This window comes from Pygocentrus nattereri, chromosome 19 (genome assembly GCF_015220715.1).
Source record: "Pygocentrus nattereri isolate fPygNat1 chromosome 19, fPygNat1.pri, whole genome shotgun sequence".
Taxonomy (NCBI): Eukaryota; Metazoa; Chordata; class Actinopteri; order Characiformes; family Serrasalmidae; genus Pygocentrus; species Pygocentrus nattereri.
In genome coordinates, this window is record NC_051229.1 from 4,399,146 (window position 1) to 4,471,234 (window position 72,089).

The 72,089-nt window shown below is 42.0% G+C and overlaps 2 protein-coding genes across 2 annotated transcripts; one reads left to right on the forward strand and one right to left on the reverse strand.

Annotated features, from left to right (window-relative positions):
- The first annotated feature begins 10,896 nt into the window (after positions 1–10,896).
- Positions 10,897–50,748, forward strand: LOC108442547 (artemin). Its single transcript, XM_017722630.2, has 4 exons — positions 10,897–10,997; positions 43,962–44,056; positions 45,317–45,506; positions 46,087–50,748. The coding sequence occupies exons 1-4, from the start codon at positions 10,991–10,993 to the stop codon at positions 46,539–46,541; spliced, it is 747 nt and encodes a 248-aa protein (XP_017578119.2). The 5' UTR covers positions 10,897–10,990; the 3' UTR covers positions 46,542–50,748.
- Positions 50,749–59,496: 8,748 nt separating this feature from the next.
- On the reverse strand, positions 59,497–67,429 carry ptger4c (prostaglandin E receptor 4 (subtype EP4) c). The gene is made up of 2 exons (XM_017722628.2): positions 66,641–67,429; positions 59,497–60,413 (listed from the first exon to the last, which is right to left on the reverse strand). The coding sequence occupies exons 1-2, from the start codon at positions 67,427–67,429 to the stop codon at positions 59,817–59,819; spliced, it is 1,386 nt and encodes a 461-aa protein (XP_017578117.2). The 3' UTR covers positions 59,497–59,816.
- Between the last annotated feature and the right edge of the window lie 4,660 nt (positions 67,430–72,089).

Here is a 72,089-nt window from a genome sequence, read left to right on the forward strand (position 1 = left end):
TTAAATGCCTTGTAAAATATTTTGTATATTCTGCAAAATTCAGTTTTTGGGTTGCAAGTCAGAATGTTTTGAAAATAAACTAATCCGAACTAAAAACAACAAACATTTTTCTTTCATCAAATCGAGGGCTGCATGCAGAGCAATGATTTTTAATTAAAATCATTTAGTATTTAAATTAAAATATTTAGTATCATTATTGAATAGTTTATATTTTATTATAATATTTAATTATTTAAATTTAAAATTAAAATAAAATATAAACTATTCAATAATGATAATTGTTTTTAAATAATAATATTTTAATATGATTATAAATTATTCAGTATCTAATGAAATATTCAGTAATTACTATGAATTATTCAATATCTACTATGAATTATTCAGTAACTAATATGAATCATTCAGTATCTATTATTAATTATTGAGTTTCTAATATGAATTATTCAGTATCTACTATGAATTATTCAGTAACTAATGTGAATTATTTATTATTTAGTATGTACTATAAATGATTCAGTATCTAAGATGAATTATTCATAATCTAATATGAAATATTCAGTAACTACTATGAATTATTCAGAAGCTAAGATTAATTATATTGTGTTGTTATTATTGCTATAAATAATAATTACATTAAAATAGTAGCATGGTTTTGTGATCGCCGGTGATCAGTGTGATGTGTTAAACTCATTCTTTGTAGTTCTGGATGAAAACTTGAAATCCAGCGTTGTAGAGAAGTGAAATGTTCTGATTGGGCTTGGATGGTCAGTCGTGGTTCCTGCTGGAAGCCTTGAACGTGTATTTCTCCCTCGTTCTCCACGGCGCTTCTGAGAACTAGAAAAGAAAACAAAAGGAAAGGAGAAGAGAGGTGAATGGCGAGTTTGTGTGAGCCTCTGGAGGAAAGGTGTGAACAGGAAGTGGAGAGAGGATGGGAAGGGTGAGCAGGACAGAAGAAACCACAGGGAAAACGTTCACTCTTAAGAGTGTCCTTCACATCTGGACACACACTGTGCACTTCCCCCTCCTGCTATGACCGAGCAATCCCCTGATATACATTAATGCAGAGGCTTGAACCTGTGAGCCTTTATAAACATATCATGAGCATACTGTTTATCTTGGACGTCGGATCAGCCTCAATAAGTCAGATATGATGGCAGACCAAACTGATGTGGATCAACTAACATCAGCTATAAGCCCTACAAGACCATTCTTTTTGTTTTGCGATAATGTTTTAATTTAATTACATAAATACATCATTCATTACAGAGTCAGTCAAGTAATGAACTACATTTACATCCAATTAAAATTCTGTTCATGTCATATTTGTGGCCATAAAAATGTTTAATTCTGTCCGTTTGGCTCTTTCACATGACATTCAATGTCTACATTTTCCTAAGACTAACTTCCGTAGACACAGATTATCATTATGGTTATTGTTTCTTAACTGCTATGAATTATTCAGTAGCTGTCGGTACCAGTCCTGTCTCCCCATCCACAGATGCTGACCAATGAACCAGCCCTACTCCCCGTCCCCATACCCCTACCAGTGAACCAGCCCTTCTCCCCGTCGCCATACCCCTACCAGTGAACCAGCCCTACTCCCCAACCCCATACCCCTACCAGTGAACCAGCCCTTCTCCCCGTCCCCATACCCCTACCAGTGAACCAGCCCTACTCCCCGTCCCCATACCCCTACCAGTGAACCAGCCCTTCTCCCCGTCGCCATACCCCTACCAGTGAACCAGCCCTACTCCCCAACCCCATACCCCTACCAGTGAACCAGCCCTTCTCCCCGTCCCCATACCCCTACCAGTGAACCAGCCCTACTCCCCAACCCCATACCCCTACCAGTGAACCAGCCCTACTCCCCATCCCCATACCCCTACCAGTGAACCAGCCCTACTCCCCATCCCCATACCCCTACCAGTGAACCAGCCCTACTCCCCATCCCCATACCCCTACCAGTGAACCAGCCCTACTCCCCATCCCCATACCCCTACCAGTGAACCAGCCCTACTCCCCATCCCCATACCCCTACCAGTGAACCAGCACTATTCCCCATCCTCATACCCCTACCAGTGAACCAGCCCTACTCCCCGTCCCCATACCCCTACCAGTGAACCAGCCCTACTCCCCATCCCCATACCCCTACCAGTGAACCAGCCCTACTCCCCATCCCCATACCCCTACCAGTGAACCAGCCCTACTCCCCATCCCCATACCCCTACCAGTGAACCAGCCCTACTCCCCATCCCCATACCCCTACCAGTGAACCAGCCCTACTCCCCATCCCCATACCCCTACCAGTGAACCAGCACTATTCCCCATCCTCATACCCCTACCAGTGAACCAGCCCTACTCCCCGTCCCCATACCCCTACCAGTGAACCAGCCCTACTCCCCGTCCCCATACCCCTACCAGTGAACCAGCCCTTCTCCCCGTCGCCATACCCCTACCAGTGAACCAGCCCTTCTCCCCGTCCCCATACCCCTACCAGTGAACCAGCCCTACTCCTCATCTCCATACCAGTGAACCAGCCCTACTCCCCATCCCCATACCCCTACCAGTGAACCAGCACTATTCCCCATCCTCATACCCCTACCAATGAACCAGCCCTACTCCCCGTCCCCATACCCCTACCAGTGAACCAGCCCTTCTCCCCGTCGCCATACCCCTACCAGTGAACCAGCCCTTCTCCCCGTCCCCATACCCCTACCAGTGAACCAGCCCTACTCCTCATCTCCATACCAGTGAACCAGCCCTACTCCCCATCACCATACCTCTACCAATGAACTAGCCTTATCTCCTCATACCCCTAGCTAATAAACCAGCCTTACTCTCCATCCCAATACCCCTACCAATGAACTAGCCCTGTCTCTCCATACTCCTACCAATGAACCAGCCCTACTCCCAATCCCCATACCCTTTCCATTGAACAAGCCCTATCTCCCCATACCCCTATCTATGAATCAGCCTGCCTCCCCATCCACACTCCCCGCCTCCATGTCACAGCGTTTTATTGGCATGTCTTGTGGTGGTGGTGTGGTGGGAACCAAATGTGATATTTTTGCATTGAGCCCAAAATCCATGGTGGCACCCCTGGCTAGATTTAATATAATAAATCAAAGGATTAAAACCCAATTTTCAGCCATATCATTTAATCAATCTGTGTTCATGCAAGCTCAAAGACTCCAGGATAAAGTAAAAGTGAATCTGCTGCTGTGCTACTGGACACATTTCATGCTGTCAGTATCTGTGACAGAACCGTAAGAGCTTGTCAGAGTCAATCATAAAAGCTCTCATGTTTTGTCACTCAGAGAACACAACTGTGTGTTTACTTTCTGTCCTTCTTACGGATTCATCAGCCAACAGAACTGCTCAGTCAAGATCTTCAGATATGGTGATGACACCATCATTACTGGACTGATTCCAATGATGAAGCAACAGAAGCTCTTCTACACTCTAAAGGGGTTCTAATGAAGTCTAGTCGAAAATTTGGCATAATTCCCTGTTGGAGATGTAAACAGAGTCATTCAGAGTGGCTTGATGCGAAATGATTCATTGCAGAGTCTCGGATTTATTTAGTGATATTTCCAAATTGGTTTCACCCTTTGTACGTGATTGGTTGATTCCTCTGTCAATAAGTAATAGGTAAGGAATCAAAAGTCCTAACCAATGGGAGAGCTTGCTTGGCTGCATTCAGAACTACCTAGGCATCTCAAAAATGCAACCCTTTTGTTTCCAATCAAAATGTATTGATGAAAGAAGAGTATTAATGCATAGTCTTTCCATGAAGGCCAGCTTCCTTCACACACATACTGTGCAACGGTGTAATCGCAGGTTTGAATATCATTGCTTTCCCTTATTTTATGCCTCATTTCTGTACTTTATTGACCATGCTTTGCACTTTTTGTTTGGATACACAGGTGTGCACCAAATAAAAAGTACCACAAACCTTGTTGTTTGACAGCACAGTTTCCTGGATCTTTGATCTTGGATGACCCTTGCTCTGTTTTCTATGCATTGCATGTTCAGACGATGGCACAGGGAGGAACTACAAACAAATCCGAGGAGTGTCAATACTGTCTTAGCGCAGCTACATGCACGCCGTAGCTTTACATCTCGTAGTTTCCCCCTGCAAACTGCTCATGAGCTTTTCATTTGGTTTTAGATCGCTAAGACACTTTAACGTATCAGTTCTTTGGCACTTATTCATATCCATGTTTCATTATTTTGTAACAGGTTAATGCCTGTCAGATTTCAGGGAATTTCGATGACACATACCTGATCTTGATTCTGTGCCCAGTGTTAATCCTCTGGAGAGACAGAAACTTGGATTAAACAGGCTTACATTACAGATCTAGAAAGAATATAGAGAAACTATGTTTGCATATGTAAAGGTAATTAATAAAGTTTGTTTAAATATATACAGTACTTTCAAAACAGCCATTATATATATATATATATATATATATATATATATATATATATATACACACACACACACAACCATTTCCAAAAAAGTTGGGACATTGTGCAAAATGTAAATAAAACCAAAATGCAATAATATGCAAATCATTTAAACCCGATATTTTCAAATGTTGAAAGTGATAAATTTTATTGTTTTTAGAAAAAAAATGCCCATTTTGAATTTGATGACAGCAACATATTCCAAAAAAGTTGGGACAGGGGGCCTGTTTACCGCTATGTTTCATCACCTCTTCTTTCAACAGCACTGTCAAGTGTTTGGGAACTGAGGAGACACTGCTGCAGTTTTGAAAGTGAAATGTTTTCCTGTTCATGCTTGATATATAATTTCAGCTGCTTAACAGTTCGGGGTCTCCTTTGTCATATTTTTAATTTTAGAATGTGCCAAATGTTTTCAGTGGTGACAGGTCTGGACTGCAGGTAGGTCAGTTTAGCACCCGGATTATTTATACGAAGCCATGCTGTTGTAATACATGCAGAATGTGGTTTGACATTGTCTTGCTAAAATAATCAAGGCCTTCTCTGAAAAAGACGTCACCTGGATGGCAGCATATGTTGCCAAAACATGTATATGTTGATCAGTATTAATGATGCCTTCACAGATGTGGGCTCCACCCATACCATGTACACTAATGCACCCCTATACCATCACTGAATACTGGCTTTTGAACTGTGCACTGATAACAAGCTGAGTGGTCTCTTGTTGGCATCAAATTTAAAATGGGCAAATATTAAAAAAAAAAAATCAACCTTCTCAGTTTCAACATTGATATGTTGTCTTTGTACTAACTTCAAAATTATAAGCTCAGCTATTTTTTTTGCATAGGAGCGTATGATCAGATTTTCATTTGATTATGTGATTGGTTTTATTTTGATTTTAGTCAATCTGTGTTGCAGATCAACCAAAAACATCAGCTCTTGGCCAATTTGGCTGTAAATAAATCAGAATCGGACCTGACCTTAAAAATTCATGATTGGTGCACTTCAGTTGCTGATTGTTGCATCACTCAGGAGAAAATCAAGGCCACTCTTGCTTCCTCAGGTGTGGATAAAACTGCCCCCATCAGATAATCAGCACTGAAAGCTTTGATCTCTGAGAGAGAGGAGAAGATCAAGCTGCTTCAGATCTGAAAACATCCACAGGTGTTTCTGTCCATCCTTCCACTGCGAGAAGACCACTCAGTGCTGTGGGTCTGAAAGGATGTGTAGCTGATCAAGAAGAACCTCACTGAGAAAAGGAGATGGACACACCAAACAAAGAAGCTGGACGATGGACTGACCACCCCAGAGCCCAGACCTCAATACCACTAAATGTGTTTGAATACTTCAGAAAATGATCTAACCAGCTTCTAAGCTGTTTATCCTTCTGGGTCGGCGGGGTGCTGGAGCCTATCCCAGCAGTTATTTTGGTGGAAGGCAGGATACACCCTGGACAGGTCACCAGTCCATCACAGGGCAGAGAGACAGACATTTGAACATCTATAGATAATTTATTTTTAACTGTCCCAATAAAGTGGGGCCAAAACATTTGATATATTTTGTTGCTGAGCCTTTTGTGCAATTTTTCCTGACTCTGAAAATGAATTTGGACTGGAAATTTCTTCTGCATGGGACTGTAAATAGTTTCCTTTGATTTGCAATGGGACCAAAGGTAGAAAATGTTAGCATAACTGATATTAGCATGTTAGCACTAATATCTAGAGCACAGACAACAAGGAACGGGACACCTGCCAAGAGGACTGACGATGGTGGGAGTGGACTTGCAGAAAATGTCTGTGGAGTCCCAGCCTAATCAAACTTGGCTGAGTATGAGCTGCATGTTTACTCGGTGGCTACGTTTGTTGTTCCTGTGCTCAGAGGCCTCGTGAAGAGCACACAAGGGCAGTCTTCCTTGAATCTGCTCGATAACGCAAGCTCATGTTCATCGCTGACAGCCTGGTGTTAGCAGACAGCCTGGTGTTATGTCAGAGTAGGTGTCGCCTTCTTCTGAAGGTGTGCATTGTCGCTGATAAGTGGATTGTTTTCTTGTTTGGTTACCTTTGCTTTATCATTAGAAATGAAATGATATGTACAGTGCATGCCTCAGCTGACTGGCTAATTATCATGTAAGCCAATGAGACAATGATGGTCCTCAGATCGATTGCATTAGCAATAGTCTTTACCATGTCTTTGTATGAGTAGTTCCTCAGTTTGTCTCCGCGTGGTTCCACAGTGTGAATTCTCGGTGGGAAAATACCTGGACTGCACCTGAGAGCAGATGGCTGCTGGAGAAAGCCCTACATGGGACATGGTTTGGTGCTTCTGAAAAGCAACTTGGAAATCCTCACAGCTTAAATATTTGCCAGTGTTATCTGATCAAACCTGAATGGTTAGCTACCGAAATGCGCAGGGGTTACCTGACGAGGTGGCAGATCAGTATCCCTTCACGCTGGTGACGCTTCTTCCACCCACGGCTGGAGTACCTATCATCTTTCATCTTGTACTCAGCTGCATGCATTGTTGCTTTGGTCTATTAATAGGGCACCAGGGAGCCTCCCTGCATTTGTCTTGCCGTTTTTCTTGTTGAGAGGAAGGCAAGCGAGGCCTTGTTTGCCCAGGGCTTTGTGCTCTGAGCTTGGTGTTTGCAGTGGAAGGAGTGCCAGAAGAACGAGTGCATGTTTGTGGGTGGAGAAAGCTCAGCTGGAGAGAGTGGGTAGGAGGCTGGAGGAGATTTGGGCAGGCAAAGGTGTTCCTGAGAACCGGAGCCAAGGAATGCCTGGCTTCAGAGGAATCCCCTTTCTACCGTCGGCTCGGTGACTCCATCAAAATCATGACCACATTAACACAACGTGAAATGCATTGATGCTGACCTACTTATGGTGAGCAGGGGCATGCCATTTTTTAAGAATGACATTTGAACCAGGTGTGTGCCATGCAATATATTTCATTTTAACGTACATGAGACAGACTGTATCTGTTCATTATGGTGTTCCAGCAAATTAACGGTTTTCTTGCGCCAAAAACATGAATCATATGCTTCCCTTTTCTTGGGGTGACAGCTGGGAAGCAAAAATCTTCACAAAGTTGTAATCAGACCCTTCTAGATGCTGCTTCTTGTGACTTGGATGTCACTAGTTTTGAGCATATGGTGATAATAGCCAGGATCTATGGATTTTGTTCATGGTGTACCTCAGGGTTACGTAATTGGCCCCTTTTTGTTCTGGCATTACAAGGCCTTTCTTAACATATTTAAGTTGTTAGTTAAGATATATTTGAAAGGAAAAATGTTTCCTAGTCAGTGATAAGGTTCAGACAATTAGAAAAACATACATTTCAAGTTCGGTTAAGGTTCAAATGTCTCGATTATTTAGCATCACATCCCTCAGTCTGAAACAGATTAAGCTGTGACATTTTGCCTGAACCTTTTAGAACTAAGTGAGAACTAAAAACACTCACTTGACATTTCTTACTTCGTAAACATAATTCCTTTCCATCCCACAGCAGACGTTCTCGCTCAATGGATTACGCAACAGTATGGAAACTGAATGCTCTGAAAAGTTGTGATGTAACCTACTGATTTGCCTTTGTGACAGTCATGAAAATTTGATGCAGTTTGCTTATTGACAACATACAGAGACTTTGTCTGGCAACATGAAAACAGCATAATCCATCAGAGTGATTCGAAGGGGTGCATTTAGTCGGTGTAGACCCTGTTCTTTTTCAGAGTGGTAGCCTTGAGAATTGGATCGGGGCTTGTGGGGTTCACTCCTGGTGCAAGGGGTTACGCACCCTCCTCAAAGGGCACATTCTCCACTTTTCAACATACAAAGCCAATTTAGAGATTTATCTAAGGAATTAACATAGTTTACACAGAGTAGAACGAGTGCATGGATCAAGTAACCGATTCAAGCGGTCAAAACGGTGATAAACAGTAGGCTTGTGATAATGCATGACCACTAAACTCCTGTTCCTGGGAGGTCACAGCTCTGGTCATGGTTCGGTTGAGTCCTTCACCCAGCGTTTTTTGTGAACGTGTGTTTGGCAAGCACGTCAAGTTCTAGAGGTTTTAGGTTTCACTGCGGTTCTGTTCCTCCGCAGAGCATTATTCACAGGTTTGCTGGACGTGACAGCTGTTTGTGTAGTGTGCACAATAATGTATGAATCATGGGTCAGTCTAATCTATATCAGCGATTGTAACAATAATCCTGCTGTTTTTATAGTTAATCAATCAGTCTGCATGTTTCACAACACGTTTGAAAATGAAGCGTGAGTGGGGGGGGGTGAAAAATATCTGACTAACCGTCGTGTTCTGGCGCCGTTAGAGGAGCTGGACAGGTGAGTTTGTTTAGTGCACAATCAAGTTTACAAAGCGTAGCGCGTTCCTTCTGTGAGCTCAGATGTAGCCTTTGAAACCCACACAGTTTGTTGAGGGATTGTGAAAGGTTGTGCTGTATGAGCTGGAGGTCCTGAGGGAGCCTCCACTGTTCTTACTCAGAAAGACAGAAAGGAAGAAGCTGCGTGGATCCACCAGACTGAACTCCCCAAACTCCAGAGCAGCGCTCTGTTTAAACCAGGGAACACAGAGGAGGAGCAGAGGAAATATTAAGGATGTGCATTTGTTCTGGATGTGTTTCTCAAGCTGGATTTATCTTCAGAACATTGTTCTGCACTGTCAATGGAGATGGATACCGTTTATCCACAGTGGAGAAAAGTTCATCATCCTTTTTTTGGAGACTCATCTGAGCCTAATTAAAATGATTCATTTCTGACAAGCAAAAATCATGTTGTGTACTTTGGGTATTCACAGTTTAATTAATAATAATAATAATAATAATGTTTGTATTACTGTTGTTATTATTTTTGTCCTTATGTTTGCCATTGGTGGTTGTTGGTATTAAAAAACTGGAACCGATAACTGAATTCAAAACAGAAATATTTTATATTTTTTTAAAGACTTAAAATGATAAAGAACTATCAGCAATATTTCATTTAATCAGTTTTCATTCACACAGAAATAACTGAAATTATTGTTAACATTATTCATTGTTGTTATTGTTGTTGTTGCTGGTGTTCTTGCTGCATTTATTCTTGCTGCTGCTGCTGTAGTTGATGTTATTACTGTGGTCGTTCTGGCTGTTGTTTCTATGGTTCTTGGTGTTGCTGTGGTTGTTATCATTGCTGCAGTTATCACTGTTGTTGCCGCGGTTGTTGTCACTGCTGCTTTGTTGCTTTTGCTGTTGTTATAGTTGTTGCTGCTGCTGTAGTTGATGTTATTATTGTGGTTGTTCTGGCTGTTGTTTCTATGGTTCTTGGTGTTGCTGCGATTGTTGTCACTGGTGTTGCTTTGTTTGATGTTTTGTTGCTGTGGCTGTTATTGTTGCTGCAGTTGTTGTCACTGTTGTTGCTTTGATCGATGCTTTGTTGTTCTGGCTGTTGTTTCTATGGTTCTTGGTGTTGCTGCAGTTGATGTTTTGTTGTTGCTGTGGCTGTTATTGTTGCTGCAGATGGTGTCACTGTTGTTGCTTTAGTTGATGTTTTGTTGTTGCTGTGGCTGTTGTTGCTGCAGATAGTGTCACTGTTGTTGCTTTAGTTGATGTTTTGTTGTTGCTGTGGCTGTTATTGTTGCTGCAGATGGTGTCGCTGTTGTTGCTTTAGTTGATGTTTTGTTGTTGCTGTGGCTGTTATTGTTGCTGCAGATGGTGTCGCTGTTGTTGCTTTAGTTGATGTTTTGTTGTTGCTGTGGCTGTTATTGTTGCTGCAGATGGTGTCGCTGTTGTTGCTGCGGTTGTTGTCACTGTGGTTGCTTTGGTCAGTGTTTTGTTGCTGTTGTTATAGTTGCTGCCTCTGCTGTTGCCATAGGTTGATGTTATTACTGTGGTCATTCTGGTTGTTGTTTCTAAGTTTCTTGTTGTTGCTGTGGTTGTTATCATTGCTGCAGTTATCACTGTTGTTGCTGCGATTGTTGTCACTATTGTTGCTTTAGTTGTTGTTTTGTTGTTGCTGTGGTTCTTGTTGTTGCTGTGGTTGTTATCGTTGCTGCAGTTATCACTGTTGTTGCTGCGATTGTTGTCACTGTTGTTGCTGCGATTGTTGTCACTGTTGTTGCTTTAGTTGTTGTTTTGTTGTTGCAGTGGTTCTTGTTGTTGCTGCAGTTGGTGTCGCTGTCGTGGCTGCAGTTATTTTCGTTTACTCTGAACAAGCTTGTCTGTGGGCTGTTGTACAGTCTAACAGTGACATTCAGGAACTACAGGAAATCACAGTTGTCAGTATTATGGCTATTATTATTAGTAGTAGTAGTATTAGTATTATTGTTGTTGCTGGTACTGATTGGTGTGGTGTAAGAGTGCTTGGCCCCAGAGGGAGGTGCTTCCTCCTCCTCCTCCTCCTCCTGCTTTTGCTGCTCCTCCTGTTTAAAGCCTGTGTGGAGTTTAGCTCCTGCAGTGTTAACCTGCGCAGCTTCACCGTTTCTGCTCCTCACGCCTCGTGGACTTTGGGTTCGGAGACGCGCGCGGACACGCTCGGCATGTTGGGTAAGCAGCTTTAATCTCATTATCAACTCTCACTTTCACTTCTGATGAGACTTGGCCTTTAATTCGAGGCTGATAAGTGCTCTGGCTGGGTCTGGGCTGGTTGTGTGAGCGAGTCAGCAGCTCTGTTTTGACTGTGTGTGGAGCGTCGGGGTGTGTTTGGCGGCTGAAGGTGCTGCTGTTTGTAACTCTCTGGTTTGTGTCAGAAAGGCTGAGAACGGTGTCATATTGATTCAGTACCTCCCCTGCAGACTCCAAACAGTCTGTAATGGAGCAGAGTGAGAGTGTAGAGCGGGTCGTTCTGCTACAACTGAGTCTAAAGTTCCTTAACTGACCAGTTCAGAATACACCTTTAACATAGTAAACTCACGATCAGCGATTTCTACATCACCATGAACTATTTTTAAGTCACAGTAAATTGTTTTTAAGTCACACCTCATCAGTTTCATCCCTGCAGCGGGACGTTACAGTGGACATTGGCAGGTTTGGATGAAGTGCTCTGAAGTCCAGCTCAGAGGCAGATTATTCACACTGTTCATACTGAGCTAATTACAAAATTCAACTTGCGCAATGTTATGTAGTTATTAGATATACAGTTGCCAGAGAACACACTTAAACACAAAAAATGTTAAATATAAAATTAAATGTAAACATTTTAGAGCATCATTTCAAAACTTAACATATGAAATGTGCCTTAACTTTATGCCCAGGCCACTTCTTATGTTGTAGGATTTTTTTTTTATTGAATTCAGCAAATAAACAGTAATTGTGGATTTATTTTCAGTCCAAAAAAAAAATTCAGTCTATTGAAATTTTGAGATTTGCATTATTTTAATTTGACATTTTAAAGCACTACATCTTTGTTTATATATATATATATATATATATATATATATGAACAAAAAATATATATATATATTTTTTTTTCTTTTTTGGTATTTTTAGGACACACCACAAAAAACCTGACCATAGACACAGTTACTTACTTAGAAGAACCACTTTTGGTTCCTTACAGAATGAGAATTGAATAAAGAGATTTGATTTTAAAGGCGTAAAAGATTCTTCACATATTGTAAAATTTGTTTCGCAATTTAAAACCTTTACATTACATCCCATTTACAAAAGTCCCATCCACGAAAAGGTTCTTTGGGGAACCAAAAGTGGTTCTTTAATGGTGTTGGACTTTTTGGCACCTTACATTTTGAAAGAGTTCATGATAAACTATGTTTTCTGTGGCGTGTCCTAAAAACACCAGCAATTTTAAAGCTTTTAAATATTCGTTTTGCCAAAAAATACAAAGTGTGATATATTTTTGATAGCTAAGGAATATCATACATGCCTCATTTTGTGATTAGTCTGATGTAAATGAGTAAATGAGGCTGAGTGATAATGTTTCAGATCCATGTTTGCTGTATCGTCCCGTTGCGGGTATGAAGTTCTCATGCAGTGACTCTGATTTGCATCTCCTAGTCAGTTTGTACTTTCATATGAGCTCAGCAGAGCAGAGAACGTCACGCTTGTTAGGTTTTCGCCTGATTATACGTCCGAGTGCGTTTCTGTGAGGCTGCTTTGAGCTGTTCAGTTCAGCACAGCGTCTGCGTCTTTTCTCACGGACACACTGCGGGTGATCCAGCGGTGATGTGTACAGAATCGGGATGGGCACTGATTTCAAGGATATACTGGAGAATTATTCAATTTAATAAGTCTAGTAAGTTTAAAAAAGGCCAGTAACCATGTGTGATTATTGGAAATGTAAAAACATAACAGTGGAAGTAAAAATCTCTACACGTTTACACAGTTTTGATCTGCACAGTAAACAGCAGCATATGGCCTTAATCATTTCATATTTATTTCAATTGTAAATTGTTGATTATTTGGTGTTATAAGGAAATACAGGAAATGTGTATGCAGGAGCCCTTACCCCACAAATAATATATAAAACAACTTTAAAGGGCCCATATTATGGAAAATTATATCTCCTCTATTTTAATATAGTATATACTATGTACTGTATCATGTAGTACTCTTTACTCTTTGGTCCGTATTTTAGAAACTAAGCTGTAAAAACAGCCTGTTTTGACTTTGCTGTTTCTGTGATGTCACAAAAACCAGTGTGTTTGCATGTGTCTGCCTCTTTAGCCTACTTTAGCAGTTTAGCCCCAGTTACTGTTGCTGAAATTAAACGGAAATTGATTTTTGAATGTGGCACAGCCAATCAGAACCGATCTCACTGGCAAACATCAGTCTTCAAAACACAGTTACAAAACCAGATGGTTTAATTCTGAGGGATAAAGAGGTTATGGAAAAATGAATTATGGCTGTTTTTCTTAAATACTTATTTTCACTCAACAAAACAGGTTAAAATAGTTCAAAAGTAGTTAGAATAGTTTGAGTAAAAATAGTTCAGTCTATTATACTAGTTCAGGTGAAATTTCAATTTTTTTAATTTAGATTTTTTTTTTTTTTAATTTTTGGTGAATATCAGTATTTTTAGGACACAACACAAAAAAACTGACCATAGACACAGTTACTTACTTAGGAGAACCACTTTTGAATCCTTAAAGAACCACAGTTAAATAAAGAGATTTGATGTTAAAGGTTTGAAGAATCATATCATTAAAAAGTTTCTGTAGCAAATTAAAACATTTACATTCCATTCCAAAATGGCTTTCTAAAGAACCTTACACTAAAAGGTTCTTTGGGGAATCAATAGCGGTTCTTTAATGGCTTTGGTTCTTTTTGGCCCCCTTATTTTACATAGCTCAAGATGAGCTGTTTTCTGTGGTGTGTCCTAAAAACACCAGCAAATTTAAAGCTTTTAAGTGTTTGATTTCCCAAAAAATACAAAATGTGATATATTTCTAAGAACTAAAAAATATCCTACTTCATTTTGTGATGCATTTGCTGTTAGTGGCTGTTTTTTCATACCTAATGCCCCATAAATGCCCTTTTTCACTGGGCTTCAGATTTAAAAGCATGCTATGTGGAGACTGTTCAGTAGGACCAAAGCGTGAATGACCGGCTCTGGCCATTTCTGTGTCCACAAGCATAATTTGTCCAGCTCAGGAGCACAGAAGGTGCCTCAGATGGTCTCCAGAGAGCTACGCTGACCCCCTAACCAGATCATGCACGATAGCCATTTATCTCTTGTAGTTACATTTGCGTTACGGAGGCCTTTTCATTTTATTATGAATATACAAACAGGGTGTCAGCATTTATGTAGTCATTACATATAAGGGCTATTCATTTATCTAATGTTTGCATCTGTAGTGGACGATCCTTGGAGACCCTCGTGGTCAGGAGCCTTGGTGGACCCCCAGTAATCCATCCCTGTACAGAAGGTTCAATAGAAATCTATCAGTAAAATAGCTCTGGTTTTCAACAGTATGGTATTTTAACTGTATTTTAACAATGACGATATTGATAGTTTTGTTAATGTAACATTGCCATTATAAGATTAATTGACCCTTATTAGTCCTGCAACGGGGAAATTTCACCTCTGCGTTTAACCCATCCGTGAACTGAAACACCACATACACTCTAGTGAGCACACACACACTAGGGGGCAGTGAGCACACTTGCCCAGAGCAGTGGGCAGCCCAGTCCGCAGCGCCCGGGGAGCAGTTGGGGGTTAGGTGTCTTGCTCAAGGACACCTCAGTCATGTGCTGTCAGCTCTGGGGATCAAACCGGCGACCTTCTGGTCACAAGGCTGGTTCCCTAACCTCCAGCCCACGACTGCCCTCTATTATATTGTTTACATTAATGTAATAAGCTTTATTTCCATAATATTGGACCTTTTCTATTCTTCTGCTCATTATGGCCTAAAGAGCGTCAAAAAAGGGTTCTTTGAAAAAATACCACAGAAAAAAAAATGCAATGATGTAAATGAGATATGAGTGCGAAGAACCTTGCAGTCCATGTAATGCTAAGGTTCTATAGCAATTAAAGGGTTTTCCCAGAACACAAGACTCTTAGCAAAAAGGGTTCTGCAAGTTTGTGTGACTTATCACAATAACTGCTTGTACTGAACTTAAGGATGCCATAGAAGAACCACTTTTGTTTCTCTACAGAACCACATTTGAAAAGAGATTTGTGAGTGTGAAGAACATTTTAAAGGCTTTGCATGATATAAATATTCTTTACCAACTTTTAGAGTTCTTCCCAGAGTCTTTAGTTCATGTAGAGGTTCTTTCAACTTTAGAAGAGTTCTTAAAATAAACCATCTCCATTACAAACATGGACCATCCATTGAAAAGGCATCTTCTCGTTGTGTAGAGAAACATTTCTGGCACCTTTATATTTGAGAGTGTATGTAGAACCTTTGCTTAAAGAACCATAAACTGGTTTCCCGTCATAGATAAAAACTTCAGTGAGTCCTGTCTTCAGTGAGTGTGTTTACATGCACTCAACAATCTGATAAGTGCAGAAAAACTGATTTTGTCAGCAGTCCGATCAACGTGTTTACGTGCTCTTGAGTAATCAGCTTTTTTTAAAACATTGCGCCGCTTTACCTGAAAATATGAACACACATCATCTAGAAGATGAAGAATATTTAAATCCTTTACTTTGTCAGGTATGTATTTGGTTTCAGTGTCGCTGCGTCTCGCGGCGACGCTGCTCGCTTATTTCCGGTACCACCGTCTGTTTTTGCTCATGCCTAGACTGAGACATCCGAAAGAAATCAGAGTAAGAGCTCACAGCACCGAGAAATCGGATTACTGAGCTAAAATCCAGCCTCTTTATCGGATTCTTAAACATTTACATTACATTTACATTTACGGCATTTGGCTGACACTCTTATCCAGAGCGACTTACAATTTGATTATTTTTTTTACACGGGGGGTCAAGGTGGTGTTAGGAGTCTTACCCAAGGACTCTTATTGGTATAGTGTAGGGTGTTTGCCCTGGTGGGGGATTGAACCCCAGTCTACAGCGTAGAAGGCAGAGGTGATAACCACTACACCTACCAACCACACAATCAGATTTCTAGAAAGATAGATAGATACTTTATTGATCCCCAAGGAAATTTAGCAAATTCTAGACGTTACACTGATCTAAGAAATCAGAGTGTGCTGTTTACACGACCATTTGAGTAATCGGATAACTGCAGAAATCCGATTCGGATTGTATGTAAACACACACAGCGTTCTATATGTAACCAGTGCATTTACTAAAGAACCCTGGAAAAAGTGATGATAGGAATGTTCTTTCATTTTCATTTTCAAACTTCTATTTAAAGCAGAGCAGCAAAGAAGAACAGGCGCCGAGTAGTTAGAGCAGTGGCGTCAAACTCAGCCACTAAAAAGGCCATATGAAAAAATCCCAGCAAATCTGTGGACCAGTTTTTTCTTGACATTTTGCCTTGACCCGAACGGGCCACCGTTTATTCAAAATATGCCCAAACTGCAACAGCAAAACAGGCATTGAATATTTATTCAAAAATAATTCTAAATAAAAATAAATTGCTTTCTTAACTTTTTTAAAACTACCTATTTGCTTGAACCAGACACCAGGCTTCTTTTCTCTGCGTGTAACTGCTGGTCTATAGATTGTTGTTCAGGGGGTCAGAACGCACACTGTGTTGCAATGCATGCTGGGGTCTGTAGTGCATCTCAGGGTGAAATCAGGCTAGGAAGAATACACACACATACACACACACACACACACACACACACACACATCTTCTAAGCTGCTTCTCCCTCAGGGTTGCGTGGGATGCTGGAGCCTATCCCAGCTGTCATCGGGCGGAAGGCAGAATACACCCTGGACAGGTCACCAGTCAATCGCAGGCTAATAAGAATAGAAAATTAAAATAATTTTACTGGCCGAAATTGACCGTGTCATGGGCCTGACTTGGCCTTGAGTTTGACATGTCGGACTTAGAGCCTGAAGGGTGAGTTTTAATGTTCTTAATGGTGTGTTGGCCTCAAGCAGGGCCATGAGATCAGGCCACATAAACCTGTCGGAGGTTGTGCAGTTAAATGGGCATTTGACGCTGAAAGAGTTGGTGGAGAAAGTTTGTGTCTATATGCGCTGGCGGTGGGGGAGAGGCAGCGATGTCTGTGTTTAAAGATGTGTTTGAATATTCTTACCATCTGGACAATAACATCTAAGCTATTAAATGAGTATGTGATGATTTGAACAGCAATTCAGGCCTGATCCAAACATCAGAGATCACCTTCATTTAGGGAAGGAAGCAGAAAACTATACAGAAGCCTCGACAACTAAATCTAATCTCAGAGGACTGAGTGTTTAGTGTTTTAATTCCAGCTTCCGTTCTTTTCAGGAGGCTCGCTTTCAGTTCCTCAAAGAATCTGCAGACAAAGTTCAGTCTTAGAAGCTGGTTTAGATTTTCTGAAGTGATTAAACCCATTCAGTGGTGTTGAGGTCTGGACTCTGGGGTGGTCAGTCCATCGCCCAGCTTCTTTGTTTGATGTGTCCGTCTCCTTTTCTCAGTGAGGTTCTTCTTGATCAGCTACACGTCCTTTCAGACCCACAGCGCTGAGTGGTCTTCTCACAGTGGAAGGATGGACAGAAACACCTGTGGATGTTTTCAGATCTGAAGCAGCTTGATCTTCTCCTCTCTCTCAGAGACCAAAGCTTTAAGCGCTGTTTATCTGATGGGGGCAGTTTTGGTGTCGACCAGGTCTTCCAGGTGGTTGTTAGGAGCCCCACTGTCTCTGTAGCTCTTTTCCTTTGACTTTCTCCTTCCTTAAGTGGATTATCTTAGATCTAATCTTCTCAGAAATGTTGCTTGAAAAATGAACAGCTGTTTTTTTTTTTTTTTACTTGAAATTAAATAGATGAAGGCTGGTCTCTGATTTGTTTCACAGCACTGTACTGACCACATGTTAATTGTGACAAACTGTGTATTAGCAGACTCACTTGGTTGTGCATAGTGCTGCTTTAGCGACTGTCTGTCAGAAGTTTGGGGACACCTTCCAACTTTGAAATATGAGTTCTCGCACTGTTATTTTTCAACAAGCCAGCAAAGGTTTAGTTTATCGTAAAGCAGCCGTGCTAATGCTTTGTATCTGTTTATCTTCAACACTCAGCTTCATGCCCGTCAAAGTGTCCTTGATATGAGAGCAGGTTTTATCTATAATAATAATAATGCTATGACGGTTTTCTTTCCTGAACTGTGGTTAAAAGCACATATTGAAACTCTTTTGGTGGCAAAGTTGCTCTAAACCCCTGAAATTTTTGAATCCTGATGGGTTCTGACATCATCACTCGGGGAGAAAATGGGCGTGGCTTTGGCTTTTTGTTCCCAAACTTGCACAAATATTTACATGCACGATATTATTTTCCTCTCAATAAACCTGATTGGGTTCAGTATAGTAAGTTATTGCAAAGTGATATTATATCATTTGTATAAAAACATTAAAAATGAACTAGTCTCCAAACTTCTGAGGCCAGTATAATTAATTAATTTAATATTTGAGTAATCTGCGTTGGTATGTGCCCGCGTGAACACGTAAATCGTAATCTTATCTGGTATCTTTTCCCATCCCTGCCTGAAAGAGCGGGTTGTAACTGAATGAATGAGCAGCGCTGACTTACGGTCTGTTGCGACTTTTCCTCAAAAAGGACACAGTTTGGCCTTAGCTGACCTCGCTGAGGGTCAGCGCTGCCATCTGGGGGCCATCTGAGAGGCCTTCTGTGCTCCTGAGCTGGACAAAGTATGCCTGTGGACACAGAAATGTCCAGAGCTGGTCATTCCCACTTTGATCCTACTGAGCAGTCTCCACAAAGCATGCTTTTAAATCCGAGGTCCAGTGTAAAAGGCTTATACTTATGGACATTTTAATAACTCACTTATTGTTCATTTAAAAAGCCTATGTCATGGGAAACGTCACTCTGCTCACCTATTTTATTTGTAAATAGCAAAGTTAAAAGTTTGAGCTGAAAAATAGCACCAATTTACTAATATTTACATTTATGGCATTTGGCTGACGCTCTTATCCAGAGCGACTTACAGTTTGATCATTTTACACAGGGAGGCCAAGGTGGTGTTAGGAGTCTTGCCCAAGGACTCTTATTGGTATAGTGTAGGGTGTTTACCCAGGTGGGGATTGAACCCCAGTCTACAGTGTAGAAGGCAGAGGTGTTAACCACTACACTAACCAACCACTAATAATAATGGGCTTAAAGTATTAAAGAGACGGTTCTCAGTTTTCCCCTTATACCAAGTACAGTCAGGATTTGGCATCTAAAGTTTGCTTTCGATTTAAAAATGCAGTTAGCGCCATGCTAATTTGTGAGCTATAGGCTTCCATTACTTGTTAGCCAACGCAAAACTAAAGAGGCGAACTTCAGAACTTCTCTCGGCCGATCAACTCCATTTGGGTTAAGGACATAAACTGCGTACATCTGATTTTTCACTGGACCGTCCCTTTAATGCCTCTGCCCCGCTTCCCTTCAGGCCGTCCATCAAGGCCTCTGACATGACAGTTAGAACAGGACATTTTTGGGGGAAAACTAATGAAACCACAGATGTTCTGCTTGAAAAGTTGGAACTGACTCCCTCCCCCTTGTGGTTACAAGATAAAAAGTTTGACCCATTCGTTCTGATACGCCCCCACACCCCCCCCCCCCCCCCCCCCCCCAACCCCCACCCCCCAAGCACCACCTTCAGCTATTTCTCTGCTGACTCCAGAATGCAGCGTAATTGTTGCTTCAGTCTAGTTATAGCCACAAATTGTCCCTGTAAGCTTAGCCTTTGACACCGCTGGGTAATTTGCCCTGATTGTGGCACAGGCCAAGCCAGAGTAAGAACAGCTCTCAGTGCCACGGGGCAGGCCGGGTCTGGAGCTGTTTATAAAACAGAGTTCCGGCTCTACGGTCTGATTGGCAGAGCCACGTTTGAAGCCGCTGTAAACAAAGCAGTAGGCTGAGGCTATTTTATTCAGTACGTGTAATGACCGCACGATATTTCATATCAATTGAAATCCATTCATATGAATTAGAAACCACTGTGCTGGTAATGAGACACTCTTCACTATGTTGCTTATGCTGCTCAGGAGCCACAAGCCTACTGTTCGTGAGCTACAGTACTCGGTGCGAGTGTTTATTTCAGGCTTTACTAAATGGGTGATTCCACAACTGAGCCCTTGTAATGAAAGGTATATCTTATGAGCATGATATGGTATGACATTGTTTAATGTGCTGTATCTAAAATTAACCCCTTAAAAGCCCAGGCCATTCCCTCCTGAGGCTTATTATTACGTCCGTACAGGGATTTCAGTGAGAACTATCTGAGCTATTCTTAGGTTATATAAGGGTGTAATAAAAATTTAAATATAAACTAAAACTAAATGTTAACCTAACTTGATACAAGAAGGCACACAGATGTAAGTCTGAAAAGTAAAATACAAGAGGCGTGTAGGACATGGGCCCTTTAATTGTTCAACTGGTGTATAAACTTTAAATTTTATGGCAAAGTTTTAGGTCTGTGCTGAAAAAGCATGAGTTTACTAATAATGGGCTACAGCAGGGGCCTTTAATTAAAAGTCAATAAGGTCCAGTTAGAGAAAATTTCCTCAAGCGAAGGTCCAGAACATCATAATGTCTAACCTGCTACTTTACTGAAGTAGCCGAGCAGGAATATCAACATCTTATACAGTCGACAGCTGAATATCAGATCAAATAAAGTCCAGTTCAGTCAGATTTCAAAAACATTTATTGCCAGTTTTCTCTTTTTAGAGTCACGTCATGTGGAATAACTTCTTAACTCACTTTCTTCTCTGACTGCTGTTTCTCTCCTCGTCCCTCCCGTCTGGCGTCGCTCACTCGACTCTCAATGCTCACCGTAATGCACAGATCTGATTGGCTGAGTAGTGTCATGTGTCATATTTACAACGCATGTGATTGGTCTGTGAGTTTCCTGGGCCGCTAAAGTCGTACCGTAAAGGTAAAAATTTCACCATATAGAGAATCATTTAAGCATGAAATGGTCCTAAATATAACTCATGGTTCAAAACGGAACTACAGCCTTTACTAAAAAACCCTTGAAGAGCCGTCTTTTTGGGGTCTGTATCCTTACTCTGTTGGAAATGCAGGTTCTATGCAGGTGCAATTTTCGCTCATCAAGGTACAAACAGTGTAAATGTTCCCTCAAAGCTCCAGCAGTGGGTTTGAGGTCCGATTGTGGAGCTTAAATCAGGTTCTCCAGGTGAAAAGTTGGTATTTTGTTCCTTTTCATAACTGAATGTTTTAAAACAGAGCAGTAGAATAAAAGCCTGGAGGCGAGGCGGGGTGTGTGGAGTCAGTGCAGCTTAGAACAGATCATTTCAGTGTATGATGGTTCAGTTATGTTCCCTGACTGAAGGTACTGAGATGAACCCTTGATGAAACCACCCCAGAGACAAGAGGGGTTCTGCCCCAGTGACAGTTTAGTACCTTTATTTCTGAGAGTGTTCTTACAGGGTTGGGAGGATTACTTTAAAAGTCTATTCTGTCACTTTTTCACTGAAAATGTAACTTCACACAAAGCAAACCCAAAACTGCTTTATGAAACAGAATAATAGACAATAAGTGACTGAAATATTGTGCCTCACGCAAACAAAACATTTGTTCAAAAATCTTTCTACTAAAGTCAAAAGATCAATACGTCATCTAATTTGAGACCCTTCATCAACAACACCTACAAATAGAGGTCAATCTGAAAGCTAACTGTCCCTCATGCACTCTCTCTGCTAAAAGGCTGTACTGGTTCATCAAGTTTCCTGTGTGCTGTGCTCAGACTTTGATGATAGTAATTTACAGACGCTCCCTAATCAGACAACAACGTGTAAAAGACCTTAATTCCACATGAAAACGAAGAGAAAGTTGATCATCTTAGTTACAGATAATAATCAGTTACTCAAATGAACATTTTGCACCATCATTCAAAAACTACTGAAGAAAGAAATAATTCACGCGGAAACGAAACCCAGCCACTCTTTTTTCCCCTCTTTTCACGATTCAGAGCTTTTCATTAACGTTAGCTCACTTCAGCATTAAAATCTGCCAAGTTAACTTTCACATTCATAACTAGTTAAACAGTAGAATTTTACAGAGGCCCTGATGGGATGTGGTGTATTTTTTTTAGTTAAAATCTAGATACTATCAGGTGAGCACCCGATACTATTAGGTGAGCACTGAATAATATCAAGTGAGCACCTGATACTAGTAGAAAAAAACAAAACAAAGCGACGTAAAGATGATAATGTAAGTTTATTGGTTCAGTTAATAACTGAACCGATAAACTCACTTGATAGTTTCTGATGCGCACTTGATATTATCTGGTGCTCACCAAAAAGTTTTGGGTATTCACTTGATAGTATTGTGTGCTCACCTGATAATATTGGGTGCTCTCCACTTAGTCCTGGGTGCTCACTTGATAGTATTGGGTGCTCACCACATAGTATTGGGTGCTCATTTGATAGTTTCTGGCGCACATTTGATAGTATCTGGTTCTCACCAAAACAAAAAAGTTTCGGGTGCTCACTTGATAGTATTGGGTGCTCTCCACATAGTATTAGGTGCTCACTTGATAGTATCTGGTGCATACCAGATTAAAAAAAAAAACTAAAAAAACACCACATCAGGGCCTCCACTGAATTTCACAGAAAGAGAATGAACAGTTTATTTGCAGATCAGATTAGTTTGCTGCTGGTTCAGATGTCTTCAGGAAAACGCTGCAGATCTCAGTTCTGACCATGTTGGCTGGCCAAATAAAACACTGTGAGCTCCTGCTGTGAGGCAGAGGCCTCCACACACCCTCTCCCCCAAATTAAGAACTCGTCAAATCTACACGATTCAAAGATTTATTAAGATTTATTAATACAAAAAGTCAATTTAGATAAAAGGTGACGGATCTGTGTTCATGTGGTTTGAATGTAATCCTGCTGGTAAGATCAGGACATACCCATAATCTGATTATGGTCTTTTGTACCGTAGAGAGGACAACTACCACTCCGTAATGTTGTCCGGGTTTCTCGAACACTAGGGGGCGCTGCCAAGCGAGTCCAGAACGAATGGGTTAAGATGGAGCATTTGAGCAAAATCGTAGTTCATAAATGTTGAAACCTTTTTTAAATGTAAAAGAATACATTCATTTCCTGAAAAAAGACCAGGCTAAAATCGTTTAACACATTTTAATAACGTGGTTATATTTTTAAGAGCTTTTAAACTCGACCTCATGCACGTTCATGACGTCAGGGAGCACAAACAGCCAATGAGCTGCTCCGCTCGCCAGCCAACCTTTTAGCCATTGAGCTCCTTTCACCCACTTTCACTGAGAACTCGCTCACGGGCGCCCGCCGGTGTTTTGCAGTTATGTAATGAGTGAAACAGGAAGAGGCCAGACTCTTGAACCGGCTCTGGTACAGGTTTTTTTTTTGTATAGTGATTATGTCACACTTAGCGTGTTTACATGCATTTAATAATGAGTATGGGGAAATTCTGGGTCTACATAAGTCAGACAGTAGTCAGATTTCTGCTTTGCATCCAGCTAATAAACTCACAGAAGAAGACATGACGTAAACGTACAGTAAAACCAAAAATTCATGCCACGGCACTTTTTTTAAATTCTTTTTTTATTAAAACACTTTGCCACGTTGAAAATATGAACATGCATCCTCTAGAACAGGGGTCTTTAATTAAAAGTCAATAAGGTGCAGATCAAGAAAATTTCCTTAAGCAAAGGTCCGAATCATCGTAATGTCTAACCTGCATCATGACTCAGTGCCATATACTGTTTACTGAAGTTGCCTAGTTGGAATATCAACATCTAATACAGTCGACAGCTGAATATCAGATTAAATAATTCAGTCATATTTCAACATTTATTGTCAGTTTTCTCTTTTTAGAGCACGACATGTGAAATAATCTGGCTCACTTTCTTCTCTGACTGCTGTTTCTCTCCTCGTCCCTCCCCTGTGTGTGAGTCACTCACTCGAGTCTCACAGCACAGATCTGATTGGCTGAGTAGCGTCACGTGTGATATTTAGAACGAATGCGATTGGTCTGTGAGTTTCCTGGGCCGCTAAAGTCGTACCGTAAAGGCTAGAAAAGCTACGCAGATTAAAACAGGACCACCCCATCAACGTTAAATAATTCTCCATAGTTTGTCAGTTACAGGCACGGTTCAGGTCCACGTCCAGTCTCAGACCACAGTCCACCTATTAGTGACCTCTGATCTAGAAGATTTTTTTAGAATTTAGAACCATTTTCCAGCTGTTTAATTAGACCTCTGCATTTAACCCATCCATGCAGTGAAACGCCACATACACACTAGTGAACACACACACTAGGGGGCAGTGAGCACACTTTCCCGGAGCGGTGGGCAGCCCGATCCACAGCATCCGGGCAGCAATTGGGGGTTAGGTGTCTTGCTCAAGGGCACTTCAGTTACGGTCTGTCAGGGGATCGAGTCGGCAACCTTCCGGTCACAGGGCTGGTTCCCTAACCTCCAGCCCACGACTGCCCCAATTTAAATCCTTCATTTCGTCAAGCATGTTTTTGCCTTTATTGTCACTCCAAAAGTGTTTTGCTGCGTCTCGCGGTGACGCTGCTCGCTTATTTCCGGTACCGCCGTCTGTTTTTGCACAAGAGCAAACTGAGAAATCTGAAAGAAATCAGAGCAAGAGTTCACAGCGCTGAGAAATCGGGTCACTGAGCTAAAAATCTAGCTCTCTCTATCAGATTATGGTCAGATTATTGAGTGCATGTAAACACACTCGCTGTACGTGTTCCGTTACTACCAAACTGCCTGCGTACGCCTGCCGGAATTGTCTTTAGCGGCTGCCTGCATCGTTCAGCCGCACGGTGATGCTCACTTTCACAGCTCACAGTGAGTCATACTGTGCCCTCAACAAGTCTGCATGGCTTTGATGAAGAGTTGGCTGTGTCTGAGCAGGTTTAGAGATGTTTTGGGGTTTTATTTACAGAAAATATTTGGGTGACTATTGACTTCCAGTGTGAGCAAGCAAGCAAAAAGAAGCAAAATTTGAACACCAAACATATCTTGTCTGATCGAGCCTTTAAGCCTGAGATTTTACCGGGTAAATAATAAAGGAAGTGGCTATTTGGAAAATTGGTGTGCTTTAACATATTGTATTTTATAGCCAGACCAATAACAAAAACAACCATTCGCTGTGATGAAACCTTTGAATGGACTGTCGCTTTATTCACTACCAGTTCCATTCAGGCCTCTCGGGCAATCAAGCGAATGCACTTTACAGTTGTGTTATAAAACATCATTCAGAAGTGAACAGGACCGTATTTGGCTCTTGATTCTCAGCTTGTTGCTTCATACTTTACTCCAGTCCCCTGTTCACATTACAGCACGCAGAAACTGATGAACGATATTACCTTTTCTCTTTATCAGATCATCTCTCACCAAAAGCCCCAAATTTCTTTGCTTTTTGCTGAGGAATGTTAAGTAGGCTTGTTTGTGTTTGTGGCTGGAAGCAGTTCTTTAATACAATAAGCTGTATTCTTCTGCAATTGCCAGGTCAGATGCATTAATCATGATGCCGTCGGAGCCTTTGAAAGGGCCGGCCAGGCCATTACTCGAAGCCAGTCTGGGGTCGAACCGGGGCGACATGGAAACGCTTTGAATGTCGTTTGTTCATCCAGACACGCTAATGGCCGTCTTTCCCCCTCCTTGACCTTAATTTGAACAAATGAGACCTCAGCTACAGTACAGGGTGGTGAGGATGGGCCGGTCAGAGTGGAAACCTGAATATACCTGAGGATTCATTCAGAGACTAAAAAGGAAGAAATAATTAGAGCATCTGCTTAGTTTAAACCCTTAACCTCCCAGGTTTATTGCATGTTCAGGCTTATTGTTCAGTAACTACAGTGACTTCAGGGAAGCTGCCCGAGCCGTTCCTTACAGAAGTGTAGAAAAAAACGTTGGGCACTGGACAATTAAGGGGTTAATCATTTGATCCTGAGCTTGACTGGACCCTTCAAAAGGTTTCTGCATCAGCTTGCTCTCGCTGTAGGTATTATAATATAGACTGAGCTGTAGTGAAAAAGCTCAGCGTCTACAGGCGGCATGTTTGTTCAGCTTTGTTAAAATAACATCTACTTTTGTTTGATTGTTTGTCTGACTGAGTCATATGATCTCTGAGATTAAGATTATTAAATTAAGATTATTTTAATAGACTGTTCAATAGCTGTTACATCTCTCTCATTCTCTCTATTGTATTCTCTCTCTCTCTCTCTCTCTCTCTCTCTCATTCCCTCTCATTCTCTATCTCTCGTATTCTCTCTCTCTCTCTCTCTCTCTGACTGTCTCTCTATCGCTCTTTCTCTCTCTCTCTCTCTCTCTCTCATTCCCTCTCTCATCTCCCCTCTCTCTCTCTCTCATTCCCTCATTCTCTATTTCTCTCATTCTCTCTCTCTGACTGTCTCTCTATTGCTCTTTTTCTCTGTCTGTCTTTCTCTCTCTCTCATTCTCTCTCTCTCATTCTCTCTCTCTCTCTCTCTCTCTCTCTCATTCCCTCTCATTCTCTATCTCTGTCATTCTCTCTCTCTCTCTCTCTCTCATTGTCTCTGACTGTCTCTCTCTGACTTTCTCTCTATCGCTCTCTTTGTCTGTCTTTCTCTCTCTCATTCTCTCTCTCTCTATCTTTCATTCTCTCTCTCTCTCTCTCTCTCTCTCTCTCTCTCTCTCTCTCTGACCGTTCAGACAGAACCTCTGGAGTGAAATATTATCTCCTCCGTTGCCCCTCTCCCCCTTAATTTATTCCCATTTAAGGACTTGCTCACCCAACTGTTCCCTTTCTGTCATTCCCTCCTAAAATGCATTTAATCATGTCTGTATTTGGGTATTGTAGCGAAAGGCAAGACGCTCCGATGAAGAGAGAGAAGCTAAAGCTGTTTGTTCAGGAGACGCTTCAAAAAGGAGAGGAAAGGATCACTGAAACACGGCACGCTGTCCAGAGCGAGTGAGGGTGATTCACTGAGAATCTCTAGGCCTGCAGTTCACCTCTCTGCTTCGGCTACAGGTGCATTCTTTCATAGCAACTGTTGCTAGGTTGGACAAGCTTTATAGAACTCTGTCAACTATCCCATTCAGCCGAGTGAGAAGCTGTAGCCATGACTGTAGCGTGCAATCAAGTTAATTGTTGTGTAATTGAGTTAATTTTAGCATGGTGGCTAATTCGTTACTGTTCTTTTCACCCGGCTTGACTTTATTCATCACTTTTGGTCAAAATGTGTTATTTATTCACATTATGTGTGACCTTTCCATATTTTCCCAGCTTGAATAAAAAACGTCTCTAAATGTAGGTATTGTGATATAAACCGACTCTGTTCTACAGTTTCTCATTAGGCTGAATGAATAACCGACTCTAAATGTAGGTATTGTGATATAAACCGACTCTGTTCTACAGTTTCTCATTAGGCTGAATGAATAACCGACTCTAAATGTAGGTATTGTGATATAAACCGAGTCCGTTCTACAGTTTCTCATTAGGCTGAATGAATAACCGGCTCTAAATGTAGGTATTGTGATATAAACCGAGTCTGTTCTACAGTTTCTCATTAGGCTGAATGAATAACCGGCTCTAAATGTAGGTATTGTGATATAAACCGACTCTGTTCTACAGTTTCTCATTAGACTGAATGAATAACCGACTCTAAATGTAGGTATTGTGATATAAACCGACTCTGTTCTACAGTTTCTCATTAGGCTGAATGAATAACCGACTCTAAATGTAGGTATTGTGATATAAACCGAGTCCGTTCTACAGTTTCTCATTAGGCTGAATGAATAACCGGCTCTAAATGTAGGTATTGTGATATAAACCGAGTCCGTTCTACAGTTTCTCATTAGGCTGAATGAATAACCGACTCTAAATGTAGGTATTGTGATATAAACCGAGTCCGTTCTACAGTTTCTCATTAGACTGAATGAATAACCGACTCTAAATGTAGGTATTGTGATATAAACCGAGTCCGTTCTACAGTTTCTCATTAGGCTGAATGAATAACCGGCTCTAAATGTAGGTATTGTGATATAAACCGAGTCCGTTCTACAGTTTCTCATTAGACTGAATGAATAACCGGCTCTAAATGTAGGTATTGTGATATAAACCGAGTCCGTTCTACAGTTTCTCATTAGGCTGAATGAATAACCGGCTCTAAATGTAGGTATTGTGATATAAACCGAGTCTGTTCTACAGTTTCTCATTAGACTGAATGAATAACCGACTCTAAATGTAGGTATTGTGATATAAACCGAGTCTGTTCTACAGTTTCTCATTAGGCTGAATGAATAACCGGCTCTAAATGTAGGTATTGTGATATAAACCGAGTCCGTTCTACAGTTTCTCATTAGGCTGAATGAATAACCGACTCTAAATGTAGGTATTGTGATATAAACCGAGTCCGTTGTACAGTTTCTCATTAGGCTGAATGAATAACCGACTCGAAATATTTAAGGCCATATTTAAGGCCGCTCCCTGTACAGGATGTGTTTTCAATGTAGTGGTGGGTGTCAGTCTCAAGGCAAACCCCATGGCATAATTTGTGTGCGTGTGGTCTGCAGGCTGTGTTGCTGTATGTAGAGGATGTGGTATTGGAGGGAAGTGCTGAACTACATGCTTGTGTGGAATGCAAACAGTGGCCACTGCGTTTGAGAAGCAAAAATAAAGAAATAAAGCCTCTGCACTAACCTGCCTCCACTGTCACGGACCTGTAGCACCACGCTGCCCATTTCACTGCCCATTACTCTGCGCGTGTGGCATGACTGGAGGAATCTGAGCACATGATAAGATCGTGTGGAATAATGCTGCAGGTTTGCCGTGGATTTTAGGTGCATCATATTAAAGCCCTTTTGCGATTAATGGAAAAAGATGGTAGAGATAAAGGGATAAAAGGGGAAATGTCTGTGGTCCTTTCCAGCTGCCTGCATCTAAGGTGACTTGCTTTGAAAAGCTGCAGCCTTACAGGCCGCCCGACCGACCTCTCCATGCTCCGCCCATTTCTATAGATGCTGTTGCAAGCTTCTAAATTTGAATGTAAGTGAAAGGTCACACTGCTAAATTAGCTGGGGTGCGTTATTTTGTTGTGTAAACTAATTTTACTACTATATGCTTATCTCTCTCTCTCTCTCTCTCTCTATATATATATATATATATATATATATATATATATAAATATATATATATATTCATTCATCCATCCATCAATTTTCTAAGCCGCTTCTCCCTCAGGGTCGTGGGGGGGGGGGGTACTGGAGCCTAGTAAATCGCAGTGTGTATATATATATATATATATATATATATATATGCATATAGAGATGGAATGAAAAAAAAACTCGCTGCTGTCTGAACAAAACCTCGTATCTCCGTTTTTTTGTTGTTTTTCAGTTTTTGGCATAATTTGAAAATGCCTGTTGTCCTTTACATCGTGTGTAAATTTCATGATGAATGGACTAAAAGAAACGGCTCAAAATGACATGGAAAAATGTCTGGTTCCATTGATTTGCACTAAAAGTAAAGTATGTTTTTCTTTCTCCTCTAAAGCTACTATTTAGGAGATACGAGGTTGTGATGTGGCAATAGAGATATATACGCTGCATATCTATATATGTGTTGTGCTGTGGGGTTAATTAGAGCGGCTTTGTGTCTGTACCATAAAGAGAAAGCGTCTCTTTATGGTAAAGAGAATGGTCCATCACCCACAAATATCTGGAAAACAGTGGTCCTGTGGTCAGCCGCTGACAGCTGACGAGTGGGGGAGAGGGGGGCTGATACAGCAACAGATGGACTACAATCTGTAACTGTACACCTACATCGTGGACCTATAGAGTAGATAGAGCCCATAAAGTGGCCAGTGAGTGTAGCTTAAAGCAAAGTGAAAAAAGAACAATGAACCTGCAGGATTTATGGAGGTAAACCAAAGCGTCTTTCAGGCAGTTTTCTATTTCTCTGAAAGTCTCCAGTGACTGGACGCTGACAGTAATGAAATCTAGCCTTCTGCCTGAGAGGGATTATTAAATTATAAGCTCGGATTTCACACTCGCTGACATGCTGTGATTAGATGAGGGTTCTGCACCAAGAGCACTTTAATATGCAGTAAAACCCACATCCAGGATGCCTCTATATGCTTGATATACAGAGGCCCATAACTGAGTCAATCAGTACTATATATTCCAAAGGGAGGAACCGAGAGTTCAGGGCTTTGCTGGGAAACCCTGTTGTTTCTGAGTGAAGGCTGAGGGTGTAGAAGCAGACTCAACACTGATACCGTAAATATATTACTCTATATTCTGTGCAGAGTTCACACCCCTGGATAAAAGCATGTCTGGCAATGATCAGGCCTTCCAGGCCGCTGCAGCTCCAGGTGTGCTTTATTGCGGTGCTGATTTAGAGCGGCCGATCCCGCTCTGAGACACCTCATCATTACTGACAGGTAGACCTGGCACATGAAACACCTCTAATGGCCGAGGCAGAGCGGGGAGTGGACAGTGAAAGAACGCAGGACTCTCTCTTTCCGCTGCTTTCACACTGAGGTGTCTGCGTCAGTCAAACCTCCAGAAAAGGCTCTTGGTGGCAGTTTCGTTTGGCTGCTGAGACACTTTATAAGAACAATTCATGAAAACTTGTATATTTTGCTTTAATTTTCATGCTTAGAAACACCTACCTTATACTTCCCCTCACTGGCCACTTTATTAGAAACACCTACCTTATACTTCCCCTCACTGGCCACTTTATTAGAAACACCTATCTTGTGCTTCCCCTCACTGGCCACTTTATTAGAAACACCTACCTTGTGCTTCCCCTCACTGGCCACTTTATTAGAAACACCTACCTTATACTTCCCCTCACCGGCCACTTTATTAGAAACACCTACCTTGTACTGCCCCTCACTGGCCACTTTATTAGAAACACCTACCTTGTGCTTCCCCTCACTGGCCACTTTATTAGAAACACCTACCTTATACTTCCCCTCACTGGCCACTTTATTAGAAACACCTACCTTGTACTGCCCCTCACTGGCCACTTTATTAGAAACACCTACCTTGTGCTTCCCCTCACTGGCCACTTTATTAGAAACACCTACCTTATACTTCCCCTCACCGGCCACTTTATTAGAAACACCTACCTGGTACTTCTTCTCACTGACCACCACCCACCACCAGCCAGGAGCAAGGTATGGGATTTCTGATAGAGTGGTCAGGTACTGTCCGGTGTCATGATGTGGAAAAGTACAAAACCAGCCATCACTCACTCCCTTATTTCTAGCGACAATGCGGATAGTTTTGTACTTACAGTACTGTATGTAAATATATAGTTGCATTCAAGTATTACTTTGTAAACCCATGGTGTTGTCTAACAATGCATTTTTTAAGAAACACCAAAAAGCCCACTTGTTGCCCTTTTCATTGCGCATTATATGTTGAGTGGATCAATTTCACAAATGACTTTAGGATTTTTTTTCTTTCTTCTATAAAGTGAACATTGTAAAGATACAAGGTTTTGTTCCAACAGCAACAATACGTACAGTACTATGCAAATGTAAGAGACCACCCGCAGGCAAAACAGCCTTGAAGCGATTCATTTTCAGCAGAAAACAAATTTAACAGAAGCCTCAACAACTAAAAAGAACAGTGTCCACTCACTAACTTGACTACAGCTTCCGCACCTCCAAAGTTCAGTCTTAGAAACTGGTTGATCGTTTTCTGAAGTAATCAAACCCATTCAGTGATGTTGAGGTCTGGACTCTGGGGTGGTCAGTCCATCGTTCAGCTTCTTTGTTTGATGTGTCCGTCTCCTTTTCTCAGTGAGGTTCTTCTTGATCAGCTACACGTCCTTTCAGACCCACAGCGCTGAGTGGTCTTCTCACAGTGTCTGTGTTTACATGCAAAGATTTTTGCCAATCCGATTGAACACATTCTGACTGAGACAGAGGTGTTTATATGTTCTCTCTACTTGACAATCTGATGAAAATCTTTGTTTACTGGCTCACTACAACTAATCCGATCCAAAGTGGCGCGCATACCTGGGGTACCACTTAGAGTAAACATTACCATGACAGCGAGGTCCAGTGAGAGTGAGATGAGGTTCCAGTTGGCACTTGTGTATTTAAGATAAGATAAGCTAGTCCTTTATTAGTCCCACAACGGGGAATTCTCAGTGTTACAGCAGCAAAGGGAGAACAACAAAAAAAGAGAAGTAACAAGAAAAGAATCAACAAGCAAGTAATTAACTTTGTTAAGTACTGAAGGTTTTTTTTCCTTTTCAGTTTGTTACTTTTTACTGTAAAGACAATATACACTCACTGGCCACTGTATTAGAATCAGCCAATCACACGGCCGCAGCTCACTACATTTAGGCGTGTAGAGGTGGTCAAGACGACTTGCTGAAGTGCAGACCGAGCATCAGAACAGGGAAGAAAGGGGATTTAAGGGACTTTGAACGTGGCGTGGTTGTTGGTGCCAGACGGGCTGGTCTGAGTATTTCAGAAACTGCTGATCTACTGGGATTTTCACAAACAACCATCTCTAGGGTTTACAGAGAACGGTCCAAAAAAGAGGAAATATCCAGTGAGCGGTCAGTTGTGTGGATGAAAACGCCTTGTTGATGTGAGAGGTCAGAGGAGAACGGGCAGACTGGTTCCAGATGATAGAAAGGCACCAGGAACTCAAATAACCAACCAGAATCTCTGAGGAACGTTTCCAACACCTTGTTGAAAGTCTGACACGAAGAATTAAGGCAGTTCTGAAGGCAAAAGGGGGTCCAACCATTTACTGACAAGGGGTGCCTAATCAAGTGGCCGGCGAGTGTATATTAAAACTACACATGAAAGATAAGATAAAAAAATATAAACTCTATCCTTCACAAAAAATAACAAAAATAAAAAATATTAAATACATTAAAAAGCTAAGATCTTTACACTGTAAGGATATTTTGCCTGAAATTCACATGGAGTTTTGCACATGAGGTACTGGTTTATGTCACACATGGGATGGTGAGGAGTTGCAATATAAACAATTATAGATAGAAAGCTCAGTATTTAAACTATAGAGATATTTTAAAGTATATTGCACATGGATTGTTGATTATATCGCATCTGTATATCATTCTGTAGATGCGTGAGGTCCAGTGGTGGGTGGAGGGGATTCTACTGTGAACAGTGCTGGTTGTTCAGTCTAACAGCAGCAGGAAGGAAGGACCTGCGAAAGTGCTCCTTCACACACTTGGGGTGAAGCAGCCGGTCACTGAAGGAGCTGCCCAGTGCTGCCAGAGTCTCATGCATGGGGTGGGAGCTGTTCTCCAGCATGCATACTAGTCTGGCTAACACCCACCTGTCTCCCACCACCTGCACTGGGTCTAGGGGGCTACCCAGGCCAGAGCTGGCCCTCTTAACGAGCCTGTCAAGTCTCTTCCTGTCCGCAGTTGGGATACTGCTGCCTCAGCAGACCACTCCAAAGAAGATGGCTGATGCCACAACGGTGTCAAAGAAGGTCCTCAGGAGTGTCCCCTGCACTCCAAATGACCTCAGTCTTCTGAGCAGGCAGAGTCTGCTCTGGCCTTTCCTATAAAGTGCACTTGTGTTTTCTGACCAGTTCAGTCTATTGTTAAGATGAAAATCCAGGTGCTTATAAGAGTCCACCCTCTTAATGTAACCTTCCCTGGATGTTCACTGTCCAAGTCCACCTGTTCAAGTCCACCACCCTAACTTTGTTGATCAGGAGATGGTTCCTCAGACACCAGTCCACAAAGTCCTGAGTCAGTTCTCTGCATTCTCTGTCGTCCTCATCTGTTATTGCTGAGTCATCAGAGAACTTCTGTAGATGGCAGTTTGGTGAGCTGTACATGAAGTCTACAGTGTACAGGGTGAAGAGGAACGGTGCCAGGAGTGTTCCCTGCGGGGCCCCTGTGCTGCTGAACACCATGTCAGACACAGTGTCCCGTGCCCTCACATACTGTGGTCGGTTGGTGAGGTAGTCCAGAATCCTGTTTGGTAGGTAGTGATCCACCCTTGTGTTCTCTAGCTTGTTCCTTAGGGGTCTAGGCTGTATGGTGTTTAAAGCACTGGAGAAATCAAAGAACATGATTCTCACAGAGCTCCCAGGCTTCTCCAAGTGAGAAAGAGCTCTGTGTAGGAGGTAGACAACTGCATCACCCACTCCAATGCTGCTGAAGTCCTTTGGTTGCTGCTTATTCGGCACCGGTACCACTCAAGATGTTTTCCACAGTTGTGGTACCTTCCCAAGCTTCAGGCTCATGTTGAACATGTTCAACTGTGTCTGGGGGTGTGATCAAATCTATTGAAAAACAGATTGAGAACATTCACCCATTTTTGATCCCCTACAGCCTGGGGGTCGGGTTTCTTGTGTCCAGAGATAGTTTTTAGACTTTTCCAGGCCCCACTGATGTTGTCATTACTTTTAAATGATGTGAGACTCAGGAAAACGTCCTTCACATCTCCTTATTAAAGAAGGCCGTCGTGTTCTAAGACACATAAGCTGGACATCTGTCCCACTGCCGTCTTTTAAGAACAGAGCATGAACTCTGATCTGCAGACCAGTTTCTGCTCCGCTGTGTTGAACAGTATAAACTCTCACTGTGATGCGACGCACATGCAGAACGGACTTCGACTTTCCGATAGGGAATGTAATCGGATACAGGCGTTTACACGGATATTATTCTTCTGTTTAACGGATGATTTACAGGATTACCCACCTCGTTCAATCGGTCAGAAATTGTATTCCGAATGGCCTCAATCAGACTAGAGTATTCCGATTGAGGTGTTTACATGGACGTATTCTGTTCTGATTGAGCTATTAGTCGGATTATTAACGGATTATTAGGCTGCATGTAAACGTGGCTAGTGGAAGGATGGACAGAAACACCTGTGGATGTTTTCTGATCTGAAGCAGCTTGATCTTCTCCTCTCTCTCAAAGATGGAAGCTTTAAGTCTTGTTTATCTGATGGGGGCAGTTTTGGTGTCTACCAGCTCTTTCAGGTGGTTGTTAGGAGCCCCACTGTCTCTGTAGCTTTTAATCATTTCTGCTTTTTTCACTTGACTTGTTCCTTCTTTATGCTCTATCTTTTATCCAATCTCCCCAGAAAAGCCTCTTGAAAAATAATAACTTGAACTTAATGTCTGTGTTTGAATGGAAATTAAACCAGTGAAGGATTGCCTCACGGTACTGTATCGATCTTTGTTGCGGAAACTGAAGGATCTTGCTACCTATGGTACGTAGCCTTCCACACCAATTTGTCCTGTCCATGCGGTCTCCCTGCTCTCCTGTCTTCCAGCAGTGGCAGATATGTGCTTGAGGGCAGAGGGAAGTTCTGGAGCTGCTGAAGTTCTGCTTTAATCATTGAGCTCCAGCGTCCAGGCCGTCAGCACCGTTCGCTCTGGAGCTCCTCAGGCTGGTCCCACGGGCATCATGAGAACGGCCCTGATGCAGGAGACGCCTCTAAAGATGCTTAAACACAACCAGCTGAAAGGCTCAGAGAAACTCTGTTGGCTCTGGTCGATATGACTAATATTTTCACGTTGCGATGGTTGTAAGCTTATTATAACATCATTAAACACCATTATAGGCATTTGTACTTGCTTTAATTGACTGAATTGAGTCAAATTCTCTCACTATACTGGCGGACAGTGTTGCTCGTTCAAGCTGGTTTCTAACCAGTAAAGTCATCTGGCGATCTGAGAGTAACGGAGCTCTTACAGTTCACCCTCCAAACCCAGAGAAAGAGATAAAAAAACACTTTTCCCTTTTCTTTCTTTCTTTCTTTGGCTCCTTCCTTCCTTCTTTCTTTTTCTTTCCTTCTTTCTTTCTTTAGCTCCTTCCTTCTTTTCTTTCTTTAGCTCCTTCCTTCTTTTCTTTCTTTGGCTCCTTCCTTCTTTCTTTCTTTTTCTTTCCTTCTTTCTTTTTTCTTTCTTCCTTTCTTTGTTCTGCTTCGCTCTTACTTTCATTCTTTTTCTTTGCTTTATTTGTCTTTCTTTTGCTGCTTCCTTCTTTTCTGTCTTTCTTTCTTTTTCTTCGCTCCTGCTTTCTTTCGCTCTTGCTCCTTCCTTCTTTTCTGTCTTTCTTTTGCTCCTTCCTTCTTTTCTTTATTTCTTTTTTCATTCTTTCTTTTTTTCACTCCTTCCTTCTTTCTGTCTTTTCCTTTTTCTTCCTTTCTTTCTTTCTTCCTTTCTTTCTTTCTTTTCTGTCTTTCTTTCTTTTGCTTCACTCCTTCTTTCTTTCTTTCTTTCTTTCTTTCTTTCTTTCTTTCTTTCTTTCTTTCTTTCTTTCTATTAGCTCCTTGCTTCTTTTCTTTCTTTCTTCTTTCATTCTTTTTTCTTTCTTTCTTTCTTGTGTTCCTTCCTTCATTTCTTTCTTTCTTCTTTTCTGTCTTTATTTCTTTTGCTCCTTTCTTCTTTCTTCCTTTTTAAAATTTTCTCTGTCTCTGGCTAACTGTCTGCATCGCGTGCCCGCAGCTGCGTTGTCTCAGACTGGACTATGTTTAATTTGGCTGCAACTGCAGTGTTTTTATTTGTACTTGACTCTTAATATTCATGTTGTTTTATGTAAATTTAATTTATTTAATTTAATTTATAGGTTTTTAATTATTAATATAACCTTTTTCCCACTTATGCTTTATGACTTACAGTATCGTTATGAATTACTGCCTCCCTCTGAGTCCAGGCCCAAGGACCCCTATTGGATGCTGCATAGCCCGCAGGTTGAGAGAGCCTGATGTAAAGAACTCTGGGAAATGCTTATTGCTGCTTTGGAAGAAAACCTCGTATCTCCAGAATGTTAACTTTACAGGAGAAGGAAAAAACATACTTTACTTTTAATGTAAGTCAATGGAACCAGAATTTTTTCCACATAATTTTGGGCCGTTTCTTTTGGTCCGTTCATCTTGAAATGTGCACACAATGTAAAGGACAACTGGTTCTCCCAAATTATTTAAAAAACTGAAAAATGGCAAAAATGGAGATACAAGGTTTTCTTCCGACAGCAGTGATATATTAACCACTGTTAGCTGCCATAACTCTGTGGTGCTAGTGGGACATTGACGTCCCCATTAACAGGCTAGCGAAGACTAGCATTTCCTTGGCAGTGGCAGGAGCTCCTTCCAAGGCAAACTGTGTAATGCTGTGTAAAGACATGAGCGGCTGGCAGATGATCATCATTTAATGACTGCATCTGGTCTTTTAGCATAAACGAGCTTGAAAAGTCGTACATATATAATCACACCCCTTACCCTGCCCCCTCTATGGAGACAGCCAATGAGAGCAGTGGTCATTAGCATACAAATTCATGATGAGCTTTTCTTCACAGAGGAGTAAATGACAGGCAAATACACGTCACGTAACGACTGGATCACAGTGTTAATCGTTTTATATTCGCAGCAGCACAAGGAGCTGTAATCAGTCATGAGCTGATCTGCAGGGTCGAGTGTCTTATCTGCTTATATGGATTTATTCAGTGCTGTTTATCTGAGTTTATCTGACCTTCAATAACCCCCAGTTCAGTCAGTCACCACAACACTGTTCAACTACACTGTTCAACTGCGCTGTTCAACTACACTCAACTGTGCTGTTCCATTACGTTGTTCCACTGCGCTGTTCAACTACGCTGTTCCACTACGCTGTTCCACTACGCTGTTCCACTACGCTGTTCAACTACGCCAGTCCTCCTTTCCTTCCTTCCCTCCTTCCTTCTTTACCTCCTTCCCTCCTTCCTTCCTCCATTCCTACCTTCCCTCCTTCCTTCCTTCCTCCATTCCTTCCTTCCTTCCCTCCTTCCTTCCCTCCTCCCTCCATTCCTACCTTCCCTCCTTGCTTCCTCCATTCCTTCCTTCCCTCATTCTTTCCTTCCCTCCTTCCTTCCCTCCTCCATTCTTTCCTTCCCTCCTTGCTTCCTTCCCTCCTTCCTTCCTTCCTCCATTCCTTCCTTCCCTCCTTCTTTCCTTCCCTCCTTCCTTCTTTCCCTCCTTCCTTCCTCCATTCCTTCCTTCCCTCCTTCCTTCCTTCCTCCATTCCTTCCTTCCCTCCTTCCCTCCTCCATTCCTTCCATCCCTCCTTCCCTCCTTCCTTCTTTCCCTCCTTCCTTCCTTCCTTCCTTCCCTCCTTCCTCCATTCCTTCCTTCCCTCCTTCCATTCTTCCTTCATTCCTTCCTTCCTTCCCTCCTTCCTTTCTTCTTCTCTTCTTTCTTTTGCTTCATTCCATGTTTTTTTCTTTCTTTTTTCCTTTTTTTTCTTTCTTTATTTTGCTGTTATTCCGTATTTTCTTTCTTTCTTTCTTTCTTTCTTTCTTTCTTTCTTTCTTTCGCTTCATTCTGTAAATTCTCCTTTTCTTTTTATGATCCTCTTTCTTTCTTCCTTTTTTCCTCCATTACTTAAATTCTTTTTTCTTTCTCTTCATTCCATACGTTCTTTATTCTTTCCTTTTCTCTATTACTTAATTCTTTTTCTTTCTTTTGTTTCATTCCATATATTTTTTCTTTTTCTTTCCTTTTTCCTGTCTTTCTTTCTTTTTTCTTTCCTTCTTTCTTCCTTTCTTTCTTCTTTTCTTTTTTCTTTTTTTCTTTCTTTTTTTCCATTACTTAATTTCTTTCTTTTTTCTCTCATTTTTTTTCCTTCTTCCTTTGTTTCTTTCTTCTTTTCATTTCATTCTGTATTTTCTCTGTCTTTCTTTTTCACCATTACTTCATCTCTTCTTTCTTTCTGTTTTTGATCCTCCATTCCATCATCTTTCTTTCTTTCTCTCTTCTTTCTTTCTTTCTCTCTTTTTTCTTTCTTTCTTTCTAAATAGTGGGTTACTGGTTACTGTAAAATTATACAGCCCATTGTTACTGAATACTGTGCGTTTTGTATTGGAGACACTTGGAGTTTTCATTCTGATACACTGATAGTGAGAATCCCAGGAACCTGGTGAACGTAATGCAACACACCATTAATGGTGAGCGAAAGGCTTCGTTTGCCCTGCACACGATGTCAAACCTGATCTTCCTATTGTGAACATGATCTCAGCTTCACTCGGTCGCCTCTGATATCCACTCCTCTGCTGGGACATTATAGAGACCGTCATCGTGTGTAGATGTAATTCACTGCTCCTTTGGGAATTCCGTGTCTCATAAACCTCACTGATAGCCCATTCCAGACTCCCTGCAGGTAGTTGCATGTGTCCCGCCGTGTGTTTGGGAAGCAGATGCCGTTCTCATCTTGACCTTTGACTCACGAGCCTGCATGAGCTCAGCTTACAGCAAGCCCTGAGACAGGTCAGGCCTAAAAAAACAGACCCACACACAGCTAGAGTGCTAAAATGCAGATCTAACTGCACTCACATAGCTGCTAAAGAGCTTACACAGCCGAGACGTGTTCAATAATGTCCAGTGGTGGACAGTAACTGAGTAACTGAGTAAATATAATTAGTTTCTGTACTTTAGTATTTTTGGTGTATCTGTACTGAAGTTTCTCCGTTCTGGGCGACTTTTTCCTTTCACTCCACTACATTTCAGAGTCTAATATCCGACTTTTTCCTCCTACATTTTGAGAAATCTGTCGTTCCTTTTGGTTTCTGTGTGTATAAAAACGTAACATGTCAAAACGAAAGAAGCGCAAAGCCAGAGCACCAATCAGGGCCCAGCGGTCACTTTGTTTAGAGCTGGTTTTGACCTGTTGGTCAGACCGACCCAGTGCAGCACGCGGTTCAACGTCAGCGCAGCAGCGTAAAACTTTGGGAGAGTCTGTTCAACATAAATGATGAACTAACCTAACTTTGTGTAAATAGAGCTCAATATAGAAATATGTCCACATATGCAGTCGAGACTGACGCGGCTTTTTTCTGAATTTCTACAAACACCATTTCATTTTATAGTAAATGAGTTTGGGCTGGTTTATGTTTATGAACAGACGCCTACAGATCAACATAGTAAAGGAGCTCATCTGTGATCCTGAGTTTAAAGCCAGTTTTTATTCAACTCTAGACTGTCTGAGAAATGTGTCCATCCACATCTCACACATCAGTACACTGGCCGTTTTTTACTCTGGACGAAAACAGAGTAAAATATAAAGTTCATAACGAAATAGTGGCTTCCAATCAACTTCACCAGCGCTGAGAGATCTACCAACCTGAAGAAGCTGACAGAGGAGGGGCAGGTAGAGTTCAACCCAACCCCCCGTTAGTCAGATAAGTTCATTCAGCTCACTGAGGCCAATAATGATTACTGTGCTTGCATAATTACTTTCTTCATTTCTTAAACCACTCTGGTCAAACACAGAGAAGATGGTTTCAGTGAGAAGTGCTATATATCTTTCATAATAACTTTTACACCCTCAGAAAGAAAGCTAGTAAGCTGTCACTGGGGTGGGACCCTCAAGGGTTCATCTCAGTACCTTCAGTCAGGGAACATAACTGAACCAGAATCCACTGAGATGATCTGTTCTAAGCTGGACTGAGTCCACACACCCCGCCTCGCCTCGCCTCCAGGCTTTTACTCTACTGCTCTGTTTTAAAACATTCGGTTATGAAAAGGAACAAATACCAACTTTTCACCTGGAGGAACTGATTTAAGGTTCACAAGTTGGGGCAGTCGTGTAACTAGAAGGTCGCCGGTTCAATCCCCAGAGCCGACAGCACATGACTGAGGTGTCCTTGAGCAAGACACCTAACCCCCAACTGCTCCCCAGGCACTGCGGATTGGGCTGCCCACCACTCTGGGCAAGTGAACTCACTGCCCCCTAGTGTGTGTGTATTCACTAGTGTGTATGTGGTGTTTCACTTCAGGGATGGGTTAAATGCGGAGGTCTGATTTCCCCGTGTGTGGCATTAATAAAGTATCACTTAATTAATTACTTAATCAGGATGTTGATGCTGTCCAATAAAAAAAAAAGTTTACTGAATGTTTGAAAATAATGACATTTTCTCAAGAATTTGACTCGGTATCTGAAATAATGACTTAATTTCTCCAAAGTTTACTTTGCTTCTTGAAATAAATATTTATTTTCAAAAGATTGGCAAAATAATGACCTATTTTTCTCAGAATTTTGACTCAAAATAATAAATTATTTCCAGGTTTTATCGCATCATTAATCCGATCGACGTGTTTACGTGCACTTGAATGATCAGATAATGGCGAAACCCAGGTCTACATGAGTCAGACAGTCATCAGATGTCTTTACAACCGACAAATAAACTCACAGAAGAAGACGTGATGCAAATGTAATGTAAAACACAAACTTCATGCTGTGGCTTTTTTTTAAAACTTTGCGCCACGTTACCTGAAAATATGAACATACATCATTTAGAAGATGAAGAATATTTAAATCCTTCATTTTGTCAAGCATGGGCTTGGTTTGGCTGGCATCGCTGCAAAAGCGCTTAGCTGCTCGCTTATTTCCTGTACCGCCGTCTGTTTTTGCACATGCTCAGACTGAGAAATCCGAAAGAAATCAGAGTAAGAGCTCACAGCTCTCAGATTTCTTAGTTGGATTTCTAGACCTTAGTCTGATCAAAGAAATCAGAGTGAGCTGACTCAGCGTTACCAGTGAAAACCAGTGACTGCTGTTAGGAGCGAATCACAACGAGAATGAAAGCTTAATCCATGAACATCAATGTCAACTGTAATTATTTAAGAAAATAAGTCATTATTATGATACACTGTCACCAGACAGAGGAGAAAAGTTGTGAAAAATTGTGCAACATCACTTTCAAACAACATAAAGCTGATCTAGGTCCAGTTAACGTCGCTTTTACCGGCAGATCTCTCCAATGTACCCATTTTGGGACCTGCCTCCGTCATGTAAGAGAGAAAATTCATCGTGGCTGGTATCTGATCCTGCTTAACTTGGAAGCCTCACAGGGGTGTAAGCGAAAGGCTTGAACCCATCCTCTGTCACAACTAAATAAAACCACCCATGAGTCCAAGCATGACACGCTTCCCCCCTTAGCCATTATTCACTTTCTGCAGGCAAATAATTGCCCCGTCTTCATCAATCATTCTCAGCGCTCCTCTGTTTGGCATAGTCCCGTTGCCTGAGCGGTGCCGAGGGAGGCGATGGTGGCCTTGTTTTAAACTCCAATATAAATCAGAAGGCTCAGGCGGCGCGAGGTTATTCAGTCACACGCTGCAATGAGTCAATAAACATCTGCAGTGCTGAGGGCCCTTATCAGCCAGGCTGCATCTCTGTGGTTTGCGAGAAACCCCCTTGGAGGCCCGAGACTCCACTGTTCTTCCTCTACACAGGCTAATCTAACCAAAGCAAGAATGCTTTTGACAGGGTTTACCTAGAGGCTGTTTATCCAACGGACAACGGCTGTCTTTAACACTGTAGCTTTGTCCGCAGGCATGTCGACACTGGCCGCACGCGGTGATTACATTGGCCTCTCTCCGGGCAACGACGATAAGCATGATTTCCGAAGGCATTGTGCCCATGATTTATGAGACACCTTTGGTTGTAAATGCGGATGCATGTGTACGTGTTGCCCGCATGTTGCCCTCCAACTTTACAGCGCCTGTCAGAGTCTGGGGACACCCTGCGTCCTTTAGGAATGCTGGATTTCACATTCAATTACTTTTGCTTGCTTTCAGTTACTTTCGCTTGCCAACATAGAGCAACTATGTGTGTCTGGCGTGAAGAGCAGGTTTGGCCTAAATAATGATTGACATATTTTTTTTTTTCTCCAACTATTGGTAAAAGCATTCGTAAGGCTACAGGACATCTACATGGACCTTTCTACTGAATTAAAACTGTAGTTTTACAGTAAAAAAAATGATAAAACAATAAAGAATTCAGACTGTTGATATTTACAAGGATTATGTTCTGAAACCCAAAGAATTAATAGAAATAGGAACAAGCTAAATAGATACGGACCCATCGTTTATAGGGTGCTTTCTATTGGGAGGTGTCTGTCCCAAACCCTAACCCCTAAATTTACACTAAACAAAAAAAAAAAAAAAAAATATATATATATATATATATATATATATCCATCCATCCATCCATCCATCCATCCATCCATATATATATATATATATATATATATATATATATATATATTTTTTTTTTTCCTTCAATGTTGTTCCTTTTGATTTCTTGTAAAGTGAACTTGAATGATTCTGTTTTATCAGGCGTTTATTTTTAAATAAATGTCCTACGTTTTTATTTCACTAGTGAAACACAAAGTTTTAGTCTGTAGGTGGAGCCTTATTTTGGCCACACCCCTGTATTTTAGAGCAGGAAGTGAGGCTCTCAATGCCCACTTGGTGAGCAGGTAGATCAGACTGTTTTGAAGTGAATGTGTCCCAAAGTCTGAAAAACATTGTAGACCAGAAACACAAATCTTCTACAATTAAGTCCTTTTTTGCGTTTTAGTGAAAAATCTGATCATTTAAGTGTTTCAGAGCTGTGTTTGTTGGTCACGTACTGGCTGGGGTTAATGAGTTCTTCTCAAAATGAGCTAAAACAGTCACTAGCGACACATTTGGTAAAAAATTAGTAGTGTTATGATTTTTTACATTACTGACAAAATGGAACATTCAATCAATAAACATGATTAAGGTCCAAGTCTGTTAAAAGTTGTTTTTTCAACTCTGATTTTGAACCAGTTCAGTAGAATGATCCATATATGCTTTATACATCCATAAACATTTACAAAGGCTTATTCCATCAAGCAACAGGCTGGTTTATTCCCATTTTTATGTCATTTCGCCACAGAAAGTGTTATGACTGAATCTTCAGGTGTCATGAGAGGCTTATGTAGGCGTTGCGTAGCCTTATGAACGCTTCAGTAAAGCATAACGAAGCTCTTTTGGTTCATAAGTGGTTTAAACATCTGGAAGGTTTGAGTGCAAATGAGTGCTGAGCGCTTTGGCCTTATTCCCAATGTAGAGCTTTGGTCAGTTTTGCCGATTGTATAAAGAAAAGGGCACCACTTTTCATTTACCAAGGCACATCGTTATGCTCTTTGAAGAGTGACATCTGTGGTGTTACCTCTGAACAGGTGAAAGATGGTGGAGGAAAGTTCGAGGCAGACGAAGGATGTCCACCACGCTGTCCAAAAGCAGTGATGCCCCCTTTCACAGAAGAAACTGGAAGGTATTTACACACAAGTACTGTCACTTCACCGATTACCCCAGTATAAACACGTCTTACACGCTCATAACAGCAGAACCACCAAAATCTAGATTTGATTCAGGGATGTGAGTCAGCAAAACTGTATTACTTGTGTCAGACTTGCCTCAGAGTTAAAGATATATGATGTCAGCTAATGTTAGATAAAAATTTGGGATCATTTTATGATTTTATGATTGCAAATGAATTCCATAAACTGCAAGCCAAGGCAAGCGCTGGCTTATAGGAACCACTCTCAGCTTTGTGTACACTGAAAGCAATGTGGTCAGCTTGCTAGATAAATGTAGCGCAAGCCACAAGGGGGGACATCCTGTCCCCACTCTAGTGTTCTAGCCCATTCCATTTTAAACGGACCACGTCCTGTTTCCATCAGCAAGTGACCACTCGTGTGAGGCATGCATGATTAAAGACTTTGTAGGAAAGTTTGCACACTCAGTGCGCATCTTGGCAACATCCCCGCACAGTTATTTTCTCAAAAACAGTGTAAAGAACAGTATAAAAAAACAGTGTAAAAACGCCTTGTTTATTTATTTATTTCTATAGTATATCTGATATTTTGTATTTTGTATGATGCACATCTTTGTCTACTTACTGCTCTTTATCTGCTTACTGTGTATTCTGTCGTAACAATACCCCAGTGGGATAATAAAAGTCTATTTTATCTTAGTTTTTAGCTCAATTTCAGGTTGATCTGGCTTCTATGCATGCCAATAACAAGCTACCAACAAGGCAATTGGCTGTTTTTACTGAAGAGTGCAACTGTCCACAATACAGTCACCATGTTGGGCAATATTAAGTTAAGTGATACTTTTTTAATCCCACAACCGGGGAAATTCCACCTCCGCATTTGACTCATCCGTGAAGTGAAACACCACATACACACTAGTGAACACACTAGGGGGCAGTGAGCACACTTGCCCGGAGCGGTGGGCAGCCCTATACACGGCCCCCGGAGAGCAGTTGGGGGTTAGGTGTCTTGCTCAAGGACACCTCAGTCATGGACTGTCGGTGCTGGGGACCTTCCGGTCACAGGGCCAGTTAGGCCACAGCCCTAACCACCAGCCCACAACTGTCCCCAACTTTATGAGCTACTCCTTTCATTTTTTGACCAGTGAATTGCCTCTGAATCCTTTATAATGCTTAGGAGGATGGACAAAAAATCTACAACAAAAAGAAATTACACTGGGGATGAAACACTTACTGAACTCTTTGTTGTTTTTACAGATGGTTTTGTGGGTGCTTGTATCTTTGCTGCCCCTAGTGGTTGGAGAGAGGCCTGGTTTCAGAGAAGGTCCTGAGGGTGCAGTGGGTTTAGTCAGTGCCACACTAGATGAGCAGCCTTTAGATAACCTACCCCAAGAAGAAGAAGAAATGGGAGACGGGGACAGCCACTCTCCATGGCAGAGCCTATTTGGTGAGTTGACTTGCAGAGACTGGTCTAGGCTTCTCAGTTAGTCATTCTTTAACAGCCATGGTGAAAAATCGCACTGTACAAGAACAGTATTGGCTCCTACTGACCTATTTCAAGAAATTTATCATTGAAACACAAACTAGAACTATTGTACATCGTAGAACAGCAGGCCACAGGTATGGTCATGGAGTGATGTACAATTTCATTGCTGCAAACTTTCCACTGTTTTCAGATGTGAGCTTGTGTCACTTTGTGTACACAAAGTGCACCACAAACCGATGGTGTAAACCAAACTAGAAATGGTTTTGTTACCCTAGGATGGGATAAGACTACCATTCACTCTTCTAACAGTGCGAATTACTGATTCAGTGATTAGCATTCTCATCTAAAAGTGTTGAGGCATCTGCTTTGGTCAGCATACTGAAAAGGCATTTTGACAAGCTACATAAGCAGCTCTTGTGCACTGAAATTGGTTATATAGTTGTAGAGAGTTCCTGAAGAACCTCGTTTAGGATGTTGATGGAGACAGAAGTCTATGGCAAGCATTTTGCCTGAAATAATATTCTCTCATTGTTGCTTTCAGAGCCTTCTGTTTTCATAGAGGAGGAGCGTCCAGCTCGGTGGGAGCGCTCACCCCGTTCCTCTGAGGCCTCAGATGCTCAGTCAAAGGGATCACGCAAGAAAAAGAAGAAGAAGAAGAAAGAGAAAGGTGATAGGAAGCAAGGCCACAGCCCACGGGACTGCCGGCTGGAGAGGCGAGAGATGCGGGTGAGAGACCTGGGCATGGGCCATGACTCAGATGAGATCATCCTCTTCAAGTTCTGTGTGGGTTCATGTCAGAGCTCACGGGGGAACTATGACCTGGCGTTGAGGGCACTGCTGACCAACGGCAGCCTGCCCAAGCGAACTGCTCGGAAGATCAGTGCCCAGCCATGCTGCCGGCCAACGGGCTACGAGTCTGTCTCTTTCATGGATGCCTCCACCACCTGGAGGACCATTGACAAAGTCTCGGCCTCTGACTGTGAATGCGTAGGTTGAGAGAAGCAGGAAAGGAACCAATCTCCTCTCAAGGCTCTGAAACAGAGGCACTGAGAAAATGAGGCAGCACAGAGCCAGAGGCACCCAAGGTTGCAGCTTCAGGGACCGAAGACATACAGAGGGAAGGCTAAACAGTGAGATACCTGTGGAAGGATACAGCAGGGCCTTGATTATGAACATATCTAAGCACTTATGCTAAATTCCTGCTGGCTGGCATGTTACCCTTGTAACCCAATAATGCTATACGGTGTAGTGGTTGGATAGCATGGTGGATAAAACTTGCCACATGTAATGATGAGAGGACCTTTCCCTGTTCATGCAGGAACAAAAAGAGTCCTTGGATTTGACTCTTCATGTTTCCCTACCAGTGTGACTTGCTTTGGGTAAAAGTGATATATACGTACATTTATGTTTGTGGCGATGTAGCTATGGAATGATATCATAGCTATAGAGGGATACAGAGTGGCCTCCAGGACATGCTCCATATATTCAAAGGACAGAGCTAGAAAGTGTTGGCTGAGCTCTGCTGGGAGAAATCAAAACCTCTTTGTGGCCAAGAAACAGAAGCACCTGGAAAGAGAGGCAACATGAAACCAGGGGCACCCCAGGTTGCAACTTCAGGGATCGGGGACATGCAGGGTTAAGATCCCACTGAGCTGTTCCTCGTGAGAACGTTTTGGAGGGATCCAGCAGGACACGGTATATGGGACATGTACTGTTTATATCATATTAGTGTTTCTCAACCCAGTCCTTGGGGTCTACCAGATGGTCCACATATTTTGCTCTATCCTACCTCCTAACACAGCCTTAAAATCAAAGGTCTGGCAAAAATCGAATTCACACAATTTCCTCCTTAAAAAGAAATACAGCCAGTCAGCTAAGACATAGTGCTTGTGAAGTTTGGAAGTATTTTCGGCACATGTTAGTATGACTGTGTCATAAGTCAACTCAAAAAGATTTCTGACAACCACTATGTGGTTTCTGACACTGTGATATACTCTTATCTACAGACAAAGTGCTTTGCATAGCTAAGCATAGATAGATGGCTGCTATTACTGTTTTTAAGCTATGCAATATTAGCTATACTGCTATATATGCACATTTGATGATTTTTGTAGTGAGCAGGGTGTCATACAGCCTCAGAACCCACATAATGAAGTCTGAGTTAGGTTACTTGACAACTTGATACAGTTTGAGGCAACGGTGATGATTAAGCATGCAGGCTGGTTAATACTAATGAGTGTCTATGTGCTTGTTAGCTACATTGTCCCTGTAGCTACAGTGCAAAATTTTACGAAGCAAACTTTTCAGATAAAAGATGTCTTGGCTGATTATCGGTATCTGAGACAAGGCTGATTTTTGGCCGGCTGGCAATGTCATTTGCTAGAACACCGTTAAATGTCTGGTACAGGCGTATTGGGTGCTAGGCTAGAGCAAAAATGAGGACTGAGTCAAGAAACACTGTTTTATGTTATCAAATCCTTTAATACCAGAGACAAAACGCTGGTGCCAGACAAAGATCAAGGCTGCAAAACATGGAGAGACTTTTTGGAATCTCTTTGGTGGAGAAACGCTGGAGACTAAATGACTGTGGCTTTACTCAAACGAGATGTTTCTCTTTCATAAGACTAATATTACACGAAACCTTCCTGTTTCATTTCATCTGTCTGTTTGTTACTGGAGGATGTCAGCGCTCAGCCTCTGTATCAGCCAGTACTGGCAGCATGTGCAAAACCTCAAGTCACTGTAACTCACTTCATTGCAGCATAGAAACAGTAGTTTGAATGAAACCATTTCAGGCCGGGCACAATCAACAATAGCGAAGTACCAGCGAACAACAGCTGGTACTTAATGCTGATCTTTGCCTTCACTCTTCACAGTCAGGTCACACTAACTAGATAACAAAAACCAATTGGCTGGCTTTCCATGGTGAAACTTTCAGGCAACTAGTTTCGATGCAACTTACCAGTGCAAACGCACTCAAAATCATACGGAACATATTTGATTACTCCGCTTGTTGGCCATCAGGACGGTCTCATTTTCAACCATCCAATAAACTGACTTTTATTTCATTTTGTTGTCTGTTGATCCAGTGACATCAATCATTTAAAAAAGTGCTGTTTGACAAGATTACATGAGGCGTTATGAGTGGCTGTTTCATGTAACTTGTTCCACTAATCACCTGTTTTCATTCTGGTTTTAACAAGCCCTCATTTACATAGATCATCTTTTTTCGCTCAGGTAAATTTTATTAGTCGAGCCCCAAGAGAGGCGAGTGAAAACAAGCGCCAACTTATCCGCAGAACTCAGTTTTCAGTTTAGCTCAGAATACTTCATTAGTCCCAAAAAGAGCAATTCATTTGCAGCCTTCCCGTCCATACTCGCGACTGTACATATACACACACATACATACACACACATACATAGGTAAATACATAAATAAATAAATGCAGAGGCTATTATCCGCAAAAAAAGGCTATTATCCGCATTTAATAGTTTGATAGCAGAAGGAATAAAAGACTTGGAATAGCGATTTGTTCTACTGAAGGGCGTAATATAACGCCGACCTGACGGCATTACAGTAAATATGATCAGATTGAGTGATAATTCCTTTTGCTTTCTGAGTGACTTGTTTCTCCCACAGGGAGCCCAGGTCTCTCTGTTTGACTCCACGCCTTCAGGCTAGTCTTGTCCCTCACCGACAGCCTATTGAACCAACAAATAAACGAGAAAGTTAAAACACTTTAAATAAATGACTTGTAGAAACTGCACAACATTGTATGACAAACATGAAAAGAATTCAGCTTAAGCAGTAAGTGAGCTCTTTGTTGACCCTTCTTAACAACCAGCAGAACCCAGATAGCAGTGCAATCTGATGCAATTCCCTTTCCAAACCTGAAAATAATGATGGAAAAAAAAGTTTTTAAGCCAATTTTAAAATGCTTAATATTTCGAAGCTACAATATTCGGATTACTGGGCTTTAAGTTGTAAAGTACTCTGTAGGTTATACAGGACTGCTTATGCAATGTCACCACGCTCTGCTACAACAACAGAAAGGCACTACTCCAATTTATTGCCAGACAAAGCAGTTAGGCTCAAATTTCTGCATGGCTAGCTGATTAACTGAAGCTAACCTAGCTGAGGTTGAGTGTATTCCAATTGAATAATCTAAAGTTGAGTTGGTTGCAACTGTTGCAGCAGAATTTCCAACAAGTTGCATGAAACTTTACAACATGAAATTAAGTTTCATGTAAGTTTCAAGAAACCGAAGTTGCATGGAAGTTTTACAGTGTAAAGCCAGCTTTAAACTTTTACAGTACTGAGAAGTTCAGTTCATGCACACCATTACAGACAATGCTTTACTGCAGAACGCTATGGCCTGAGGAGCCCCATGAAGGGTTAATATGACTGCTGGCCCAACACCAAAGTGGCGTCTGACGTGGTCAGCATGGACCAGCATGGTCAGGGTGTTGTTCATCGATGTAGCTGCAGACCACAATGCATTTTGTGATTGTTTACCTTAGTGCTACAAAACTGGATGCTGGGCATCTCTTAGCGTTTACTGTATGCGTAATAGGTCAAATATTTATTTTTTCAACTAAGTTATTTATTTATTCTTGTGTATAAAGATGTCTTTTGAACTTTTTGTATTTATTAATGTGTACAGTATGTTTAATGTGCTTTATTATCACCTCATTCTATCTACGAACAACAAGGCCTTGATGTCAGTTTCAAACCTCCAAAATGCAAAACCTCAAACCTCTTATGCAAAAGTTTGGGCGCCCCTGGTCAAATCATGTGTTTTGTTGATTTTCTAATTGCAAATAAGGGAACGCATCTTCTTACAGGGAACACGTGGAAATGTGGTGTTTTTTGAAGAGAATTTTGAAATATTTGATGAACTTTTGCAGTAAGTTTTGCAAATGAACAGCAACTGAAGACGTGCATTGTCTTCACTTTAATCAATGCACACATTAACCAGCGCTGCCCAGTGCATAAGAATGTATTTACAAGATGTAATGATTATGTTTGTGGAGGGGCTGCAATACTTTGAGTTATTCAAAAATGCAGAATTGACACTAACCGTGTCAATCAGTTTGCATATCAACTGACCAAACTGACCATGAGAGCCTCGTTGTTCTGAATTCTCCACTTAAGAAAAGCTGCTCTTGAGGAAATACTCAAAACTCAAATGTACAACAGTAGTTCTAGAAGACATTTAATAGTTTTCCACAGTATTTGCATCAAATTATTATTATTATTATTATTATTATTATCCTTTATTTTTGTACAACCATGTTTCTTGTATAGAAATAAAGCTGTTTTTATGAAAAATAAATGCTTTCTCTTTCTTCCTCTTCACTTAAAAAATAGAAGATATCAATTTAAGTTTAATAGAGATTATATTTGTTATTAGCCCATATCTGTCTGTCTAGGTAAACATGTTCTTTATTGTGTACCTAATTTGGTAAGAAAAGAACAAACACTTGTGTAAACGTGTGTAAAAACTGGGCTATTCATTGTGGCTCATGTTCTTCTGTGACAGAAAAAGAATGTGAATGAAGTCTATGAGGGAAAGTCATTCATTAATTCATTAATTATTTGGGAAAATAAATCAGTTTGGAGGAGCATCAAGAACATTTAGGGGTAGTCTCTTTTTGGATGCCCCCTAGTGGCCATTAGAGGTCTTCTGTGGCCTTCCTTTAGAGCAGCGGTCACCAGAGTTTAGTTCCCATTGCGGTCTAGCATGCTGCTCCTCCCCTCACCTAACACGATCGCATCTGATCCAGCCAATCAAGGTCTTCTGAAGGAGTTCATTAGCAGAAGCAGGTATGGCAGACTGCATTTGGATCTAGACTCTTCAGGAAGGATCCCAGGATCTCCAGGACCAGGTTTGGTGACCACTGCTCTAGAGGCATGAAGTTAAAGCCAGAACCATCCCATACCCACAAACTTGAAGCCTTGAGACTTCAACCGACACAGATGCACAAGGCTGAAGTTGGCATGAATGCCCACTCCCCACTGCCACCCCTTAACTGGCCACATGTGCGAGTTACAAAGGTGTTCCCTGCGAAATCCAATGGACATATAATCCTAATAAGTTAATCCATCCATCCATCCATCCATCATCTTCCGCTTCTCCGGGGTTCGGGTCGCAGGGGCAGCATCCTGAGCAATGAAGCCCAGACCTCCCTTTCCCCAGCCACTTCCACTAGCTCCCTGGGAGGGATTCCGAGGCGCTCCCAGACCAGCTCGGCGATATAGTCACGCCAGCGTGTCCTGGGTCTTCCCCGGTGGACTTTAATATTTACGCAAATAATGCTTCTATTTTTTGAACAGTCATTGAGTCAATGTAACTCCAAAAAGTTAATAAGGTTAAACTCGGCCAGATCACAATTTAAGCCATTGATTACCACTTGAGTTTGACATCAGTTATTTAGATTGATCACATTTTAAAAGTAAACAGTAAGCAGATTAGCTTTCGCCGCTGGTGTTCTGTTTCGCATGGAAACGTTTGAAAAGCAGAATCAATGTTTTATACCTTGAGCTGCAGACACAAATCACACTGAACACCGGCTGCCTCCTGATTGGACAAACACATCATTTTGACCAGATTCTTTTGTGTAAAGTTGCACTGCACTGTAAAGATGCACTGCATCATTCACTGTTTACGGACTAAACATAAAACATAAAACTAACCAGAAGTTGATTTGAAGCGTAATTCGAGGTATCCGACTGATGGAGGTGGGTAATCCTTTAAATAATCTGTTAAATAATAGAATGATATCCGTGTAAACTCCTGTATCCAATTACATTCCCTATCGGAAAGTTTAAGTCCGTTCTGCTTGTGCGTCGCGTCACAGTGAGAGTTTATACCGTTCAACACGGCGGAGCAGAAACTGGTCTGCAGAGGAGACGAAGTTCATGCTCTGGTCTTTAAAAGACGGCGGTGGGACGGACGTCCAGCTTATGCGTCTCAGAGCACGACGTCTTCCTCTCGGCCTTCTTTAATAAGGACGTGTGAAGGACGTTTTCCTGAGTCTGACGTCATTTTAAAGCAGTTAAAAACACAATCACTGCTCACTGCTGCTCATCTCACTCTGACTGGACTTGTGTTATTTCGGATCAGATTGCTTGTAGTGAACTAATTCAGATTTATACGAATTGGCACAAATCTTTGTATGTAAACACAGCCAGTGAAATTAAACAACATTCCTATATGACCATGGTGCAACACAGAAACACAAGTGCAAAACAATACAATATACACAGTACAGACGATACGAAACTGCGTGTTTAGGCTCATGTGGCAGTTTCAGACACAACAGAATGCGTCTGGATTGTGTTTGAAACTGATGGCTCAGTGCATGGGACCCCCGGTGTTGAGCTGCTAGTGAGCAATGAGGAGTGAAAGGCGAGGGCTGAGAACCCCCTGCTGTGAGAAACAGTTCACACCCTGCTGAAAACGGCTAACTAGAAGCCATTGGGATTAAAACTGCCCAGTTTTGTTTTCTAATTGGTTTAATTGCTTCCAATAGAGACCACTAATTTCCTGTAGAGCCCTTTCAGATACCATTACAAAACCATCAAATGAATTTAGAATCAGCCAGTGTTCACCCGTTAAACCTATAGGATCCTTTACATTGTAATATCGTCCCTTTAAAAAAGCCAAAACACATTAAAAAACAATCAGACACCAACAGACACACTTAATGGTTTCTATGGGTTTTTCCAGCAGGGAAAATTACCATGCTGAGATGAGATGGTTCTTCAAGGGTTCTTTAGTAGACAAAATGGTTCTATATAGAACCGTGAACACTCAATAAGCCCTTTTGCATGATTATATTGTTCTTCAGATTGACGTAGAATGCGTTGTATATGGTTCTATACAGAACCTTTTTTTAAAAGATTTTTGTGTAGCACCAAAAAGGGTTTGTCTATTGTTACGACATGAAGCTTGCTACAATACAAAAGACCCTTTTTGGTGCTTCGTAGAAAATTCTCCATCAATCTGAAGAACTGTTTCACCATGCAAAGAACCCTTTAACCATGCAAAGGGTTCTTTGAGTGTTCATGGTTCTACAGAGAACCGGTTTCTTTACAAAAGAACCCTTGAAGAACCATCTTTTTTAGGTGTGTAGTTCAGCCGAAGAAGCACAAGCACGGGCTTGTGCAGAAAAGGGTTAGTGAAGATGAAAATGTGTGTGAAATAGCATTATGAAGAACTCTTTGATATTTATTTTCCTTTTATGATGTTTCTCAAAAGAGAGATGCCTCCATCCTTCCATGCGTGTAAAGGATCACAGTCATTCCACTGATATCCTACAGACTGTAGCTTTGGTGCTTCAAACAAACTAGCTGTAGAAAGAACGTTTCCATCTGCTGGATGGCTCCTAATGAGCCTGTCTCACACAAGCCGACCCACCGGCGGCCCAGGGGCCTCAGCCTGCACCTCTCTGTGTGGTTAAGGTTAATTAATACTAGATGGTGCCTCTCCTACATTTCTACAGATTTATGCTATTGGAAACAGATGCAGGTGGAAAATGAGATACGGTTGTTTTGCGCTCTTGTGCTAAAGACCACACCATGTGATCACACTGCGTTACACTCTGTCTGCAGCGCTGAGGCCGCCTTTCCCTTATTCATATTCATTTAAGTCAAAACAGCCATGAGGTACAAGTTGCAGCTGTCAGAACAAAACCTCGTATCTGTATTTTTGTCATTTTTCAGTTTTTAATGCCATTTGAAAGTGCCTGTTGCCCTTTCTATTATGTGTAAGTTTCATGATAAACGGACCAAAAGAAATACCTCAAAATGACATAGGAGAAATTCTGGTTCCATTGACTTACATTAGAAGCAAAGTAAGTTTTTTCCTTCTCCTGTAAAGTTCCCAATCTGGAGATGCGAGGTTTTGTTCCGATAACAGCAACGTGTTTCATTTTTCAGATGTTTCTGAGGAGATTAGATTCGCAATAATCCACTTGCAAATACACAGGAAAGTTAATCTGTGACAACAGGAGTCTCCAAAAATGATTAAAAGGTACAGAAAAAATTTTCTTTCTAACAACCACCCGGAAGACCTGATAGACACCAAAACTGCCCCCATCAGATTAACAGCACTTAAAGCTTTCATCTCTGAGAGAGAGGAGAAAATCAAGCTGCTTCAGATCTGAAAACATCCACAGGTGTTTCTGTCCATCCTTCCACTGTGAGAAGACCACTCAGCGCTATGGGCCTGAAGGACGTGTAGCTGATCAAGAAGAACCTCGCTGAGAAAAGGAGACGGACACACCAAACAGAGAAGCTGAACGATGGACTGACCACCCCAGAGTCCAGACCCCAACATCACTGAAAAGGTTTGATTACTTTAGAAAATGATCAACCAGCTTCGAAGACTGAACTTTGGAGTCGTGTCTGCAGGTTCTTTGAGGAACTGAAGGTGAGTCTCAGAAGTTTTGCACAGTTCACATCTTGCCTCTTGCCTAGGTAAACCCTTCAGAGCTGGATCCAGAGGACCTGTTCACACCATGCATTAAAGCTCTGCTGGAGGTGAATTAGTTTGATGAGTAGAGGTCTGGAAATGTATTCTGGGTTTGATATGACTGGCTGATTTGCACGGGGTTAAGGATCTGTGTCATCTCCTCAAATTACCCCAAATAGCCTGGGATTGAAACACGATCACCCTCCTGAGAAAACCCATAGAAAACATGAATTGTTTCTGTTGGTTCCTGATCTTTTTGTAATGTGTTTTGGCTTTTTTGATGGTTTTATATCACAATGTAAAGGATCCTAACGATCTACCAGTAGATCAATGGCTGATCTAGACATATGTGATTGTCTATAATGTGTTTCGGAATGAAAACCTTCCCATAGAACAAGAGAAGGTTTGGGTCCTGTGCCAAAAAAGTATATAATAGTAGAAAAGGAAACAATTTTACACATAACACAAAGAGCCAGGGTGTTTCATTTTTGTGGTGGTGGTGTTTTGTGGGCAGTTTCTACAGTTTTTACACTGACATGAATTCGATTGGACGTTTTAACGATAAAAAAACAATAAATTGGAACTCAAATGATTGGTGAGGGAAAAACTAGAAAAGGGAAAAAACTCCTAGTCTATGAGATTTATAACGCATACTTTGAAGGACTATGTAACAATTTAAGGAGCAAAAGTATTCTACTTTATAATTACTTTAGTAATTCTCAGGTAAAGTACACAAATTAATACTTAGGTACAGTAACCAAGTATTCTGTCCAGTCACTGAGGAATAGAAATGACCACACAATTTACAGGTACATTCTATATTTCCCCCAAAGTATCGTCAATATAACCTCCATGCACACAGTCTGAAGGTCCTTTAAGATGAAGAGCTCTTCTCGAATTCTGTTTGCCTTCATGAATTATGCATTATGGTCATCTGCAGTTTGATATGCAGGAGGTACTTTAATCTTCAGATGGATCTTCCTGCATAACTAAATACTTGCAGTAAATGACCGCAAGCCGGTAGGGTCAGCCTGACCCCTATACAGAGTTTGTCCAGTGGAAAACTTTCATTAGATTTAAAGTTAGATGGTCCATTCATCATGATTGACCTCAGAAAATGATCCGATTAGTGCTGTAGCTTTTCAATTTTAGTGTAATAAAACTCCAGGAACTCCAGGAATTACAAAAGTCATGCAACGCTGACATCTGTTGGTCAGAATATGCTCCCTTCGGCAAAACACCAGCAGGTCATACGTTTCATAATTTTAAAGGTACAAATTCAAGATGATTATTATCAGTTTTGCTAAATTAACTGGCCAGAATTTGGTGTATAACCTCTAGTTCAAAAATATTAGTCATTAATTATTTTTAAAAAGATACAATACTATTTACTTATAATAATAATTATTATTATTGTTGTATCCATACAAACAAATTAGCATACAAACAAATAAACAAACATAAATGAATAATTTGGGGAAACTATTCTAAATTCTATTCTAATGTATGTATATATGCATTTCTAAATAGTGTTAGTACTGGAAAGTCATATTAAAATGAATAACAACATTGAGTAAATTTGGACATCAAGTCTACACGTTTTAACGCCTGATTTTTATTTATTTTCTGAGATTAACTAACTGGGAAAACATAAAACGCAAATTATGTGCCACAACTATTATCCAAGCAACTTGTTGTATTTTTAGGTTGGATTCGGCAAATAAACATCAGTTGTGCACTAAAATGTGCAGAAGTGTGTTCTCAGTATAGGATGTGCCCAAACTTTTGCATGTGCCTGTAGTTCAGCTTCAGGTCCAATTTGACTGAATCCTCAGGTTCAGCCACAGTCCGTGCTCCTGTGTTGTGCTGCCTCCTTCTGGCTGAATGGGCACAGTGAAAATCCCATTTACAACAGCAGAGACCGATTATAGTTGCAGCACCAGGGGTCAGCTAGCGGTCTTTGTTTTGTGGTCCCTGAGTAAACACTGAGTGTAGGGGGTCAAAGATTATCAAAAGAAATCTACAAGAACAATTCTTTCATTTTTATTGTCAGTACATAATTCACAGTTTTACACCATTAACCCAGCATGCAAGGCCAACATCATACAGCAAAGAGCAGCACATAAATAATCCTTTACACATTCACATTTGGCGAGTATAAAAGAGCAGAAGCAGAACGTCTTACGCGTTCGGAAATACTTCATTCCTGATCCGCAGAAATGGATCGTTTGGTATCAAAAGTATGTCAATTCACAGAATTCACTTTGCTAGAAATCTTAACGTGTGCACAGTACGAACATGATTGTTACTCACATTTACAATCTGGGCCAAAACATGAGAAATAATCATGACAAATAAGAAAGGCACTGTAATATTAACATGCATACTGTGCCTGTCACAACTTTTCAGTTCTTCATCACTGATCCAGCAGCACCATAGCATGTAGGGGCGGAACGATACTCATATTTTCCGATTCAATACAACTCGATTCAAATTTTCGATATTTTAAATGTTAAAATGTTTTGAGCCCACAGAGCTTTAAACAAGCCCTTGAATGTATAACCTGCCCAGGCGTTTGAGTGTGGGTGTAGCCCCGCCCATTCTCCGCCCACTTTACTCTTATAGGCTGAACCCAGAGCCTAGTTTTGATCACTGACAGTGGCTTCCTAGATCGATGATACATAGGAGACGCCCTAAAGAGAGTGAGGGGCGCACCGGCGATACAGTTACTGTGATAAAGTCCCAGGGAACACAGTGTAAAACACTAATAATGCTTGTATGCTACTACAGTTGAGTGTTATATTAAACAACCAGAAAAAAAAAGAAATATAATAAAACATGGCTTTAAAAAATGCCGACCAGGCCTATCTGAGGACTGACCCCTGTATTCTAATACAGAGTTTGTTCAGTGGAAAACTTATTAGATTTAAAGTTAGCTTGTGCATTAATCGTGACTGACCTTAGAAAATTATCTTAGCGTAATAAAACTCCAGGAACTCGTTACAAAAATCAGGCAACACTGACATCTGTTGGTCAGAATACGCTCCCTTCAGCAAAACACCAGCAGGTCATACTTTTCATGCGTGTAATAATTTTAAAGGGGCAAAATCCAGGAGTTCTGGATGGAAATATGCTAAATTGACTGACCAGAATTTGGTGTGGAACCTCTGACATTATTGTTACAAAAAAACAAGCAAACAAATAAATGAAACAAATGAAAAAAAAAAAATAAATAAGATAGAAATATAAAAACATGTATATATAAAACATGGCTTTAAAAGTGCTGACCAGGCCTATCTGAGAATTGTTTGGGCGTGGCCTAATATTCTAATGAGTACTCAGAATTGACATCCTTCACTTCAACACCCCCAACCTGCTACACCACCGAAGCAGAAGAAAACCCAACAGTGCGAATGAAGCAATGAGAGAAATAGGATCTACGTAAGGTAGTGGACTACTTAACTGCGTTCACAGCTCTCTAAAGACACCATCTGGCTCTTACGTGGCGACGTCTGAAAGAAAGTAAGCTTCTTTTTCATTTTACTGAAGATTGGGAACGCTGCCTGGTTGATCAAATGTGTAGATGGACAAACAAGTAAATAAATGAATGCACAAACAAAACAGACAGATGACAGTTGGGCATGTCGGTTAGGTTTGCCATATAAGCTTTCGCTTGGTGGTTAGCTTTCTCAAAGAGACGGAGAACATAAAGGAACAGTTTTGTTAAACCTGTGTGGTTTCCAACCTTGTGATTGGTGAAGATACTGCTTATGTAAGCATTATCTAAGGTCCAATCCCATTGCATCCCTCGTCCCTACCACTTTTCCCTACCCCTCTGTTGTGCGCTTTCATATCTAGGGGTAGGGGGTCCCGATTCTTGTTGAGATAGAGGGGTAGGGTGAAGTGTTGGGGCTACACGACCCTCCAAACAGGTTTTTCAGAGGCTCCAAACGGAGCGATATGAGGAAAAAGGAAAGATGGCTGAGCAAGCGACCAAAGAAAGCCACGAATGGGAGGATTTTCTGTTGAAAAATGACAATAACCATAACCATATTATCTTAGTTTTATGACTTTTCAATGTATTGCGGTCCTTTTCTTCATAACAAGCATTAAAAACTGGCAATAGCATGCAGATATCTCGGCAGCTCGACGGCTAAATTTCCCGTTCCACCTTAAATAGTCCAGCAGTTCTAATGACTGGTGCGCCAGAATGTAACTGCAGCTTCATTTAAGGTGGAACGGGAAAATCCGTACAAGAATCTGGAGAATATCCGACTTCAGCTTCACATCACTGAAGAATTAGGGGGGGGTGATAATAAATAACTGCCCCCCTCTTTGAAGGCGTATGATCCCTAAATGTAACTAAAGCCCAGCAGTGAGGAGCTGAACTCTCCCCTCCTCTGCTGTCCCTGCAGACGGGCAGGGTCGCCTACAGAGCGGTGCTGGTAGCTGATAATGAAGTGATGCTCTTTTATTAGAGGGGCTCATTTCAGAGGGAAGATCTCAACCACTAGCCATTGTAACTCAGTGCCAAGGGGCAAGGTGACCATTGAAAACAAGGGATAAGGGTAAAAGTAAGAAATGGAATTGGGCCTAAGACTAGAAGGTAACGATGGCCATGGTTATTCTTTGTAAAAGTATGTTGCACACACACAAGAGCAACACCACTAAGAAGGAAAGCACGGATTTAGGTTTCCTGGGGCTTTAAGTAACAAACAGTTTCAAATCTTCATTTTTTCCATTTTTTGATACTGTGCTGAAATTTATAGTTTGGTCATGTCGAAATCTCATATTACCCGACGCTCTTTTCTGACAAGCAGGAGCTCGGCGTGCTGAAGGTGCATGTGACCATCTCAGCTTTGTTTTCATGGTCCTTAGTGCAGGACATCGGCGAATGAATGCACCCGACGGACCCAACATTGTCCACTTTAGAGCTGGATGGCGTTTCACTCTCTGAACCCAAAACTGGCTCCACGCTGAATGGATGGAAATTGTCCACTGCAGTGTCGAAGTCCCATGCCTGGCGGAGAGATAAGTCCACGTAAGGTTTGGTGTCCATTGTGGTCTGTTTTTCCGCGGCGTTCCTGCATGTCGGCATGCGTAGCGATGCGTAACTGGTATTGTTGCTGTGTGTTAATGACGGTGGCGAATGCTGGCTGCTCACCCAGCCCAGCGTACGCTCGTGCCTCTCTCTACTGTGGCCCACAGTGCGCTTGAGCCACTCGCAGCCTTTGGTGAACAGACTTTTCCGGCACAGGATGTACACCCACGGGTCCAGGATGGGGTTGAAGGAAGCGAATCGAATGGCCAGAAGGTCACTGCGATAATCAGGCTTCCTACCAGCAGCGATTTCAGCAGGTCCATATATCTGATTAACAAAGATGCGCACCTGGGAAGAGGACAGAAAACAGAGGATGGTTATGGAATTCTTTGGACACAAATGTAGTCTATTTATCTCAACTGTTGCAAGGTTGGGCAAGCTTCACAGAACGCTGGCAAAAATCCCATTCAACCTAATGAGAAACTGTGGCACGTAAGTCAGAAATACCTATATTAACAGTGCATTCTTCATTTCAAATGCTGTTTATTTGTATATCACTGTTGTCCAAACAAAACCTTGTGTCTCCAAAATGGTCACTTTACAGGAGAAGGAAAAAACCTACTTTACGTTTAATGTAAGTCAATGGAACCAGACGTCTTTCCAAGTCATTTTAGGCCATTTCTTTTGGTCCATTCATCATGAAATGTACGCAAAATATAAAGAACAAAAGGCATTTTTAAATGAAGCAAAAACTGAAAAACGACAAAAACGGAGATACACGGTTTTGTTCCGACAACAGCGACATGTGAATGATTTTTTACATACTGATTAAGACAGACTGGGTGTGGTTTCTGTTGTGTAGTCAAGCTTCCATGTTGTTTCCAACTTGCCTAGTTATGATTAGCTACAACAACACAGTCCGTAACTGGACATCTGAGATGTGGACTGAGGTTTCATGGACTGACGAGTCTAAATTTGGATTACTTGGAGAAAGAAAAGCAGAATATGCAACCAACTTCCAATACTGAACTTTGGAATTTAAATATATGAGGGGTGGTCACTCACAGTACTGTACATAGTAAACACAGTAACACGAGTACACACCAATTTGTTTTCTTTCACTCCTCTTTCATCCCTTCTTTTCTCAACACTTCATCAACCTTCAGAAACCCTTTTCCACTATGCATTTAACTGAAGCCAGAGCCATCAACCTTGATGAAAAGATTCAAATGTTGAACAAAAATGCATAACCGCACTTCACACTGAGAGCACTCGTCCCTGTAACTCTCCTTATCCTTCTTTTCATTCCTCCTTTGCTCCTGAGAAATGTTGATAATCCTTGGATTGTTAAGATAGAACCAACTAACCTGGTATGAAGATGTAACCTGAATAATTCAGTTTCCTACTGATATCGATCTCTGGCATTCCTGCTTTGGTCCCTCTGTCCTACTACTAAATCTAATTTTTTTAAAAGTCTGTGAGAACAAAGCTGCATTTAGCACTGATGCCACTTTTCCAATATAGGTATATTTCTTTCTGCAGTCGTACATAAACCCATCGCTTTTGAAAAGACGCTCCTGTATTTCAAAGTGACAGTACAATGATAGAACCCTGCTCTTTCATATTGTGTGCAGACCTGCTCATTTCTAAGATTCAAGCTAAACAATGCTCATAAACAATAGACGCCACTGGCTTCTGTTATAAATGTGTTGTTTTCTGTTCAGGGAAAACTGTCTGTATTACTGTCCATGATAAGTGACCACACACTACAGACAGGCAGACAGCTATTAGGGTTAGGTTGTATTCTTGGTCCCATGCTCAGGTAACGGAATCTGACAAGCTGATGTAAAGCTGCACTATTTTAGTCTTGGGGATTTGGAGACCTCTCTGGTGGAAATGTGTAATTGCATGCAACGTATGGAAAAACATTTCATAAAGCCAAGGATTCCAAGAAACGGTCATCTCACACGGTCCAGCTGTTAGGGATCACACGCTACTCTGCTGCTGAACCGAACAGATCTTAGTGAATTTGCGTGAACTCACGCGATTTCTTGCATTCTTCTGTAACTTGGAAACCCAAATAAACGAACATGGAGCTGCTGCTGCTGTTTTCTCTGCTGTTTGCTCTGACACACTAAAGAAGCAGCAGATGAACACGTCTACGTGAAGCTCATGGATTTAAAATGTGATCAGTTTGGTATTTTCTAGGGTTTTATGTACATAAACTAGATCGGAGCTTAAACTTTGCTCATTAAAAAGCTTCGCTCCACATGTGAGAGACTTTTGACCATTTTTCTTTCTTTACTTTCTCACTCTCAGTGTTTATTGGCTGTTGTAAGAGTCTGTTCAGATTGAGCCGCTGATCCGTTTACACTAGATTTCACTCAGAGTCGGGTCTAAAAAATCAAGCTGTAAGGGTTCAGCCGGCCCCACCTGCTGCCAGCAGAGGGCGACGGCAGCAGCGTGTCCAGCCTGCGCCACCTGATGCCAACAGAGGGCGACAGCAGCATGGGGCCATAACTTCAGGGAACTCCAATTCCCAGAAGCCCTCGGGCTGATTAGGCCCAACTGGACACACCTGTGGACTCCTCTACTTAAGGCTGTGGCAAACAGAGGTGTTTGTCACACCTTTGTAGAGGGGTGACCTGTACGGTACTTTGCGTTGTTAAGGAAAAGAAACTAAAAGAGGGCTGAGAAAAGAAATTGCCCCAAACTAAAGAAAGAATAAAAGAGTAACAGTCCCAAAGCTTCTTTAAAAAAAGGGGGGGTTCCATGAAACAGAAAAGGCGTTTGCTTGTCCAAGGGCAAACTGCTCGAATAAAGTCTACCTTCCCTTCGTTTTAACAGGGGAGGTGTGCTTCGTTTACTTTCTCTTATTTCATCTTTCTAGTTCAGCTTTTGTTTGAACACGCTGGTTTCAACGTCTCTTTTGTTTGACGTTCTCGCCTTTTCGTTTTTCCCTTCTTTGAGGTGCATTAGCTGTCACCTGTGTGTCCCATTGGGGCAGCGGTAACTCCATGGACCACCGATCGGTACAGTTTGAGCCTGGCTCTGGGTCACCTCAATCACAACCTTCCAAACACGCTTTCCACTGGCTTTTCATTTCTGCATTTGGGTCTGCCTCCCCGCCGTGCCGTAACGCGATCGGGAGGCTGTAAATCTCAGTCTGCGCCCCTCAAACACGACTCGACTCTCTCCAACTGTCGAGTACAGCTGACCCAAAAAAATCAGGGTATAAGTTGTGTAATGAAACCCCTGGCTTAAAGTAGGCTGTGCTTCAGACCCCTTCCCCAAGCAAATGTTTGGGAGTGCATTGAAAGAGTCAACACTTGGTGAGGGATGCATCTTCTGAGGATGTGAGTGACTCATTTACTATTGTCATCATATCTTTATCAGTATAATGTTGATTTTGCATTTGAGACCTAAACATTGAGCCGTACCTTCTTTTTTGAGCCTGTCTGTATGACTTTAAAATGTAAGGACCTATTATGCTCCCCATTCTCTTTATTAGAAACAGCTACCTTGTCTGGCCACTTTATTAGAAACGCCTACCCTGTGCTTCCTCTCACAGGCCACTTTATGAGCTCCACCTAATTTATAGGTTCACTATGTAGGTGTACAGGTACAGGCTATATGCTATTAGCAAAACAGGGTTCTACATAGTACCCAAACAAGATTTATACACTCTCTGGCTACTTTATTAGGTACCCCTTGCTAGTAAAAGGTTGGACCACCTTTTGCCTTCAGAACTGCCTTAATTCTTCATGTCAGACTTTCAACAAGGTGTTGGAAACGTTCCTCAGAGATTCTGGTTGGTTATTTGAGTTCCTGTTGTCTTTCTATCATCTGGAACCAGTCTGCCCATTCTCCTCTGACCTCTCACATCAACAAGGCATTTTCGTCCACACAACTGACCGCTCACTGGATATTTCCTCTTTTTCGGACCGTTCTCTGTGAACCCTAGAGATGGTCGTGCGTGAAAATCCCAGCAGATCAGCAGTTTCTGAAATACTCAGACCAGCTCGTCTGGCACCAACAACCACGCCACGTTCAAAGCCCCTTAAATCCCCTTTCTTCCCCGTTCTGATGCTCGGTCTGCACTTCAGCAAGTCGTCTTGACCACCTCTATATACCTAAATGCACTGAGTTGCGGCCGTGTGATTGGCTGATTTAGCTATTTGTGTTAACAAGCAATTGAACAGGTGTACCTAATAACGTGGCTGGTGAGTGTATGACAACCCCCCCCAGGGTACCCCATTAATGACTGGTCAATATCTGACCACAGGGCTGCTGTTGACCTGATATCCTTTGGGTGTTGATCATTGCTGGGGTTCTGGCACATGTCAATGTTAGCCTGAGAATTATCCATCCAAGAGCTGTTCTGCGGTCAGAAACTGACCACTGAATCAACAGATGGCCACAGTCAACTGTGCACCATCAAAGTGGAGCTACTCTGTTAGAAATAACGATTCTGTGCAGGTAACAATGTAAAGGTACAACAGCAGTTTTAAGGCCCGATTTTGTTTTTTCCCGGTGAAAATGTTTTCCTAGTTTTTAAAACGGAGCAGTAGAATAAAAGCCTGGAGGCGAGGCGGGGCGTGTGGAGTCAGTACAGCTTAAATATTTCAGTGAATATTTCAAAATGTTTCATATCCTTATTTCTGAGAGTGTACAAGAGAGGCGTTTCTAATAAAGTGGCCAGTTACTGTACAGCTAAAAGCAAGAAAGTCTGGGTGTACATGCCAAGCAGTGTATAGAGGTGTAGCTAAGAGGTGGCCAGTGCCACTTTAGAATAAAGCATTGCTGCTTGTCTGGCCACCCCAGTTATGGAAAGTGAGACAGTCAGCCATCATTAATAAAGCATCAATTATCTTTATGGTGAAAATCTGCTTTCAGAGAATTTACCAGTCAGCTATAAGAGCTGACGCTGTGTTTAATAATGCGACAGGTTAATCTCCTGAGCAAACAGGTGAGTGCACGGTGTCCCTTCAGCAGTGCTGCTCTGTAAGGCTATGCCAAAGAGAGTTGAGTATCAAACTAGTCAGTTTGATCGTTTATCATGCCGCTTGCTCTTTTGCAGTTGAATGCATGCTGAGCTTTCTAGTCATTAGACTCATGTATAACCTGTAGTGAGGGCAGCCTAAATGAATACCTCTATATTCTGTCTATGTGAACTGATTGGCCTGGGTTCAATTCCCCGGCCGGATGGCCAGGGTCCTCTCTGTGTGGAGGAGAACTGGAGATGCTAAGCTGCCCCTAGGTGCCGGTGTACTGGTGGCCTATCCAGGGTGTTTCCTGCCTTCTGCCCAGTGAGCGCTGGGATAGATTCCAGCACCCTCCACCACCCAGGAGGATGAGCAGCATAGATAGTGTGTGTGTGTGTGTGTGTGTGTGTGAGACTCTAACACATCCTTTTCTCATGAATGACTAAAACACATCAACACAGTTTTGTCGTTCAGCTTACTTTTGGTAATAATTATATTGATGAACCTTAATCTCAACCCAAAACCTAATCCTAACCCTCACCCTGGCCTTCATCCTAACCTTAACATCAACCCAAAACCTAATCCTGGCCCTAATCCTAACCTTAATCTCAACCCAAAACCTAATCCTAACCCTCACCCTGGCCTTCATCCTAACCTTAACATCAACCCAAAACCTAATCCTGGCCCTAATCCTAACCTTAATCTCAACCCAAAACCTAATCCTGGCCCTAATCCTAACCTTAATCTCAACCCAAAACCTAATCTTAACCCGCACCCTGGCCTTCATCCTAACCTTAACATCAACCCAAAACCTAATCCTGGCCCTAATCCTAACCTTAACATCAACCCAAATCCTAATCCTGGCCCTAATCCTAACCTTAATCTCAACCCAAAACCTAATCTTAACCCGCACCCTGGCCCTAATCCTAACCTTGACCTCAACCCAAAACCTATCCCTAAGCCTCATCTTGGCTCTAATGCTAAACCTAGCCTGAACTTTAACCCAAAACTTAATCCTACCCCTCGCCCTGGCCCTAATTCTAACCTTAACTGAAACCTAATCGAGTGAAGCTCCAGGTACAGAATGGTGTCAGCGTGTATAACGGCGTGTGGAGGATGCTGAGACGTGTGTGTGTGTGTGTGTGTGTGTGTGTGTTACAGGTTAAGCATCTACTGATTTGAACTTGGATACCAAATAAAGTGAAAACAGAGTTCAGCAGATTGTAAACAAACCTACAGAGTTAATTAAGTCTCTAGATGATCTACTGAATGTATTCAGTGCTGCTACATCACTGTGTTGTTTGTTGCTGAAAGTCTGATTAGTGGACCCCTCAGGACCCCCTCAGAACAAAGCCTCACCTACTTTATTCATGTGGAAATAATGAACAGATTTAATTAAAGCCCAGAAAAAAAACAGGGCATCGCTGTTCTGTGTTTGTTTCCTGTGCCCCCCAAATCTAAAAGTTCTAGATAGGCCCCTGGCAGCGGACAGGAGCATGTCCTGGTGTCCTAAACGCTCCTGTGGAGTGAAGGGGAGTAACAGACGGAGTAACAGGGAGTAACAGACGCCGCGGTCTGCGCTTTACTCACCACCAGCGGGATGGAGCAGATGAGGAACACGACGGTCATGATGATCAACATCCAAAACATCTGGATCTCCGCCGCCGACGTCACGGCGGGTAGTCCGGCGAGCGCGCGCCTCCCGGTGCCTCCGGCGCGCGTCTCGCGGCTCATGCGCACGAGCGACCGGCACGCCGCGCAGTTGCAGGCGACGGTCACGGCGATGAGCGCGAGCATGACGCCGCCGTACAGGTAGGAGTAGGCTGCGCCCGGAGCGTCCGTCGCGCGCCAGTCCAGAAAGCACCAGGTTCCGGGCACGTGGCGCGCGTGCCTCCCGAAGCCGAGGCTGGGGAGCGCGCAGAGCGCGGCGTTAGCCGCGTAGACGGCGAGGAGAGCGGCGCGCGCCGTGCGCCTGTCCACGCGCTTTGAGTAGAAGTAGGCGTGGTCGATGGCCACGTAGCGCTCCACGGCCATGGCGCACAGGATGGACATGCCGGCCGAGCCGAAGAACAGCATGGAGAAGGAGAAGAAGTGGCAGAGGCGCGCGCCGCCGGGCCACCGGCCGGCCACGTAGGTGGCGATCACCACAGGGCTCGTGAAGCACGTGCCCAGCAGGTCGGTCACGGCCATGCCGCACACGAGCGTGTAGAAGGCAGTCTCTTTCTGCTCGCGCCTGCTCGCGCACAGCACGGCCGCGGCCACCACGTTGCCCAGTACGCCCACGGCGAACATGCTGGCCGAGGTGACCAGAGAGCGCACGTCCAGTCGCAGGGGGCCGCGCGGGGAGCCGCCGTCAGCCAGCAGCACCGAGTCGTTCATGGTTCAGGTGGAGCGGAGCTTGCGTAAAGGCTTCTTCTGCGCGCGGGCTGTCCGGCTCATCTCCAGCGAGCTCTGGCTTTCTGAGGTGCAAAAGAAGCCACGCGGAGCAGATATAAACTCACTGGCCCCGCCCCTCCTCCACTATGACGCCCTCAGCGTTGCGCTTCTTCACTCTGACGTCTGCCTGTGCCAGCCCTTCGCTGTGACGTCAAGGCAGCTCCGTGACCATCTGTCTTGTTCCACCAATGCCCCACATCATTATAATGTTACTAGTGCCGCACCACCACCTGTCTGACGTCATTAAACCCCCCACCATCACTGCACCCTGAGCCCCTGATGTCAGAATGTGTCTCCCAATACCCCAAAATTAATCTGCTTCAAGTTATGGGATAACTTGAGGTGTCACACTCGATGTTTGATCACATGTGACATAACTTGAATAAGATGGGGTCACCTGATGTAGCATGAAGTTATCAGATACTTATACTTTGACATGAATGTGATCATATGTGACATTGACATGAATATGCAGTGATATGACCGTGTGAAACGTGATCACATTTGATGTAACGAACAAAATATTAAATATAACAAAATATACATATATGTTATAAAAATGTGAAAATTGTGATCACGTCAGTGACCAACATGTGATCATGTGGCATATTGTGAATAAGATGAGATAAATTGGCACAACGTGAAAAACCTGTGATCACCACCCGGAACACAGCACGAATTATGTGATCATGTGTGACGTATGTATAACGTTGTGATCTGACGTGAAACTGTGAGCAGGTGACATAACGTGAAAAATATGACCCACTGTGGACAAAATGTGATCACACGTGATGTAATATGAGTAAAATGTGATCGAGTGATATCTTACTTGTGATCACATGCTTGTTATATTACACCATGAAATTACAAACGTGGAAAGTGCAAATGAATGAATCGTGACGAGAAAAATCACAAATAAAAAATTAAAGCGGGTATCACATGTGAAAACTTTTCACAAGTGAAATTCATATGATTTTCCTGTCCATTGGGACACATTACACTAAAAAAATGGAACCGACAGGCCCAAAGTTTTACTACACACTTCTATAACCTAAGAGTAGTTCAACCCATTTGCATTAAAGTCCCTGTAATTACTCAACAATAAGCCTTACTATTAATACTCTGGGAATACATGTGTGTGAATGAGAGGGAGGCAGGTGGAAAGGTGAAGATGCAAGGAGTCGAGGTCGTAAAGGTGGATGACTTCAAATATCTTGGGTCAACCATCCAGAGCAATGGACAGTGTAGAAAAGAGGTGAAGAAGAGGGTGCAGGCAGGATGGAGTGGGTGGAGACAGGTGTCAGGGCTGATGTGTGACAGAAGAACAGCAGCAAGAGTGAAAGGGAAGGTCTACAAGACAGCAGTGCGTCCTGCTATGATGGATGGTTTGGAGACTGTGGCTCTGTGTAAAAGACAGGAGGCTGAGCTGGACGTGGCGGAGATGAAGATGCTGAGATTTTCGTTGGGAGTGACCAGGCTGGACAAGATTAGAAAGGAGCAGATCAGAGGGACGGTGAAGGTGGAGCAGTTTGGAGATAAAGCCAGAGAGGCCAGGTTGAGATGGTTTGGACATGTGTTGAGGAGGAATAGTGGATATATTGGGCAAAGAATGTTGGAGATGGAGCTGCCGGGCAGAAGGAGAAGAGGTAGACCTCAGAGAAGGTTTATGGATGTAGTGAAGGTGGACATGGAGATGGTTGGTGTAAAAGTAGAGGAGGCAGTGGATAGGGCAAATGGAGGCAGATGATCCGCTGTGGCGACCCCTAAAGGGAGCAGCCGAAAGAAGAAGAATGAGAAGGCTATTAATACTCTGGGCTTTTAAGGGGTTATTGTGTATGCATGCACTCAGTACAGCAGATTCAAACCGTTAGTGGGTATTTGAAAGCAGTGAACTCATAATAAACAAGCTTACAAGTTTTATTCATTCATTTTTACACTAATCCCATAGAGACTGGAACGTTTTTAGAAGCTGACAACTCACTTACTCCCCAGTATTTATCAATCATTGATTAGTCTCAAGGCTTCGTATTCAGTTACTACTATTAATTATTTAGCAACCATTATGAAATTGGTATTAAGTTGTGAGACTGATGGGTGGAAGTCTGTCTGCTACTCACAGTTAAAGTGAACTAAAGTGAAAACATTGCATTCATTTTCTGTTTCTTTACATCACATTAGAACAAAATAGCCTGGAAGCTAAACATTTTCACAGAAAGCCTCATGCACTCCGAGCCATGTTCATCATTTTTCTTGGATTTATTTTTTACCTTTTTAAAGATCTTGTCTAACGTGTTTCATTTTCCAGCCACTCTCTATCCCTCAGAATTGAACAAGCTGTTTTTGTTACTGTGCCTTTAAGGCTGATATATGTAAATGAGCTCTGTTTTGATTGGTCGCCCCGTATTGTGCCTCCTTTAAAGACCAGTCCAGGCTGAAACACTCCTTATGACTGCGACGTGAGTGGGTAGAGCTAAACTGAATAAGCTGTAGGCTGAATAAACAGATAGGTGTCATCATTGTTGCTTTTGTGACATCACAAAAACAATGGATTCAAAACGGCAGCATGGTTTCCATATATGGACTGGATTGAATGGGTGAGTCAACCACTTGCATTAAAACTTTAACAATGTTTACATACTATGCCACTTCTTCATTAAAAGCTGAGGACGTTTTCCATGATAAAGGCCCTTTAGGAGTCGTTTACTCTCACTTTAAAGGGATCATTTAATAGAATTAACAAGCCTTGTGATTTGTTTTGTTTACAGACCTTTAAAACTAGTGACCACACCTGCTTAAAGAGAGAGGGGGGTGACCTCAGGGGTCACTGCTGTGGCATCCGAGCTGGCTAATGATAGCCAGGCATTCCCGAAACTGACATAAGGACTTGGCAACTCTTCCAGTTATGAGTGTACAGTGCACAGTGCTTAAACATGCCATGTCAGGGTCACCGCTGTGCCCAGAATGATTGGATCAAATAATCTGTGCTTGGTGGTGGTCCTGTAGTGGCCCACTTTCAAGTGGTGGATGGGGAAGAGGGGTGGCTCCAACAGATGCACCAACAGTCGGTAGATGTAAACATACATGGTTAGTGTTTCTGATAAAATGGCCAGTAAGTCTAGGTAGGAGCGCATAATGAACTGAATAAGTGTATCGCATTTATAGGAATGGTTCACTGAAAAATCAAACTTGCACAGTTTCACTGACCCCAGCTGCAGTTGGTCGGCCAAGTGTCCAATATTAATGTCCAACTAATGTTGCTAACAGAAGTCAATGGTCGCCTGAATGTTTGCAGTAAATACATCAAAAGTTCTCTCAACCTGCTCAAATCACGTCCAGCTCTTCTTTACAGTTGTACAGACTTGTTGTTTAGGACACAATATGACAATCTAAACCAGAGAAGCAAAATTTGGACCCCAAACGTGTCTTCACTGATGAACTACAAGGCTGGGGTCTTCTCCACAGGGAGGAAAACATGCATGGAAAAAGTGTCCGCGTGTGAATTTTAGCTACATAGGATATACACTCATTAAAGTGCATCTAAGCCAATGATTATTAGAGATTCCTCTGCTACCACAAAGCACAACAGCCACTACTAGGGGCGTTTCTAGGATTTGAAAACATCCAGGGCTGCTGAGGAGATTCAAAGTTTGTTCTTATATTTTCACACCATTGCGGACACTTATCGACCTAGATAAAAGCTTGTTTGTTAAGAAATGATGGCACCTAGTAACGCAGGCATCTGAGGCATAACTATATTCTCACACTGTACAGGCTACAATGCACATCAGCTTCATAGGCAGGGTTTTTTTTTGTCTGCCAAGCACATAAACCTCACAGCATTTATAGATTAATTCATGTCCGTATCTAGCTGGATGACTCACTGAGTGATTTTGCCCAAACCATTTTTATGACTACTACAACTGATGATGATGATGATGATGATGATGATGATGATGATGATGATGATGATGATGACCAGTAGTAGTAGTAGTGGTGGTGGGAGTAGTAGTAATAGTAGTGGTGGTGGTGGTGGTGGTGGTGGTGGTGGTAATAGTAGTAATAGTGGTGGTGGTAGTGGTAGTAGAGGTGGTGGTAGTAGTGGTGGTGGTAGTATCAATATATACATAAAGTATAAAGTAGTTGTAGTAGTGGTGGTGGTAGTAATAGTGGTGGTGGTGGTAGTAGTAGTGGTAGTAGTGGTGGTGGTAGTATCAATATATACATAAATAAAGTATAAAGTAGTTGTAGTGGTGGTGGTGGTGGTGGTGGTGGTAGTAGTAGTAATAGTGGTGGTAGTGGTAGTAGAGGTGGTGGTGGTGGTGGTGGTAGTATCAATATATACAAAAATAAAGTATAAAGTAGTTGTAGTAGTGGTGGTGGTGGTGGTAGTGGTGGTGGTAGTATCAATATATACATAAATAAAGTACAAAGTAGTTGTAGTAGTGGTGGTGGTGGTGGTGGTAGTGGTAGTAGTGGTGGTGGTGGTGGTATCAATATATACAAAAGTAAAGTATAAAGTAGTTGTAGTAGTGGTGGTGGTGGTGGTAGTATCAATATATACATAAATAAAGTACAAAGTAGTTGTAGTAGTGGTGGTGGTGGT

Coding starts and splice junctions, on each gene's coding strand:
- ptger4c (XM_017722628.2), bottom strand. CDS start 67,429: ATGAACGACTCGGTGCTGCTGGCTGACGGCGGCTCCCCGCGCGGCCCC. Junction 60,414..66,640: donor TCTGCTCCATCCCGCTGGTG/GTGAGTAAAGCG, acceptor TCCTCTTCCCAG/GTGCGCATCTTTGTTAATCA.
- LOC108442547 (XM_017722630.2), top strand. Junction 44,057..45,316: donor TTCACAGAAGAAACTGGAAG/GTATTTACACAC, acceptor TTGTTTTTACAG/ATGGTTTTGTGGGTGCTTGT. Junction 45,507..46,086: donor TCCATGGCAGAGCCTATTTG/GTGAGTTGACTT, acceptor TGTTGCTTTCAG/AGCCTTCTGTTTTCATAGAG.